The sequence below is a fragment of the Sapajus apella genome, unplaced genomic scaffold (assembly GCF_009761245.1).
Source record: "Sapajus apella isolate SASKATOON/1434 unplaced genomic scaffold, GSC_monkey_1.0 scaffold9, whole genome shotgun sequence".
Lineage (NCBI taxonomy): Eukaryota > Metazoa > Chordata > Mammalia > Primates > Cebidae > Sapajus > Sapajus apella.
The window spans coordinates 218,349-290,437 of record NW_022436949.1 but is presented as its reverse complement, the minus strand read 5'-3'; the positions used below and the strand labels follow the sequence as shown (position 1 = coordinate 290,437).

Sequence of the window (72,089 nt, the reverse complement as noted above, 5' to 3'; positions counted from 1 at the left end):
CTAAATATACAGTCTGAAGAATAAGATATGTGCTCTGCAAATGAAGCTTTGAGGCTTGTTTGCTAACCCTGTTGTCTTAGTTTGCTAGGGTTGCCATAACACAAAGTACCACAGACTGGATTGTTTAAAACAACAGAAATTTGTTTTTGTTTTTTTTTTCCTCTCTCTCTTTCTCCAATTTTCATAGGACACATTATCTGGTAACTTACTGAGAAAGAGAACATAGAAAGTAAAATTGTGAGACCTTTCATATCTAAAAATATCGTGATTAATAGTTTGTTATTGAATACTTCATTGGAAAACATTTTCTCCTACATTTTGAGAGTTGTTTCATTGTCTTATTGACTTCGGAGTTGCAGATAAGAATTCTGATTCTGAGTCTAAATCTTCTCCAACACATGTTTCTTTAACCAGTCTCCCTGTTTTGAGTCTTTCCTCCTCATCCCAGCTCTGCATGATGTTTGGTGCTGAACTTTGCTGGTGTTCTCTGGAATAAATTGGTTCCCTCTCCTTGGCATCCCTTTCCTCAGGCAGTTAGGTTTAACTTTCTTAGGTTTATGTTCAACTTGCTAAATCAATTGCCATTCCTCTGTTCAGGGATGACCGTGAAAATATTTAACTACAAGGAGGGCAGGAGCACAGAACACACACTGCTTATAATCAGTGAGGTCGTATCAGCGTGGAAAGGTGAGTACTCACTGAATATCTGCTCTGCTTCCATTCAATTTCTATTCTCTAATTTTTTTTTTTTAACTGTTTTCTACTTTTCTCATTTTCCTTGGGCTTGGACACGTACGCCTTTTTGTATTCCTTTCTTGTCATTTTGGCAGGGTTTCAGCATGAGTTAAAATAAATGTGTGAATTTAAAAGCTATGTTTAGCAAAAAGTCTACAAGATGCTTAATATCTATTATCACATTTAATTCTCATATCAAACTTATAAAAAGGTATTATTAACTCCATCTAACATAAGGAAGCTAAGGCACAAATATGTTTAAGACTCTTGCTCAAGATCTAACAGGTGATTGTTGTGGAGCAAAGTTCAGATTAGATGGTCTGGTTCCAAAGTCCATGTTCTTTTCTTCCAAAGAGAAGGCAGCCCTCAAAGTCCACATAGCCCTCTCTCCAAATGAATGTTTTTCCCAGTCTTCTGCTAGCTACATTTCTCAGAGTAGGTTAGCTGTTCACTTTTATCAAAAGCACTTAGAAGTCACTGTTAAAAATGTGGGTCCTTGGGTTTCACCCTAGACCTACTGAATCACAACCTCAAGAAGATGAGAGATTGGGATTTGCATTTCAAACTAGTCCCTGCAGGAGATTATGATTCAGATACTTTGAGAAGCATTGCTCTAATTAACATATGCCTCTCCAAAACAGTAACCACCACCATTGCTTACTGAGTTGAATCATTTTTGCTGTTAGGTGAGTTAGGTAGGTCTTCGTGAGTCCCAAGTGTTACAAATAATATTAGAAAAGAGCATCTCAGATAATTAAGGGCCAATATTGAGAACTAAACATTCAGAGTGACTCTTCCCAGTACAGAACATCTAAAAATGCTGGATAAACTATGAAAAGCACATTTCTAAAAACCAAGCTGACTGGGATAAAGTAAGGCAAATAATAAGGGAAAACCAGAATACAAAGCTAAAGGATTACCAATGTTTGTTCTGATCTCTGGTGGCTGGGACATCTCAGGGAGCCAGAAGATAAAGTCAAAAGACTGAGCAGGTACAAGTCAGACTGGACCTCCATGTAGTCAGGCTGAAGAGGACATCTCAGTGGATGAGACAGGGCACCCACCAGATTCATGTTTGTTGCAAATCTGTAAGAAGCCATACACCAGAGAGGCAGCTATAATACTGTGGCTAAGAGTGTAGGCTGTGGAGGAAATTGCCTGGATTGCAATTTAACCATTTTTCAATATGCAGTTCAGTGGCATTAAGTACATTCACATCGTCCTGCCACGATCACCACCATCCATCTCTAAAACGTTTTCATCTTCCCGAACGAAACTCTGTAATCATTAAACATGAACTCTCAATTCTTCTCTCCCTAAACCCCTGACAATGACCTGTCTACTTGTTGTTTCTATAAATGTGGCTTTTCCAGTTACCTCATATGAGTGGAAGAATATATGTCCTTTTATGTCTGGCTTATTTCATTGAGCATATGTTCTTACAGCTCACCCATGTTGTAGCATGAGTCAGAATTTCCTTCCTTTCTAAGGCTTAATAATATTCCATTATATGTATATCTCATATTTTGTTTATTCATTTGTCAGTAGACATTAAGGTTATTTCCACCTTTTGGCTACAGCGAATAACACTGCTAAAAACATTGGTAAACAAATATCTATTTGAGTTCTGCTTTCAATGCTTTTATACATACACCCAGAAGTAGATCATACAGTAATTTTATGTTTACTTTTTTGAGGGACTGCCATACTGTTTTCCACAGGGCTGCACCATTTTACATTCCCATCAGCAATACACAGTGTTCCAGCCTCTATATATCCTCACCAACATTGTTGCTTTCTGTTTTTTGATACCAGCCATCTTAATTGGTGTGAAGAGGTGGCTCCCTGCAGTTTTGATTTGTAGTTCCCTAATGGTGAAGGACATTGAGTATTCTTTCAGGTGTTTTTATTGGCCATTTATTTATCTTCTTTGGAGAAATATATATTCAATTTCCTTGCCCATTTTTGAATTGGATTGTTTGGCTTTTTGTTATTGAATTCTCAGGGTTCTTTATATATTCTGGATAATAATCCCTTATCAGATGTGTGATCTGCAAATATTTTCTCCTACTCTGTGGGTTGTCTTTTACTCTCTTGATAGTGTCCTGTGATGCACAAAAGTTTTTAGTTTAGTCTAGGTTATAATCTTGACTCCAGAATTTACTCAGTGTGACTTTGGACTAGCTATTTAACCTCTCTGGGTGTCAGTGTCCTCATCTGAGGACATCTATCTCACAAAGTTGACATAAAAATTAAATAATTATTGATTAGGGTGCCAAGACCATTCAACGGAGAAAGGACAATCTCTTCAACAAGTGATGTTGGGAAAACTGAATATCCAAAGGCAAAAGAATGAAGTTGGACCCTTACCTTGTATCATATACAAAAATTAACTGAAAACTAATCAGAGACCTAAACATAAGACCTAAACCTATTAAAACGATATGAAGAAAACATAGGGGAAAAGCTGTATGACCCTGGATTTGGCAATGATTTCTAGATGTGATACCAAAAGCACAGGCAAGGAAAGTAAAATAATAGATAAATTGAACTATGTAAAATTAAAACTCTGTGCATGCAAGGACCTGATCAACAGACTTGTAAGGAGCTTACGTAATGGGAGAAAATATTTGCAAATCATATATTTAATAAAAGGTTATATCTAGAATATATAATTACAACTCAACAATAAAAACCATATAATTCAAATGGGCAAAGGGCTTGAATAGACATTCCTCCAAAGAAGACATACATAAATGCCCACAAGCACATGAAAAAATGCTCAATATCGCTAATCATTAGGGAAATGCAAACCAGAACGACAATAAGATATCACCTCACACCCATTAGGATGGCTACTGTAGTATAAAAAAAAATAAATATTTGGTCTTTGCCACAGGTTCCCGGCACAAAGTTCCTAAAACTCTTGGAATTTACTGTCTGGTATGCTAATGAGATGACTCAAAGCAGGGGCCCCCTAGATACCTTCAGGTTGGGGGTTAGTCACTAGAAAAAGCAATCAGGTGATTTGATTACATCATTAAAACTTCAGCTGCCCCCATTACCTGCACCCCCTTTCCCTCCCCAGTCTCTGGAGTAGGGAGAGGGACCTAAAATTAAACTTAATTAGCAATGGCCAATGATTTGATCAATCACTATTGCATAATAAAACCAATCAAACCCCGTAAGAATGAGGTCGAGAGAGCTTCTGGGTTGGTGAACACATCAAGGTTCTGGGAGAGTGGGGTGCCCATGGGAGACATGGACTCTGTCCCACCACCCCCTAACCCCCACCCAGTACCTTGCCTTATGCATCTTTTCCATTTGGCTGTTCCTGGGTTGTATGAATCCTTTATAATAAACTAAATGTTAAGTAAAGTGTTCCTAAGTTCATTTTGTGAGCCATTCCATTGAATTATCAAGCCTGAGAAGAAGTTGTGGGAACTCCAAATTTATAGCTGGTCAGTCATAAATATTGGTGACCCCTGGGACTTTCAACCAAAGAGGGGACAGTCTTATAGGAATGAGTCCTTAACCTATGAGGTCTGTGCTAACCTTAGAAGTTAGTATTAGAACTGAACTGAGTTGCTGGATGGACACCCAGTTGGTGCCAGAGAATTGGTTGAATTGGTTGTTGGTGTGGAAAAAACTCTGTGTATTTAATGTCAGGAAAAACCTCTCAGCTACTATTAAGAAACAAAAACAGAAAATAACAAGTGTTGGTGAGGATTCAGAGAAATTGGAAGCCTTATACATTGCTGGTAGAAATGTACAATGGTGCAGACATTATGGAAACAGTATAGCAGGTCCTCAAAGATTAAACATAGAATTACCATATGATCCAGCAATTCTGCTTCTGGGTATATATCCAAAAGAATTGAAAGCAGGATCTTGAAGAGGTATTTGCACACCCATGTTATAGCAGCATTATTCACAATAGCCACGTGTTGAAAGCAACCTATTGTCTATTGACGGATAAACAAAATGGTGTGTTCGTGTGTGTTCATATATCTATGAAATAAGCCAGTCACAAATGGACAAATACTGTATGATTCCACTTATATGAGGTATAATGAGGAGTCAAATTTATACAGACATAAAGTAGAATGGTGGTTGCCAGGGGCTAAGAAGAGGAATGGAGGAATTAATTGATATAGAGTTTCAGTTTTGGAGGATGAAAACATTCTGGAAACTGGCTGCACAACAATGTGAATGTACTGAAGGCCACTAAGCTGTACTCTTAAAAATGGTTAAGATGGGCCAGGCGCTGTGGCTCATGCCTGTAGTCTCAGCACTTTGGGAGGCTGAGGCAGGTAGATCATCTGAGGTCAGGAGCTTGAGACCAGCCTGGCCAACATGGTGAAACTCGTCTCTACTAAAAATACAAAAATTAGCCAGATGTGGTGGCGGGCACCTGTAATCTCAGCTGCTTGGGAGGCTGAAGCAGGAGAATTCCTGAAAGGCGGGAGGCGCAGGTTGCAGTGAGCCAAGATGGTGCCATTGCACTCCAGCCCAGGCAACAACAGTGAGACTCCATCTCAAAAAAAGAAAAGAAAAGAAATGGTTAAGACGGTAAGTTTCATGTCATGCATTTTTTACCACAATTTTAAAAAGATTAAATGACTAAATTCACATCAAATATCTTCACCAGTGCCTCACACATGGCAATGCCTCAACACTTGTTAGCTGGCCTTATTTATACCAGTGGCCTAACGCAGATGCCAAGCAGACCAGTGTCTTTGGAGTCAACCTTTCAAGGTCCACAGGACACCCAGTCAGCTTTAATATTTAGAAATAAAAATAGTGGTCCTGAGTTCTCATACACACACTGGCAATTTCTTTCTTTAACATCCTAGAATATCTTAAGTGTAAGTAGTATATGGACTTGCAGCCACTTCTGCATAGATTTGCCATTCTACAGGTTGATTTCAAGGCCCAGCCAGCTGGATCTTGTCACCCTTCTTGTCCTCTGTTCGCATGTCCTATCATCGGCACACCACTACCAACCGTAACAAAACCATCTCAGGATGGCTCCTAGCCCATCCAAAATTTGCAATCATCCCCTAGCCTTGCCATTGGTTTTACCAGCCTTTCTTTTTTAATACTGTCAGACATATATGCTTTACCAAGTCTGTATAACTTCTACATAAAATAAACACACAGCTGCTGAGTTAAGTAGTCACCATACCCTCTTGAAATCCAGAACACAGCCAAATTTTCCAAAAGTGAATTGTACTTAAAAGTTCTTTTTAAATGGGGTTGGGGGATGTCTGCCGCTTCACATGAGTTGTCTTACAGGGTAGGTCATGAAACTTAAGCCAGGTAATAGGACTTTAGCACTATACATGTGTCCTGCCTTATAGGCATTAATTATTCACCAATGTTACTGGCTGGAAAGGAACAGTAAAAATAAAAAGGTGTTAGAAATCCAGAGCAACTTTTTTTTTTCCCAAAAGCTTCCTTTTCTTAAATCACATTTTAAATATATGGAGACTAAGTTAAAATTACTCACTAATGTCTATCCTATTTTTATTCATATAACTTTCAACAATCATTACTTGTGAATATCACCTTATGAATCCTCATAGTCAATTGGTTTTTAAAAAGCTAGGTCAAAAAAAAAAAAAAAACACCCCATTCTTCTGGTAATGTTATTTTTACAACTGTGAGCAGGAAACCCATAGCAAGTTCCTGATTCTCTAATATTTTAGAAGGTATTTTTTTCTATACTGTCCTGGACATAAAATTTAAATTTTTTTCCCCTGAGATACAAAAACCAAAGTTCAATATAATAAATGATGAGTCTGTGTTGTTGATTGAGAACACAGCACGAAAGCAACAGAATTGCCTTGCACTTTTTTTCATAATGGATGGCTCAAAAAAGCGAAAGTCCAAACTACATAAAACTTTGATTTGCTTGAACATGAAGTTCCCATTGGAAAGCATTCATTGGGAGGATGAGAACATCTGGATTTTGCGATAGTAGAGTAGGAACAGATGGTGGCTTTGTGGAAGAGGGGCTGTGACTTTTCTGCTGAAAACTGCATATTCCATGGTTTTTCTCTTGTTTTTCTACTAAACAAAGCCTGTCTCCATCTAATTAGCTTCAAAAAATAATTTATAGTTCCAGAACTCTCCAAAAGCTTGAACATTTGTATAATAGGATGCTATAGCAAAAAAAAAGATGAATGTCAATAAAAATAGTAATAAAGATGACATCATTGACTTTTAAGCAGAAATATTTCATTGAATTTTAAATGCAGGGTAGAATTTAATTTACTGTGTCCAACCTCTCTTTCTCTCCACCCTCCATGAAGTAAAAGGCAAATGGCTACAACATAGCTTATGCATACATAAACTTTGGAGCTGGATGGCCTGGGTTCAATTCTTGGTTCAACCATTTCCTAACTTGGGCAAACAAGTTATTTAACTTCTTTGTACCTCACTTGCTTTATTTGTAAAAATAATACCTTATAGAGTGGATGTGAGAGGTGAGTTAATTTAATATATGTAAGCACTTAAGACAATGTCAGCACATAGTAGGCACTCAATAAATGTTAGCTATTCTATGTTATTACAATCTTGCAGCAGACCTTTCTTTAGGCTGCTCATTTAGAAATTATGAACTTGTGGCTGGGTGCAATGGCTCATGCCTGTAATCTCAGCACTGTGGGAGGCTGAGGCAAGTGGATCACTTGAGACCAGGAATTCAAGACCAGCCTGGCCAACATAGTGAAACCATGTCTCTACTAAAAATACAAAAATTAGCTGGGCCTGGTGTTAGGTGCCTGTAATCCCAGCTACTCAGGAGGCTGAGGCATGAGAATTGCTTGAACCCAGGAGGTAGAGGTTACAGTGAACTGAGATCATGCCACTGCACTCCAACCATGGGCAATGGAGTAAGACTCTGTCAAAAAAAAAAAAAAGAAAAGAAAAAGAAAGAAAGAGAGAAAGACAGGAAAGGAAAGGAAGGGAAGGGAAGGGAAGGGAAAGGGGAAGGGAAAGGAGAAAGGAAATTATGAACTGGTTAGACTCCTTTTCTTTTCCCTCCCCTCCCACAGCTCACAGCAGCTTCAACTTCCCAGGCTCAGGCAATCCTCCCACTTCAGCCTCCTGAGTAGCTGGGACTACAGGCACATGCCACCATGCCCAGCTAATTTTTGTAGAGACAGGATCTTGCCATGTTGCCCAGGCTGGTCTCAAGTGATATGCTGCCTCGGCCTCCCAAAGGGCGAGGATTACAAGCACTAGCCACTGTACCCGGCAGCTTTCTTTTCAGTGCCCAGTATAGTAGGAAATCACGTGTTACCTCGTGGAGCAATGAAAAGAACATGGAGTTGAGACCAGCAGATGGATGAGTCCCTGCTCTGCCTCAGTATACCCCTCAGTAAGTTGTGCAAATTCCATGAAGTGCCATACACCTACGACCCTAGGCTGGTACATAGAATGTACACAATCAACAATTCTTAATTAATGAAAAATATTCATATCTGTAAGGGGCCCCGGACAATTACTCATAATGAGCCCTTCTTTTTTACGTCTTTCACAGATCGCAGCAGTAAAAAAACCTTTAAGATAAATTAGATAAAGAGATGCTCTGAAAGCTTGGTTAAACCAATTTTGGAGACTAAATTCTAACTTTAGGCCAGTTTGGCATCCAAAGGTTTCTCTTTCTAGTTTCAGCTTCCTCTAAGCCAGGAGGAAGTTTCAGGAGATTCCTAAGTTACGTAAAGTGAAGCAAGATAATAGGGAGTGTTAAAAACTCTGGAAAACTGGATTGTGTTGGCCCCATCAAAAAAGAACTCAAATTAAAATGTTTTGTCCAAAGTTCATCTATGGGCCAGAGTCAGTGGTCAGGTAACCAGACATCAGCCTTTGTTTTTTAAAAAGTCGGTATACCTAACTCAATGAAGTTTACATTAACTGGTATCCAGAGCTGTTTTTTGCAGGTCTTTGTCAACTTCTCTTACTAAATTCCCAGATGTTTATTCAGGATTGACCTCTCTCTTGCTTCATCATCTAGCAACCGTGCTAACACCATACATATCCTGCTGCTGTCAGCAGAAAGGTACTATAAGGGATATGGCTAGCTGCTCCTAGGAACTCATTAAAGCTGTAGAGGAACTGCAGTCATGCAACATTCAACCAACAGGTATTTACAGAGCACCTACTCTGAGCATAACGAAATCTGGCAAAGGCATCTAGGGCAGGTTTTTGCCATTTTTCTTCCCCTATCTTACTAAAAGCATTTGGATTTAGCAAATCAAAACATCAGTTTCCTTTCTTAGTCCTTTAGATAAACTGGTGCCTTTCATTTACCAGGAGCAAAACATTTTTTCCTTGTTATTTATAACTAAAATCACAGCAAATCTGCTTCTATTTCTGAAATTGCTATAAAGTCATTCTGAACACTTTACGAGTCAGTTCAGCCGATATATATGGAGCACAGGTACTCCACTCAACCACATGTGGAGCATCAAAAGGCCTTTGACCCTTGTGGAGTTTATGATCTAAAATAAACACCTACGGCCGAACGTGGTGGCTCATGCCTTTAATCCCAGAACTTTGGGAGGTGGAGGCAGGAAAATTATTTGAGCCCAGGAGTTTGTCACTATCCCGGACAACATAGTGAGATTTCATTCCTACTAAAAATTTAAAAATTATCCAGATGTGGTGGTGCATGTCTGTAGTTGGGAGGCTGAAGCAGGAGGACTGCACAAGCCTGGGAGCTGAAGGTTGCAGTGAGCTATGGTCAAGCCACTACATTGGAGAATGGATGACAGAGTGAGACCCTGTCTCTAAAAAATAAATAATAATAAAATGACTACCTACGACTCTGGTACACATTAAATGAATATACAAAATTATAATTGCACTATAAGAAGAGACAAAATACACAGAGCTTATTTTAGGATGGTAAAGCTTATACATTGGTTGTTGAAACAGAGTATGGTGGATACTTTAGTTCCACTTTTCTGTTTACTCTCAGAACTCAGGTTATTACTCTCCTCGATTTAGTTAAGGAAACTGAGGCCTGAAGGATTAAATGTCTCACAGAGTCCATAGAGTCTAAGAGACAAGAACTCGGGCTTCTTGGTGGGTGACTTACACTTAGATGGTGTCTCCCTTTCTGCACTGAATAGCAACCGCCCAATGCTGGGCCACCCATGAAGCATCTTAGAACATGTTAAGTGAGAATTTCATGTTAAATGTAAGGTGATGATGAAGAGTAGTATTTTTATTGTTTAACTTAATAAACTGAAGTTAAGATTCCGTGCCAACCACTATCCTAACACTCTGGTAACAAAGATGGTTAGAATGAAGTTTATTCCCTCCTGGGGCTCACAGATTCTTGAGGAAGATAGACATGTGAAAAGCAATTACTGCAAATGCAATCAGTGCTGTAAATGAGGTAGTTGTAGGACAGGACACAGAGGAAGCTTCTGTTTCTGCCCGGGGATATCAGGGAAGACCTGAGTAGGAGCTCACCAGATAGACAAAGCATGGAAGAGCATCTGTGCATTGGGAACAGCATGTACAAAGGAAATAAGAAAGACTGTGGCTTCTTTAAAGAATTATAATTAGTCCACACCATAAGCAGAATATTTGTGTCAGAGTAAAAGATGCGACATATCTTGAAGGGCCTTCCATACCATGCCACAAAGTTTGGATGATTTCTGCAGGCAGCTGAAAGTCACAAAAGGGGGACTCTTTAAGGGGAGAGGCATGAGCAGGTGGGCATTTTCATTTTATTTATTTACTTATTTTGAGACAAAGTTTCACTCTTGTTGCCCAAGCTGGGGTGCAATGGTGAGATCTCGGCTTACTTCAACCTCCACCTCCCAGGTTCAAGTGATTCTCCTGCCTCAGGCTCCTGAGTAGATGCGATCACAGGTGCACACTACCATGCCCGGCTAATTTTTGTACTTTTAGTAAAGAGAGTTTCACCATGTTGGTCAGGCTGGTCTCGAACTCCTGACCTTATGATCTGCCTGCCTCGGCCTCCCAAAGTGCTGGGATGACGGGCATGAGCCACTGCACCCGGCTGGCATTTTAAAATGAATGCTCTGGCTGCCACCGTGGGATGAATTAGAGGAAGGCAAGACAGAGGCAAGGAATTTTAGAAAATCAGTGAAACAGTACAAGCAAGAAATGATAAGGCGGTGCAATGGGCATAGAGTGAGCAGGGATAGCACGGGCGGTTTAGTGTCCTACTGCTTCAGAGTGCTGGGAAAGGAAGAAGTTCGAGGTGACTCTTAAGTTTCTGACTTGTGGAATCAGTTGTATGCTGATGCTTAACCTAAATACAGAGCAGTTTGGAGAGAAAAAAAATGTGTTGGGATTCAAGATGGGAGGACCATTTCAAAGATGGAAGGAGCACAATCAAGAACTGGAAATATATGCCTGAAAATTTTCATCCTGTGGATGGTAGCCAAATCCCCGAGTGTAGATAAGCTTGTCCGGAAAAGTGTAGAGTAGGAAGAAAAAAATAACAAGGACAATACCAGAATGGTCAATATTTAAGAGTAAGAAGAAGAAAAGAAGCTGGAAAAGGGAAATAAGAAGTGGTATGAAAATAGGAGAAAACCCAGGAGAGAGTGTGGTCATGGAAGTACACAGAAGCAAGTGTCAGTGTCCCTGAGAGGTCAAGGATGACATGGAAAAGGATGCAATGAATGTGGAGGGAAGAAAATGCATTTATTCGTTCAAGTCAGTGAATATGCATGAAGCACCCGTTAGGTGCATCTCCTATTCAAGGCACTGGGGATAAATCAGCGAACCAAATAGAAAATAAAAATCCTGCCCTCTAGGATTACATTCTAGTGCGGAACACAGACAATAAGCAAATAAATATGTGAAAAATTAATGTATGGAATAAGTGCTCTGAAGAAAAATAAATCAGATAAGGAAGACATGGAGTTCGGGGTGGGAGAGGAATGAAGCCAATGTAATAGAGTGATGAAAGGTTTCAGTGAGCAAGTGCAAAGACCTTGAAATGAAACTGATTTTTTTGCAATGTGCTTCAATCTAGGGGCAGCAAAAGCTAGACTGCAATTAATTGAAGAGTGAATGGAAAAGAGGAAGAAAATTGCTAATAAAAGAGGAGCAATGGAGTAAAAAACTTCTTCAAGAAGCTTGATGCTAAAGAGAAAGGATGAGTTCCTAAGCATGGGTAGAAGAGGTGAAGAAAAAGTAGACAAAAAAAGGCTTAGAGGCCAGGCGCCGTGGCTCACGCCTGTAATCCCAGAACTTTGGGAGGCCAAGGAGGGCAGATCACCTGCGGTCAGGAGTTCAAGACCAGCCTGGCTAACATGATGAAACCCTATTTCTACTAAAAATACAAAAAACTAGCCGGACCTGGTAGTGTGCGCCTGTAATCCCAGCTACTCGGGAGGCTTAGGCAGGAGAATCACTTGAACTCAGGTGGCAGAGGTTGCAGTGAGCTGAGATCATGCCATTGCACTCCAGCTTAGGCAACAAGAGCAAAACACAGCCTCAAAAAAAAAAAAAAGGTGGGGGGGGGAAAGCTTAGAAACAGATAGGTTTGTAGGTTGGAAGCTAGGAAGCCAGGCTGTGAAGCTGCAGAGTCTCAGAGGCCATCTTTCACTCTGATCTGTGAGAATGTTGCTCCCTAGAGTTGTGAAACAGGTGTTATCAACTCACCCCTGCACTAACTTCATCTTTGCTATAAATTAGGAAGAAAGAACAGAACATTTATTCTCTCTCTCTCTTTTTTTTTTTTTTTTTTTTCTGAGACGGAGTCTCACTCTGTCACCAGGCTAGAGTGCAGTGGTAATGATCTCAGCTCACTGCAACCTTGGCTCAAGTGATTCCCCTGCCTCAGCCTCCCGAATAGCTGGGACTACAGGCATGTGCCACCACACCCAGCTAATTTTTGTATTTTTAGTAGAGACGGGGTTTTACCATGTTGGCCAGGATGGTCTCAATCTCTTGACCTTGTGATCTGCCCGCCTTGGCCTCCCCAAGTGCTGGGATTACAGCCATGAGCCACCATGCCCGGTCAAACATCTATTCTCAATAGAGCAAGTACAGACATATCATGTAGTTTGACTGGTTGGGATACAGACAATAAACAAATACATTTGTAGAATTTATCAAAAGAGCTAATGTCACAATGGAAAGGGAAATTGTATCTGGGAACAAACAAAATGTTGGCCACATAGCATGCGATACTCAGAGGATGGTGGGCCACTCATGGGGCCTTTACTTACACTGCCTCATTTAGTGTTATCAAGAGTCCTGCAGTAGGACATTATTTTTTATAAATGAGAAAGCTGAAGTCCACAGTGGTGAAGTAACATGCACAAGCTCACGCAGCTGGGAAGTGATAGAGCCAAGATTCCAAAGACAATGAACCTGTAGCATGCTGCTTGACAAACAAAAAGTAATAGGATATATGATCCCTGCTCTCAGAGCTTACACACTATTAGGGAAAAGATATATAAATAACTGTAAAACAATGAGATGAATGGGAAACTGGTTTATGAGCAAAGTATTATGGGAATATAGGTTTGTAAATCCATTCTCTCAGGCAGCTGTATATTTACCATAGGCAGAGAAGGAGAATAAAAATGACAAAGGCAAGATAGTAATACATTTCCTTGATGATACAATGAATATCCTTCATTGCCATTTTATTTTTAAATACATATTCATTATCTACCATTTAGAACAAGCAATATCTTAAGTTCATAAGGTTATTATGATCCTTATTTGCAGATTTTTTAAAATAAAAAGAGAGTTTAAGATTCATGCATTTAAAGTAAAGTGCTTCAAGATACCAGTATTTTTATATTTTGTGAAAGGAATGTGGGGAAATAAGAATATAATTACAAATATAAACATATAAACATATAACTTATTTTGGCATAAATATATACTGGAAGGTCAAATAAAAAACCTCTGGGATAGGAGTGTGGGGAATGGGGTAAAAGAGATAGGAATGGAAGCAACACTTTTCTGAATGTATCTTTTTATAGAGATTTTCATTGTAAACCACGTAAATCTTTACATATTTAAAGAAAAAAACAAGGCCGGCACAGTGGCTCACGCCTGTAATCCCAGCAGTTTGGGAGGCTGAGGCAAGCGGATCAAGAGGTCAGAAGTTCGAGACTAGCTTGGCCAACATAGTGAAACCCTGTCTCTACTAAAAATACAAAAAATTAGCCAGGTGTGTTGGCGCACACCTATAATCCCAGCTACTCAGCAGGCTGAGGCAGGAGAATCACTTGAACCCGGGAGGTGGAGGTTGCAGTGAGCTGCGATTGTGCCATTGTACTCCAGCCTGGGAGATGGTGGGAGACTCCGTCTCAAAAAAAAAAAGAAAAAACAAGAAAACACTAAAATTTAAAATAGACTGAAATGAATTACCCAAACTCTGTATCGAATTAGTAATATAGCTACACAGAGACAAGAATTTTGAATGAATTTTGAACACTGTGTATTCTAAGGAGAAAAAGAACTTCAAAGATATATCAAACTTCATATTGTATCTTATTTTTAGTAGTAAATATAGCACTTTAATTTTGTGACTATTTTGTGTATATTTTGGGACAAAGCAAATATTTTGATATTATTAGGAACCAAGGTGATCAGTGTGAGAAAAAGTGTTCAAATATCAAATTATAGAAGCTAATACGTAATGTTAAAATCTGATCTGTGCATGGAAAGCCACAATCAACAGAGTTAAAAGACAATGCACAGAATGAGAAAATAATATTTATATATCAAATATCTGACAAGTGATTAACATATAAATATATAATGAACTGCAGCTCAACAAAAAACAACTCAATTTTTTTAATGAGCAAAATATCTGAAAAGACATTGCCCCAAAGAAGATATACACACGGCCACGAGCACTTCACTAATGATTAGGGAAATACAAATCAAAAACACAATGAGGCTGGCTGCGGTGACTCACACCTGTAATCCCAGCAGTTTGGGAGGCTGAGGTTGGCAGATCACTTGAGGTCAGGAGTTCAAGACCAGCCTGGCCAATATGGTGAAATCCTGTCTCCACTAAAAATACAACTTAGCCAGGCATGGTTGTGCATGCCTGTAGTCCCAGCTACTTGAGAGGCTGAGGCAGGAGAATTGCTTGAACCCAGGAGGCAGAGGTTGCAGTGAGCCAAGATCGCAACATTGCACTCTAGGCTGAGTGACAGAGAGAGACCTTGTCTCAAAAAACAAGCAAACAAACAAACAAAAACAATGAAATATCACTTCACATTCATTAGGAAGGTTGCTATTAAAACAAACAACAAAAAAGAGATGGGTGCAGTGCCTATATGTCGTCCCAGTTACTCCTAAGACTGAGGAGGGAGGATTGTTTGAGCCCCAAGCGTTCAAGGCCAACCTGGGCTACTTAGTAAGACCCTGTCTCTTAAAAAACAAAAACAAAATAACAAATATTGATGAGACTATGGAAAATATTGAAATCCTTGTACACTGTTGGTGGGAATGTACAATGGTGTAGTGCTATGAGAAACAGCCTGGTGGCGCCTCAAAAAAACTAAAAATAGAAATAACCATATGATTTGGCAATTCCACTTCTGGGTGTATAGCTAAAAGAATTGAAAGCAGGATCTCAAATCTTTGTACAGCCATGTTCATAGCAGCATTATTCACAATAGCCAAGAGATGGAAGCAATACCAACGTTTATTGATGAATGAATGGATAAGAAAAATGTGGCATATTTGCAACATACAATATATATGTTGTAAATATTCAATGGAATATTATTCAGCCTTCAAAGAAAGGAAATTCTGATATATGGTACAATATGAATGAACCTTGAGAACATCATGCTGTGAAATAAACCAGTCACAAACAGACAAATATTGTGTGATTTCTCTCATGTGAGGTTCTCTAGAGTGCTCACATTCATAGAAACAGAAAGCCAGAATGGTGGTTGCCAGGAGCTAGAGGAAGAGGGAAATAGGGAGGTGTTGTTAAAGGGCATAGAGTTTCAGTTTTGCAAGAGGAAAAGGTTTTGGAGATTGGTTGCACAACAGTGTGAATATACTTAACACTACTGAGCTCTGCAATTGAAAATGGCAATTTCTACATGCTTTTTACAATAAAAAATTGAAAATTGCTTTGCTGCAGAGGGAGATTCTATCTTCACCTTCTAAGGCTGTTTTATCTAAACATCCTTGAAAAGACAGTCCAGAAAAAATAAAAGACAATCAATGCTTGGACCTCAAGTTATACAGAGAAGCAAGAGACTAATGGAGACTTGTCTCCCATGGCATACACACTACAGTGGTGAGATCTGGCAATTGCCACCTTCATCAGGTGTCCAAACCCAATATTGCTAATAATGTGACAACTGTGTCTCCTGATGTGATGCAATATAAGTACACAGCTTCCTACAAGTGTTCTTGCTATAAGCCTTCAAACTGAATCTAAGCAAGTCTTTAGACATAACTTTCAAGTTACAGGAAATACAGAGAATAGAGGAATAAGTTAACACTACCAGGAAGCAATGAGACAGGTCTCCATTCTACAAGACAACTGGCCCCATCAATTTAAAAAGTCTATGTCATTTTTAACAAAAAGGGATGTGGGGGGACAATGTAGATTAAAAGAAGGCATAATAATGTGCAATGCATGAATCTTGATTGGATTCTGAATCACAAAAAGAAGGGCTATAAGAGACACTTTGTGGGCAATTGGGGAAATTGAACATAGACTGGAGATTAGATTATTTTAGGGAATTGCTTTCTTAGGTGTAATAATAATATTATGAGCTTTTTAGAAGCACCTATTCTTAGAAGATACACTCTGAAGTGTCATGTGTACCTGAAAGAAATCTTCAAATTGCTCAATAACACATGCACTGTAATTGAACTACATGAAATTGTTTCTATTCAATTTTTATTACAATGTTTTATACTTCAATCTGATAAATAAGTTAGCAAACATTAATGATTGTTTCAGCCTGGTGATAAATATATGAGTGTTACTATCCTATTCTTTCAACTTTTTTGATTACTTGGAAATTTTATTAATGTTTTGAAAAAACAAAATAAGAAAAAAACTTTGACATCACATTCACTGAGGAATTGAATTCTACTTTTTCCACTTAGTAGCTATATGATGGCAACGATGCCAAGAGATGTTTCCTGGGGTGAGTGCTGGTGGGGGCAGCTGAGGCAGCTTTATTCCATCCACATCTTCCATGAAGAAGGCTTATTGCTACCCACAATAAGAACAGCGTGCTTGGCTACTCTGGGCATACTGCCTATGAGGTAGTCCTGCTCTGCAAGGAGCAGTAAAAAATAAAATAAAATAACAAAATGGTGTGCTTTAGCCTAAGCCTCCTAAGCACTAGATTTTGGCTCCTAAGGCGCACTAATTGGTTGCTATGTGACCTGGGTGAGGTGCTTAATTAATTCTCCAAGGACTTAGCATTAAGTAGACCTGAAGAATAAGGAGGAAAGAGTTTAGGATAACTTCCACATTTCTGGCCAGAGCCAGGAAGAGAAAGCATAAGCATCCCTGGAGGGTTAGGAGTTATTTCAGGCCAAAGCACTGAAGAAGGAAAGAGAGACCTTCTCTTCAGCAGTGGTATACGGGACTCGGAGCCATCTTATTTATTTTTATTTTATTTTTGAGACAGAGTCTCGCTTTATCGCCCAGGCTGAAATGCAGTGGCCCGATCTCGGCTCACTGTAACCTCCACCTCACGAGTTCAAGTGATTCTCCTGCCTCACTAGAGTCCTCCCAAGTAGCTCAGATTACAGGCACATGTCACCACACCCAGCTAATTTTTTGTATTTTTAGTAGAGACATGGTTTCACCATGTTGGCCATGCTGGTGTCGAACTCCTGACCTCAAGTGATCCGCCTGCCTCAGCCTCCCAACATGCTGGAATTACAGGGCTAAGCCATCGCGCCCGGCCTATAGAGCCATCTAATTTAATATTGACCAAACGAAATTTCATTTTGTACCCCAAGTTGATGAAGAGGAATGGAGCAATTTTTTCAAATGTTCTATAATGAGCATAAATTGCTTTATTTTTAGGGAAAAATTATTTTTAAAGTGGTTCTGTGGTAAAAAAATAAATAAATAAACTCAGAAAAAGCAAAAAACTTTATTTTTGAGACAGAGTCTACCTCTGTCACCAGGCTAGAGTGCAGTGTGCAATCTTGGCTTACTGAAACCTCGGACTCTCTGGTTCAAACGATTCTCCTGCCTCAGCCTCCTGAGTAGCTGGGATTATAAGCATGTGCCACCACACCTGGCTAATTTTTATATTTTTAGTAGAGACTGGGTTTCACCATGTTGTCCAGGATGGTCTCAATCTCCTGACCTAGTGATCTACCTGCCTCAGCCTCCCAAAGTGCTGGGATTACAGGCGTGAGCCACCTTGCCCAGCTGAAAAAGCAGAATTTTAATTACAAGTAATTATATAATTATGAGCAAAATAGTAAACTTTTAAGTTCATACATTTGAACTTTTATCAATCAATTTATAATAATAAAATGCCATGTGATATGTTTTGGCAGCAGTTGAGGGAGAAGCTGGCAACATTGATAGCAGGATGGAGGGGGGCACCATACTCACTCACACTGGCAGCAGAGGTGGCATCCTGAGAAGAGGCAGGCCGTGAGAGAAGGCCGCAGCTGGAATAACTGGAGAACCATTAGCAGGGCAGGGCAGCTGCGGGTATGATCCATCTAGGATCCCCAAGGAAGGGAAAAAATGGCGTGGGGAAGGTTGGAGATCCAATAACACTAGGAGCAAATCCTTCTCCTAACAGCTACAAGATGACTCACCAATTATATTTTCAGGCATTAAAATAGATGATCTCTGACCCTCGCTGGGATTGTTATGTTTGGATTTTGTTTTGTCAAAGTGAAAAATTAAAAAAGGTTAAAAGTAGAGGAAGACCTGCGATTGCTCCTTGCTTTTTATTTCCCCAGCCTCAGTTCCACTTTCAAAGGGCAATCACTTTGGCTTCTGTGGTTTTAAATTCTCCTTATGATCTTCAACTGTATGAATATGAGTAAGCTGCTATTTTGTGACATTATTGACTCTTGCAAGGACTGATGAAAAGTCAGCTTAATTCACCCCCCAAAACACAGGGTGCATATGGTAGTTACATCACAATTTTTAGTCCTATTGTTTACATCAGTAACTTTAATGTCCTTAAACTTTTGTTTTTAGTTCTATTAATGGACAGCTCCTCTTGACTCTCCATTTCATGACAGGAGGAGATTTGAACTGCTACTTCTCTTGAACTCCCCACCTCTGCTTCTACCTCCAAACTTCTTTTTTAGAAATGAGGCCTCCTTCTGTTGCCCAGGCTGGAGTACATCTGGTGCAATCATAGCTCACAGCAGCCTCAAACTCCTCTACCTCCAAACTTTTCAAAGCTGTATACTCTTTCACATTTCCATGACAGATAACATTTATATTACCTTCCATAACTATAATTGTCTTTTTTTTTTTTTTTTTTTTTTGATGGAGTCTTGCTCTGTCGCCAGGCTGCAGTGCAATGGCGTGAACTCGGTTCGCTGCATCCTCTGCCTCCCAGGTTCAAGCAATTCTCCTGCCTCAGCCTCCCTGGGACTACAGGTGCACGCCATCATGCTCAGCTAATTTTTGTATTTTTCGTAGAGACAGGATTTCTCCATGTTGGTCAGGATGGTCTCGATCTCTTGACCTTGTGATCTGCCTGCCTCGGCTGGGATTATGGCATGAGCCCCCGTGCTCTACCTAAGTCTTCTATAAATTGGTTGTAATAGACAATAACCAATAAGCAGCATTAACATTATGAAAATGTTGGTCCACAGCAGAGCCAAGTAGTATATTGTGATTGATTTTCCTCAGTATAATCACAATGTCTCAACCCTGTGCCGCTCAGTTTCTTAAAATCATGGTTTACTTTGTTGTGGCTTTGCCCAGTGTTTTGTTGAAAGAAGAAATCTGTGCCATCTTACCCATTCTATTGCTTGGAATATTTTTCTTTTGAAAGCTCATCGATGACTCAGTTTAACTTAATTCATGTTTGTATTATGATTTTCTTGTAGAGTCTTTCGGAAAATAAAATTTCTAGGTGCTTTTCTTATTTTTCTTTGCCTGAAGTATATCTTCAAGTTCTTTCAACTGTGTTCCATGAAATACCTTTGTTTCCTGGATCCCCCATCCTTGCTCAGATATGAACTGGTGGCTTAGTAACCCACAAAACTGACATTCTGGGTCACATCTGCTGTAGCCTGAATCCCATGGCTTCCTCATGGTACTTTGCTGTTTTACTGGAGTATATGCTCTAATGACTCCTCAAGAAAAGGTGTCTGAAAGGTAAGCTTTCTGAGTCTTTGCATGTGTAACAATGTCTTTATTTTGGCCTCACATGTAATTTGACTGGGTAGAGGTGTCTCAAGTCGAAAATCATTTCCCCTCCCGAACTTTGAAGCTATTATTCCACCGTTTTTATTCCATTGTCGCTGATGATCAATCTAACGCCAGCATGCCTTTCGTTTCTTGTAGAAGTTTGTGTTCCCCTGTTTCTGGAAAGCTTTTCAATAGCTGGTCAATTATTTAACAAATTTTATTGCAGTTCTACTCTATGGCAGCCATTAGGGCTAGGACCTAGGGACACAAAGGTGAAGATCAGATTATTTATACTGAAGTTTCCCACATGCCCACCAAAGGCAATGCTTGAGGCATCTTCCTTTTTCTCAGAAGCGGAGACCAAATTACGTTAACTTTGAAATGTAGAGATTTTATTCTTAGAGCTCCAGAAAACTGGGCTAGGTAGAGAGTGAACATGTTAGATGCTGGTGTTAGATGTGAATATGATGGAGAAGAACATAATTTAACAGAAAATCTTTCTGTCTGTTCAAAGTGTTTTCCTCTACTTTCTACCTTTCCCATATGTGTTTTGGTCCAAATGACACTGTAGGGTACATCACTGTGAAATCAAGAACAAGTGAGCATGTACCCTTTGTCCTCAAAGGTTTGGAGGCAGGCCTGTGAACCTGGAAAGAGAACAAAACTTTCTAGTATGACAAAGAAAATGAAGATTAAAAAGTCTGGTTTCCTCTTCCTGGCATCAGCAAATACCAGCTGTCAGAGAGCTCTGAATAATCTACCCTTCCTATTCCTAAAGGTAATTAATATTAAAACACTGCCAAAAGGAGTTATATTTTGATTTTCAATTAAAAAGACACAAATGAAGTGGCAATGCAACAAATATGAGAGAAAAATTTTAAATGATAGTATTTGCATTTGTGATGTTTTTCCCATCGAATTCCACTCTCTCCAATGGTCCCTGAAACATCACCAGCAGGCTGACATCCTGATATCCTGATAAACTCTAAAAGGAAGAAGGAAAACATAATCTAAAAGGCAGGGAGGGTGTGGCAGTTAGAGAGATCACGAAAAAGGAGGAAACTGCAGCTACTCAAGGGATACAGATAAGTCATTAAAGTCAAGGGTTGAAAGGAAGTACATGAAATTGCAGAATGTCCATGTGGTAACTATGACAGATTTTTTTTTTTTTTTTTTAGACGTAGTCTCGCTCTGACACCAGGCTGGAGTGCAGGGCGCAATCTCGGCTCACTGCAACCTCCGCCTCCTGGTTCAAGTGATTCTTCCGCCTCAGCCTCCCGAGTAACTGGGACTACAAGCGCGCACCACCACGCCCGGCTAATTTTTTTATTTTTAGTACAGACAGGGTTTCAACCTGTTGGTCAGGATAGGCTCGATCTCTTGACCTTGTGATCCACCCGCCTTGGCCTCCCAGTGTTGGAATTACAGGCGTTAGCAACCACGCGGGGCCAATAGATTTCTAATAAAGGAACAAAACCTTTAGGTTCTTTTGTTTAGCCCTTACTGCCAAACAAAGCAAGTTGCAAGACCTCAGTCAACATTTCATCAAGCAGCAGAAAGCTTCCTTCCACTGAGAAAAGCTAATAGAGGTGTCTCTTCATACCCTCTTATTACAAACAAAAAGGGCCAGTTTTCTCCTGATGTTTCTGCTATTAGAGAAGACTTGTATATCGGTCGTGGTGGCTCACACCTGTAATTCCAGCACTTTGGAAGGCCAAGGCAGGCAGATGACTTAAGGTCAGGAGTTCAAGACCAGACTGGCCAACGTGGTGAAACCTCGTCTCTACTAAAAATACAAAAATTAGTCAGACACGGCCGGGCGCGGTGGCTCAAGCCTGTAATCCCAGCACTTTGGGAGGCTGAGGCGGGTGGATCACGAGGTCAAGAGATCGAGACCATCCTGGTCAACATGGGGAAACCCCGTCTCTACTAAAAATACAAAAAATCAGCTGGGCATGGTGGCGCGTGCCTGTAATCCCAGCTACTCAGGAGGCTGAGGCAGGAGAATTGCCTGAACCCAGGAAGCGGAGGTTGCGGTGAGCTGAGATCGCGCCATTGCACTCCAGCCTGGGTAACAAGAGCGAAACTCCGTCTCAAAAAAAAAAAAAAACTTAATAAACTGTAGTTCACAGTTATTATGACACCAAGTTAACTTTGCTCCATCCATTTTTAGTTGAGGTTCCAGATTTCTGCTTCAGGTTGGAAACTGCCAATGCATTGTTCAGAGTATGTCCTACTCCAAAGTCATATATTATCTTTCATATCCACATATGACAAACCAAGCCCCATTTGCTCGTTTACATTTTATTATCATTGTTATTAGTAATAAACCAATAGAAACTGAATAACAAAGGAAAAAGCTCAAGATAAATAATTCCTTCCTTGTGACTTGAAACACATGCATACACACACGTCGTCCTCTGTGTGTGCTACTTCCTCATCACATTCTGTCCTATGGCACAAATAGTTACACAAAAGTCTACAGAAGGTGAGTAGCAGACCCCAGCTGTATAAAGCTCAGGCAGACTCTCAGTCTAGATTACCAGCTTCTCTACGCTAAGTGTACTTGTGGTTTCATCCTCTTCATTTGACCCAAAATATCCTGGGAGGTCCAGCATCCTCTGCTCAGCCTCAGTGAGGCCAAATGACGTGTTGTCATAGAAGGCAAACTCGGGGTGAGCGGGGAAGCTTTGACACTTGTCTTTCCGACACTGAGAAGGGCTCAGAGGGCTGACCCTCTGGTAGCTATCTTTGAGGGATATGGGTGAAGACTGTTTCCTTGAGACACTCTTATGACTGGGGGACGGTCCCCGACGAGCTCTGTGAGGCTCTGTTCTCTCAGTTCCTGCCACTAATCCTGCCTGGCGATCTCCAAGGTCTGGTTTCCTTAAGGGCTGCCCCAAAGTGTAGGATTTAGGGAGAGGGCTTAATGGACCATCGGTTCCACCTGCCCCTTGGAAATTCTCCAGCCTCTCAGGAAACAGGTGGGCGCCTCGACTCGATGGCCTAGATCTGTCCTCTGCCTGCTCCCAGGTCCGCGTCCTAGAGCTGTAGGCGGGCGCCTGCCGCGGAGTCAGAGTGGACATGCTCCTCTCTCGGAACGGCCGGGCCTGCCTGGCTTCATGGAAACTCGCTGTCCTCCTGAAATGCGCGTTCCTGGCATGGCTCCTCTCGGAATGGCCCCCTCTGCTGCCCACGTGCCTCGCCTGTGACTTGCGGATCAGAGTCTGGCTGGGGCTTATGGCACAGCTGGCCTGCGTCACACTTAGATCCGGCCTGGAGGGAGGCCTTTCCCCAGCGCTGACCGCAGGCTGCTCCAGAAATGGGGATTTGATCCGGAACTTGTTTGCTGCAGCTTCTTCTGGGCATTCCAAGTCTAAGGGGGGGCTGGCGGCCGCGTCAATGGCAGTGTCTGTCAGGGGACTCTGAGACACGTGGTACACTTTAGTGGTTTCCGTCAGACCTTTCTTTTTCATCTCTTTTAGCTGCTGCTGGGCGAGGCGGTAGCTGAACAGAGGGGGGATTATCTTCTGGGCGTTGGACTGGAAGCTCTCGCTGCCAGAGGCATCGTCCTCGGGAGGCACCGGCCCGCTCCGCCTGTAGGTCAGAGGGATGCCTGTGTCCCCCGGACTCCCCGGGGGCCCGTCTCCTCCATCCGAGAAGCTCCCGTGCTGCTCGCTCAGCTCGCATATGTTTTCCTCGTCCGAGTTCTTCCGGAAGCTGGGGGAGTGGAGGGAGTTGTGTCGAGCAGGGGTGCTGCACTTAGGGGGGCGGCCGAATCTCCTCCACAGCGTGATGAGCACGGTGGCAATGATGATGAACAGGCACAGGGATATGCCAGTGACAGTCACGATGTTGTTGGACTTTGCTGGACCCTGGGGCTGAAGAGGAGATGGGCTGGATGGCTGGAAAGCTGAAAAAAAAAAAAAAACAAAAAAAACACACAGAGGAACAGATTTATATTTTATTTTTTTATTTTGAGAGAGAACCTCACTCTGTGGCGCAGGCTAGAGTGCAATGGACCCATCTGGGCTCACTGAAACCTCCGCCTCCCAGGTTCAAGCAATTCTCCTGCCTCAGCTTCCCAAGTAGCTCGGATTATAGGCGTGTGCCACCAACCCTGGCTAGTTTTTTTGTATTTTTAGCAGAAACGAAGTTTCACCATATTGGCCAGGCTGGTCTCAAACTCCTGACCTGTGATCCGCCCACCTTGGCTTCCCAATGTGCTGGGATTATAGCTGTGAGCCACTGCACCTGCCCCCAATACGTATTTTCTAGTATTGTTTGCTCTGCTCAGTTTTAAGGTATCTGAGTCACTTGCTCGAATTATCTAGCAGTTAAGGAATGAAGGAACATATACAAGGATTGGGATTTCTGGTCTTACATATGGATTTCTACTAGCAGCTGAAGCTAAACAGGATCACCAAAGGGAAAACACTGCACAGAGACCTACAGAAGCAAGGTGACCTGCTAACCCATAAACAAGGTGACTCTGTGCTCACCAGCTACTGCTAGAATTGGCCTCCAAGTTTCCACACAGAAGTAGCATGTAGAAATTTTCAAGGTAAAAATCGGTGTTCACTTAGGATAATGTAAATGTGGTACCTATAGTTAAATGTACCTCTGAGAGGCACATCAGAAAATACCAAGTATAAAATGCAAAATGCAAAATGATTTAGGTAGGCCAAATTTAGGTACCTACATTTGCACATCTTAGGAGAAATTAATTGATGAAAATGAGACGTGGCAAAATATAACACAACTCATTTAGCCCTTCTAATATCCAGAAGCTGTCTTTCCTAAGTGTTAAAGCCTCTGAGTTCTCACTCTTCTATTTTCAGCCATCCACTCCCCTTCCTACCTTATATGTGAGGGGATTTTTCTTCTTTTTCCCTGCTTGCTCAAACTGGTTTGTCCCATGGTCATCAAAATGTTTCATCAAAACGTAGGCTCCACCTGGAGCCTCTATCTGTACTGCCACTGAAACACCTGGAAACGTGAGACCCTCAGCTCCCAACTCTTTCCCCTTTGGTCCACTGTCCTATGGCTTTTTTTCCCATGGTTGTATCACCACCACCAGCTCTGTGCTTCATCTTCTCCACCCGTCCTCCCACTATCCCCTAGGGGACAGCTGATGACAAATTTCCCAACATTCCTAACTGATCCACAGAACACTACCTTCACCTCCTTGTCCCACCTGAAGCCAGACTACCCTGCAGGGCCTGGTTTCCTCCAATCCTCTCAGTGGAAGCTGTCACACATACTTTCTTTAGAAGTAAACAGGGCCAGCAGCAGAGTGTGCTCCTCAAGCTCATTCCTATTGCTATTTCCAATCTGCGCCCTTCACCTCCCTAGAAAGCTTCCATTCCTTTGATGGCTATGCCATCCTGGCCAACCACTGTTCCACTCCTCCCTCAACACCATCATCTCCCAACCTCCTACTAGCCATCAGTCACTCTAGCACCTGGGTCCCAGCCTCTCTCACTATCCCAGAGCTAGGAGCATCTAGGTGACTTCAGGTCCATCCAAACCTTCCCACTATCTGCTCCTCTTCTAAAATGTTAAACTGCTCAACCTGCTCTCTATCTGTGTTCACTATTCTCACTCACTCACTATTACTAAACTGAGACTTCTGATTCTCCAGCCCTCCATTTTCTCGTATCTGCCAGACACTTCCTAGCCTTACTTCTGCCCCTAGCCAATTTACAACCATGATTTATTACTGAAACCACTTTCCTTCCAACAACCTCAACTCTCTCAACCTCTAACACTGAGCTATACCCCTTCCCCTGCTCTGCAGCAGAAGTCCAACCCTAGATATGTGAACCTCAGACATGTGAATTCCCAGCTGCTGCACCCAGGTCCTGAGCACTGGTGAAGAAAATGACACAACCATGCAGGATCAGTGCCCCCGCATAGTCACAGCACCCAACCTCAGCTGCCCACAAATCCTTCGGTGGGTCCCCTACAACACCTGCTCCCAATTTCACCACTTCCTTAAGCCCCTATCAATCCACTTCCTTAGCACTCTAGTAGGTCACACACACACACACAAAACAGAAGTCATCAGGCAAGTCCATGCCCGGCTTCTTCTGCCATCCTCCTCTGCCCCATAAACTTATTAGCAGCCACACCTCTATTTACCTTTTTTCCACATGATCAGTGGGAGAACTGTCCTCCTATAAAAGGTGAGGCCACAAGCAAATACTCTCTAGGCCTCCCTTGTCCAGGGGCCCCTCTGCAGCAAATATCTCTAGCTACTCCTCCATATAGCTCTTTTTCCTCAGCATAGAAACATACTCAAGCTCTTCTCACTTTATTTTTTTTGAGATGGAGTCTTGCTCTGTCACCAGGCTGGAGTCCAGTGGCACAATCTTGGCTCACTGCAACTTCCGCCACCCGGGTTCAAGTGATTCTCCCGCCTCACCCTCCCAAGTAGCTGGGCCTACAGGCGTGCACCACTATGTCCAGCTAATTTTTGTATTTTTAGTAGAGATAGGGGTTTTACCATGTTGGCTAGGGATGGTCTCGATCACCTGACCTTGTGATCCACCTGCCTCAGCCTCCCAAAGTGCTGGGATTACAGGCGCAAGCCACCACGCCCGGCCAGGCTCTTCTCACTTTAAAAAGACCCTTCTCACTTTAAAAAGACCCTTCTCACACTCTCAGCCGTATCTTGCCCTTTGTCTTCCTGGTCATGCTTACTGAAAAGAAGAGTCTGCCTTGCTTACTGCTGCTACATCACCTCTATCTCCTGCAACCTATCCCCAATATTCCAATTAAACAGCTGCCACCAAGGTTATGAATGACCTCCCAACAGTCAAATGCAAAGGAGTCCGTTTTACAGCATTGGCTACTGTTAGATAGCTCTTCCAACTCTCTCTCTCCCTTTTGGTTTCAGTGGGAATATTCACTTATGTAAATTAGAGAGAAGAGCATGGATTTTAGCTCCAAGGAGAGCTAGATTCCATTCCTGGATCCATTAACTCTACCATCTCCATTGGATATCCCACCACCTCCATCTCAAAATGTCCGAGACTCACCATCTCTGCCTAGAACATGTGCTTCCTCTGATATATAAGATCTCAAAGGAATGGAATCACAGTTCACACGGTTTCTAGTTCTAAAATCCTGGGTTTCATCCCTTATGCCTCCTTCTCCATCACTTGCCACATACAGAGTCTGAATCCTCCTCTCTCTCCATCACAATTGCTGGCACTTCATTTTGCACATAGGTTCCTGAAAAACTCTTTAACAGGTACATCTGCTGCCGTGCCTAACCTTCTGATTTATACTCCATGCTACAGCCAGATAGAGATATCACGAAAACACAGATCCCAACCTTCAAAGCCCCTCAGGATATGGACCCCGTTTACTTGGCTGGCCTCATGTTTCCCACCCCTCCCTGGCACACTATCATCCAGCCACATTAAACTACTTTCAGTTCTCCAGTTCTCTTACTGTGCCATCTTCCATGCCTTCATTCATTGCTCTCTTTGCTAAAACGCCCATTTTCACCTACTTCACCTGGGGGACACCTCAGCTCTCAAATTTCAGCTCAAATACCACCTCCTTGGCCAGGCGTGGTGGCTTATGCCCGTAATCCTAGCACGTTGGGAGGCTGAGGTGGGCAGATCACTTGAGGCCACGAGTTTGAGACCAGCCTGGCTAATATGATAAAACTCCATCTCTACTAAAAATATAAAAAATTAGCTGGGCTTGGTGGCATGTACCTTTAGTCCCAGTTACTTGGGAGGCTGAGGCAGAAGAATTGCTTGAACCTGGGAGGCAGAGGTTGCAGTGAGTTGAGATCGTGTCACTGCACTCCAGCCTGGGCAACAGAGCAAGACTCCGTCTCAAAAAAACAAAACAAAACAAAACAATTATCACCTCCTCCAAGACTGGAAATGTTTTGAGCTTGGATTATTACTCCTGAAAGCTTCTATAGCAAGCTGTGGATACATTTTTAATTGTAGGCCCTGTAATATTGTACTGAGTATTAAGCCTGTTTATGTGCCTTCCGAGATACTATAAGCCTCTTCTAGACAGTAATATCTTATTAATACATTCCGAACCACAGTCACAGTAACTTGCATAGTTAGTGCTCAATAAACACTAGTGATTCATTCCTTCATTATTAAAAAGGAAATAGCAAAATGATCAATATTCCAACAGATGGAACATAGGTGAAACAGCAATTTAATTGTGCTACTACTCTCTTATTGAACAAGGTAGACCAAATAATGTACAACTACAATCAGACCTTGGCATAAGAACATTCTTTTAAAGCCAAACCAACCTCTGAACTCCCAAACAAGTGAAAACAGTTGAATGATGACAGACTTGTTCCCTGATGGATCACTTCCCTCAACTACAGTGGCTCCTCATGACAGGGGTAGCAGCATTGCTAGGACACGCTGTGAACCTCTTCAATTAACTGTTATCTTTTTACTCTGGCTGGCTTCCTTTAAAATCATAGCTGGAGAAAGGCCCAAAAGCTGCTGGCCTCAACCATCTCTATCTCTAGTTTTTCCTATTTCACATGAACTGAAGGAGATTTGTTGATGTTATGCAGCCTGTGAATATATCTTTACATTTCCAAAGAATGGAAAATAGGTTGACTAGGAAAGAGAACACTTGGAAGAAAGGATCGTTTTTATCCACATGAGCAATTATCTGAGGACCACTTACAGTAGAGGCAGGCGAGTCTGTAGGACATACTCTTCTTGCTAACTTAAAATGTCCAATTTCCAGTTCCTACTCAGTATTAAAGAATTAAGATGCCAGAATATGACGTAATATCACATTTCTTAAAAATGATTGTTAATTCCAGGTTGTTGAGGCTTCTTCTAGAAAGCCAAATTGTCCTGTATATAAAAGCAAGGTATTCAGGATAGGTAGCTTGGCAAGGAGTCACATCTAGTGCCCCCACTTTCTAGCTTCATGGTCGTGGACAGGCCACTCATCCTCTCTATCCCCCACGGTCCTCATCTGCAATGTAGAGATAAGAATATGCCTACTTTATGTGTGCAGGGCTCTTAGAAAAATGCCTGGCAGGCAGTAAGCTCTCAAGAAGTCTGAGCCCAGCCCAATGACACCTACTTTGTGGAATTACTGTCAGCCTGAAGTGAGATTATGTATTTTAAGTGTTGCCACATAGCAGATAATCAATAATGGTAATACCAATAAATAGATATTTTTGTCACATATAAAAGAATAGCAGTCACCAGTGGCCACTGAGTTTAAATTCATCTGAGTGTTATGGAACTCAGATATGAAATGTCTGCATACATGATCCCATCCCAGAATTGAGAGGATGAGGTATATTTGAAGGAAGTTATAGACACAGAAGGTCTGTGGAAAGTGGAGAGGACTTATAAAGAGAAGAGGAGACAAAGAATAGAGCTTTAGGAAACAGACCAAAATATCACTGAAGAAATAATGAATTCAGGGCAGGGCCTATGAAAGAAGACAGGCAGATGGAGGCCTAGGAGAAGAGCCTGGCTAGAAGCTACAATAAGAAAAAAACAACAGAAGAAAGAATAATATCCTAAAAATGATGGAATGAAGGGAACAAGTCCTATGATACTGGCTGGGAAAATAATATAGCAGCAAGGAGTTTCTAAGGCCACAGGTGGGGACACTGGCTGAGATGCTGCCAGGTGCCTGTGGTTTGGGCTAAAAGGTACTTTGAGAACCAAACACAGAAAAGCACATAACTCCTCCAGATCCCAAAGAAACAAGGAACTAAGATGCTCTCTTAACCTGGAATTGGAGAGTACGAAAAGACGGGACTTGACAGGACTTTAAGAGTCAGGACCAGAGCAGAGACTGGCCAAGTCAATGTGGATTGTCTGTCAGGAGACGAGACGGTGTGTGGGAAAAGCAGTGACTATTCAGTGTGTGACTCGTGGTAAGTGAACAAGATTCAGCTTCATAAGCTGGGGCAAACCTAACTGAACCACGCGAGCAACTTACCTATAGACCATTTACACCACATACTCACTGACCAGCTACTAGCATGTGCCTTGAAGATGCTTAGAAGATGCAGGAAAGGCCAGTCCCCAGAAGAGAGCAAGAAGAAATGTCCCTCTGGGTAGGGGCAGTAAGGAATAACTTAGGCCACAGGGGATTAGACAGGGAGTCTGCCCCATTTTGACAAATACTGGTCTATGTCGTCCCCTGGCTTTTCTGGGTTGATAGGGAGAAAACTTAAGGAAAATTGTTTTTCCACAGTTTTGGTGGGGAAAAACGGAGGGAGAAATTAAAAAAAAAAATCTTATGAGGAAATGGTCCCTTCTCCATTTTTTGCATTTTTAGAAATGATTTAATATGGCTGAATTCTTAATATTTCCTTATCATATCCCTATCTTCTACAGTGGTAAATCCCATCATGTCACTGGTAAGCTACTCTCCCAGCTATTCCCAGTCTTAGATACACTAGTGAATAAAGGGCTGGTACAACCAACAGCAATCACAGAGCATTCATGAATCTATTCTTGATCTCAGACTTGTAACTCTTGGGCAGACCTGGGTTCAATACACCTTCTGATGAAGGATCCGAGGAGAGACTCCTGAAGGAAGCAAGAATACCTACCAGCACACTCCTCCAGGGAACACAGGGAGGTCTCCAAGGACATTCCAGGGCAGCGAGGTCTGGAGGGGAAAGAAGTGAGACACTCTCGGCGACGCTCTCTGACACCATCCCCACATGTGGTGCTACACTGGCTCCACGGCTGCCACAGTCCCCAAGTTTCTGCAAGGATATAAGTTATGCTTTTAATGCTAGTTCATTTGAGAGTCAGTATTTAACTGCACCCAAATGAAACAGCAAAACTCAAATCTCAGGTCTTGAAAAGTCTGTGAGTAAAGGCATTCCCAGATGTAGAAAGCTGAAGAGTTGCTCCTAACTTAAAAAAAGAAAGAAAAACTGTATAATTTACAAAATCTTAACCTTTCCAAGACCCACCAAAGAGCTAAAGTCACAGGACAACTAACTATCCTGCAATATAAGGAAAGATAGGATCCTCCAAAGAAAAATGAGATGCAACTTGTTTACCAGGGGCAGAGTTCACCTAAAAATGTCATGAACCGCTGAAAGTCTAGTGGATTAGCACAGAATATAGAACCACTATGACTCACATACACAAGCAGAATTTATACTCACTTGCAGGATCTTCTCCATGGATCTCATTAAATACAAGAAGGAGTGAGGGCAGGCACAAGACCAGACAAAGCCTCCCTCATGGTGGAGGCCCAAGGAGGGAAGGGGCAGCACTGTGGAAAAGACACAAAACCTCACCTAGATCCTCTCTCCATTTCCATTACTGAATAAAATCTTCAACCACTTGGGAAAATGCCTCAAACCCTATCATTCTAAGAGCACCAGTTGATATCAACTGCTTCTAGAGAATGGAAAAAGAAACTCCTTCACCCTTGGGGAAGAGCCAAAATTATCCTGGGCCCAGACTATTAGAGATTTTCTACCACTGGGGAGGAGCAGGATCATCAAGAAGTTCCCACTCCCGAAACTTAGGAACACAGCACTTGCCTAACACTGAGTTTGAACTAGAACAGGAGAATGCCCTCCCTCTGCTCCAGGCTAGCAAGTGCCAAGTATCAAGTAACAACAGTCTACTTCTGAGGAAGAGGCAGAGCAAGAGGTGAAAGCCTCTCTGATGTACAGGTTCACAACCAAAGCTGAGGGTGGGACAGAGCATGGAGAAAACCCCTATGGTGATGCAATGCCTGCCCTAAACACAAAGTAACACTAGAAAAATTTCAAATGTGATAAGCACTGAGGGTAGCCATAGCAGTGGTAAAAACCCAGATACAGTTCAATTCCTTACTACATTAACCCAATACGCACATCAAAGGCCCAGCAAAAACAGAGGTATGACCATTTCCAGGCGTAAATACCATGTCTACGGTTTCAAACAAGGTGTCCAGCTTTCAATTCAAAATTATTAGACACAAAAAGAAGGGGGGGGGAAACATAAAACTATCAAGATTGAAAGTAATCAAGATAACCAGACTCAGATGTGACCCAGATATTAGAACTGTCAGAGAAAGAATTTAAAATAGCTATGATAAATATGTCAAAGACTTCAGTGGAAAAGGTGAACAAGATGCATAAACAGATGGAAAATTTCATCAGACAGTTGGAGACTAAAAAATCAAATGTTATAATTTTAAAGTATAGTAACACAGATGAAGAAGGCTTATCAATAGACTTGACACAGTTGAGAAAAAAAAACAGTAAATGTGAATATAGGTAAATAGAAATGTCTCAAACTAAAACACACAAAGAGGAAAAAAAGAGTAAATAAAACAGAATAGAAGACCAGAGAGCTGTGGGGCAGTAACAGACAGACTCCCATACATGCAATTGGAATACCAGGAGGAGAAGATAGAATAGGACACAGTAAATATGTCTAAGAACTCTCCAAAGTTAATGAAAGACTCCAAACTACAAGTCTAAGATGCTCAGAAAACACCAAGCAGGATAAATACAAAAAGCAATACAGTGCTCAAAGTGCTGAAAACCAAAACCAAACCAAAAGGTTTGAAGGGTGGGAGAATATACCACCAGAGAAGAATGACAATAAGAATTACAGCTGACTTCTTGACAAAATTATCCAAGCCAGAAGATAACAGAATGTCATCTCTAAAGTACTGAAAGAAAAATCTACCACCCCAGTAAAACATATATATATATATATATATATATATATATATATTTCAAAAATAAAGGAGAAATAAAGACTTTTTAAGATAAACAAAAATGGAGATCATGTATTACCAGCAGTCCTTAAATACAAGAAATGTTCAAAGAAATCCTTCAGGCAGAAAGAAAATGTTACCAGAAAAAAATCTGCCTTTATACAAAGAAATGAAGAGTGCTGGTAACAGTATATATAAAGATAAATATAAAAATCGTTTTTGTCATTTGTAAATGCTCTAAAATATAATTGATAGCCTAAAGCGAAATAGTAGCAATGTATTCTGTGTTTAATAGCATATATAGGGCCAGGTGCAGTGGCTCATGCCTGTAATCCCCGCACTTTGGGAGGCCGAGGAGGGCGGATCACGAGGTCAGGAGCTTGACACCAGCCTGGCCAACATGGTGAAACCCCATCTCTATTAAAAAACTACAAAAATTAGCCAGCATGGTGGTGCATGCCTATAATCCCAGCCAGCTATTTGGGAAGCTGAGGCAGGAGAATTGCTTGAACCTGGGAGGCAAATGTTGCAGCTGAGATAGCACCATTGCATTCTAGCCTGGGCAATAAGAGCAAACTCCATCTCAAAAAAAAAAAAAAAAAGCATATATAAAGTAAAATTGTGACAACAATCACACAAAGAATGGGTGGAGTGAATTGGGAGTATACTGTTCAAAAGTCCTTATAGTACACATGAAGCAATATAATACTTGGAGGTGGACTGAGAGTAAAGATGTATATTGTAAACTCTAGGACAACCGCTAAATAAATACTTTTTTTTCTGAGACGGAGTCTGCTCTGTCACCCAGGCTGGAGTGCAATGGCGTTGGCAACCTCCACCTCCCAGGTTCAAGTGATTCTTGGGCCTCAGCCTCCCGAGTAGCTGGGATTACCGGCATGCGCCATGATGCCCAGCTAAGTTTTTTTGTATTTTTAGTAGAGCCGGGGTTTCATCAAGTTGGCCAGGCTGGTTTCAAATTCCTGATCTCAAGTGATCCACCTGCCTTGGCCTCCCAGAGTGATGGGATTACAGGCATGAGCCACCAGGTCCAGCCCATTAAATACATTTTTAAGGTATAAACAATAAACCAATAGTATAAAGTAAATCATTAAAATATTCAATTAATCTAAAATAAGGAAGAAAAAAAGAGAAAAAAAAACAGAATGGATGTAACAAATATAAATCCAGCAAAATAAATCTTAATCCAACCATATAATGATAAAACTAAAGAACCTAAACACTAAGTTAAAAGGCAGAGATTGTCAGATTAGATAAAAAAGCATGATTCAACTAACTATATGTTGTTTTTTTAAAAGCCCACTTTACATATAAAGACATACATATGTTAAAAGTAAAAAGATGGAAGCTATTCCTTATGAACATTAAGCAAAAGAAAACTAAAGTAACTAGATTAATATCAAACAAAATAGATTGCACAACCAGGGATATTACCAGGGATAAAGAGCAACATTATACAGTGATAAAAGGGTCAATTCAGCATGGGACTTTAATCCTAAATGAGAACGTACCTAACACTGGAGCTTCAAAATACACACAAAACCCTCCCAGTTATTATTGATTGATAAATATGAATATCTCATCCAAGCAGATATGCAATCACTGCCAGATAGAATAAATGAGTAATTTCCCTATAAAGAATTATTTTGGCAGGCATGGTGGTGCACGCCTGTAAATCCCAGCACAGGCCAGGCAGGTGGATCACTTGAGCTCAGGAATTTGAGACCACCCTGGGCAACATAGCAAAACCCATTTCGACAAAAAAATACAAAAATTAGCCAGGGATAGTGGCATGCACCTGTAGTACCAGCTACTTGGGAGGCTGAGGTAGGAAGATCACCTGGGCCGGGGGAAGTCGAGGCTTCAGTAAGCCATAATCATACCACTGCTCTCCAGCCTCAGCAGCAGAGTGAGACACTGTCTCAAAAAAAAAAAAAAGAATTATTCTAAGTCCCCTCTCTATGACTACCCATCCAACCCCAAGATCTAGCAGATCCTGCCAACATTAGGCACCAACACAGACTCTGTATAAAAGACTCTTCATCCTTTGTGGACAAAAACTTCTAATGCAGCCAAAGGTCTACAAAGCACTACAAAACATAAAACATGCAGGGCAGATGCATTCTCAGGTGAGCCAAGTGGTGCAATCTTTGGAGTGAGTAATGGAATATGAGTTCTTTACAGCAATTAAAAGGATTTTCACAAGAGTGGGAGGGTTACAAACCAGTGCCCTGGACCAGCATCAACTGAGGTGTGCTAATTATGTTCCATCTAGAGGTCCAAGTGAAGACAATATTAGTTCTGTGCCTCTGAGATCACACTGCAGCTCCTCGTACAGCATAACAATGAGCTGGCTTTGTCCTCAAAGCTTCAGAGCTATTCCAATACTAAGCGTCACTGCTTGAAAGGCTTTGAGAATCACAGTCTGAGTGATAGTACTGTGATTTATTTTTGGAAAATCTACTGGAAATCCCACTACTGTAAAATCTAAATTGAAAATTAAGTCAATATATAGTTTATCCTTCTCCATGCTCACATTTAAGACCACAAAATGTAGAATTACACATGCTAAGAATTTTTTTGTTATTCCATCTGAGCTCTTTTACTTTATATAACTTATTTAAATACATAGAGTCATTTGTCAAACTAAAAATAAAAATTCCACTACTGAGGATCAGAAAAAAAATCAGTTTTGATTTTAAAAAAGTATATATATTTTTAGATTTAAAAATTTTATATGTGTGTGTGTATATATACACACACATACATACATACATACATAAATACATACATATATAATGGAACTCATATTCCATTACTCACTCCAAAGATTGCACCACTTGGCTCACCTGAGAATGCATCTCCCTGCACGTTTTCTTTATGTTTTGTAGTGCTTTGTATACCTTTGGCTGCATTCTAAGTTTTTGTCCATAAAGGATGAAGAGTCTTTGATGCAGAGTCTGTGTTGGTGCCTAGTGTTGGCAGGATCTGCCAGATCTTGGGGTTGGATGGGTACTGATAGAGAGGGGACTTAGAATAATTATTTTTTTTCTTTTGAGACAATGTCTCATTTTGCTGCCAAGGCTGGAGTGCAGTGGTGTGATTATGGCTTACTGAAGCCTCAACTTCCTCCAGCTCAGGTGATCCTCCTATCTCGGCCTCCTGAGTAGCTGGTACTACAGGCACATACCATTATCTCTGGCTAATTTTTGTACTTTTTGAGGAGATGGGTTTTTGCTATGTTGCCAGGCTGATCTTAAACTTCTGAGCTCAAGCAATCCACCTGCCTTGGCCTCCCAGAGTGCTGGGATTTACAGGCATGTGCCTGTAAATCCTCTGTTTCCCAGGTTCAAGCGATTCCCTTGCTTCAGCCTCCCAAATAGTTAGGACTATAGGCGCATGCCAAAAAGCCTGGCTAATTTTTGTATTTTTAGTAGAGACCGGGTTTCACTTTGTTGGCCCGGCTGGTCTCGAACTCCTGACCAAGTGATTCACCCACCTTGGCCTCTCAAAGTGCTGGGCTTACAGGTGTGAGCCACTGTTCCTGGCTAAAAGCAAAAATCTTAATGTTAAAAAAAAAAAATCTCATTTGGAAATGTTGTGTTGTTTCCCCTTTAAAATAATAGCTTGTAGGATACCAAACGATAAAACAAAATGAATATTTAAGCTAAGCTTTTATGTCTCAATTTCTAAATCAAATTAATCAAACAGTAAACACAGGAAATCACTCAAAGCAATGATCAAATTTAATTAGGCAAATATTTGGCCAGGCATAGTGGCTCATGCCTATAATCCCAGCACTTTGAGAATCTGAGGTGGGTGGATCACGAGGTCAGGAGATCGAGACCATCCTGGCTAACACAGTGAAACCCCATCTCAAATAAAAATACAAAAAAAAAAAAATTAGCTGGGCATGGTGGCACATGCCTGTAATCCCAGCTACTTGAACCCGGGAGGCAGAGGTTGCAGTGAGCTGAGACCATACTGCATTCCAGGTGGGGTGACAGAGCAAGATTCCATCTAAAAAAAAAAAAAATTAGGCAAATATTTGTAAATGTCTTAAGTAACTCCATCTGATCCCTGAAGATCTCTGCTAATAACTTTGAAGAAAATACTTGGCAAATGGGAACTCTTTAGATAACTGTAGTTCACATGTTGGAAATGAACAGCAAAATGCCAATACTCCAAATAGTCCTTCTTCATGAATGAAAGGCCGTTTTGTTTTATCCTGTTCCTGTTTAGATGTCCATACATGTGCTCACACTACATAACAAACCTGTTTTTCCAGGCTAAATGCCTTTCAGGCTTTTATAGAGGGTTTTAATTTTGAAAAAGCAAAATATGTCTTAAATGTGAAAAGGGAGGTTTGTTTCTACCCATAAGACTACCTGAAGGAATGCTGCCTTTGAAATATTCACATCTGCAAGGCATTTTGTTCAAGAAACCAAGGTATCTAAACAAATCATGATTATAAGAAAATTCTATAGACATAGCAGAGTAGCTATAAGAGTAGGAAGAGCAGTAGAACCTGGGATAAGCAGTTCAGATTTTCTTTGCATAGAACAAGGCTTCCTTATATTGAACAAATCATTCTTATGCCCTGGGCTCCCAAGTGGTTGTGGGTCTTCTAAGAGATGGGTGGCACAAGATGAAACAGTAAGTTAAGGAGGAAAAAACAGAACCTTTTTTTTCAACCTAAAAGCTTAGTACTACTTAATACATGAATTGGGTCAATTGCATGGAAGGCAGTTATAGAATTGTGGTCAAAGCAAACTCTCAAGCTCGTCTACCTGGATTTGTGTTCTGACCCTACTATTTAAACACCATTGACCTTGGGAAAATTACTTCACCTTTCTGTGCCTCCATTTCATCACCTATAAAATTGACAATGCAATGAGTTGAACTCATAGATTCGTTATGAGGACTATATGGGTTAGTATCCATAAAGCACTTAGAACAGTGCCTGGTGCAAAGTAATCACTGTGCAAATATTTATCCCATTAAGTGGAATAAAGATTACGAATAGTCATTTCTGGCAAATTCATTATGTATTTGCTATAAATTATTTACTTATTATCCTAAGATCCTCAGACATGTTTAGAAGAAGAGACAAGCATAAAACACATTATTCTATTTTCAAAAGGAACTAATAAATTCAGTGTGAGTCAGTGGCTTATACAAGTCATGGTGGGCCCCTAAATAGTACCATTTGGCAAAAAAGATACTCTCTACTGGTCAGAGCTGTCAATCTAGATAAAAAATAAAAGAAGAACTCAGTTCAGTCATAAATTTATATACTAAAAACACAGGAAATCACTGAGGTTCCTGTCTCAAGCATAAATTTGATTTCTCAGACCAATACAGTCAGAGTTTGTCTGCCACACCAAGAATCAGGGTCTCCAGGCATGTTTAGCTCCCCCAGTTACTGCCCCCAGCCCTGCTATTCAGATATATCTGGCAGTTGCTACATGGGGCAGCCCCTTTGGGAGCCCCTGACCACCCTCCACCTGGACACACAGAGAACCACTCCCATTCTGCCCTTTTCCCATCTGCCCGCTGCTGCTGCTGCTGCTGCTGCTGCTGCAGGAAAAACTCCAGCCTTTAGACATGGAGTGGAAGCATCTGTGGAAAGCCCAGCAGCCAGAAAAACCAACAAGGTGGACCTCCTGCCCCCATGTGACCTTAATCAAATGGCCCCAATTTCTCGACTTCCCTTGATTCATTTCCATTAAATTCAGTCAGATTTATGTTCCCCCCGAATGAGTATTTTCTTTGGAAAAGGCAAGAATATTGGGTTGGGCACGGTGGCTCACGCCTGTAATCCCAGCACTTTGGGAGGCCGAGCCAGATGGATCACCTGAGGACAGGAGTTCAAGACCAGCCTGGCCAACCCCATCTCTGCTAAAAATACAAAAATTAGCTGTGTGCAGTGGTGCGTGTTTGTAATTCCAGCTACTCAAGAGGCTGAGGCAGAATGTCTTGAACAAGGGAGGTGGAGATTGCAGTGAGCCAAGATTGTGCCACTGCACTCCAGCCTGAGCAGCAGAGCAAGGTCAAAAAAACAAAAAAACGAAAAAAGAAAAAAAAAAACAACAACAACAACAAAAAAAAAAACACCAAAAAAAGAATATCTTAGATGAGTAAATTCATTCAATCTAATTGTTCTTCTCCTAACACCTAGTTGAGACTAGCCAAATCTGAGTCCAATTTTCACTTAATAAGCATGTATTGAACACATCTGAATGTGCCAGGCATATTAGTGGGCCAAATAAAGACCATAACAAGCTTCATAGCAGCACAAATCAGGTTTTGCCACCAAGTGAACTTCCCCCATCTGCTGTGCAGAGGGGATGCATAGGGAGAGAAAGACAAACAAGCAATGGCAGAAGTGATAAATGCCATGAAAGAAGAACGAAAAGATACAGCAGAGGAATTGAACCCGAGGTCATGGGAGAGTAACCCAAGCGGAGACCTGGAGGATGGGTTAATGTTAACCAGGAAGGTGACAGGAAGGTGCTCTAGGCCCCAGCGCAGAGATGGTGACTGCGGGGTCCTGGGGGCAGCCTGACCATGGAAGGTTTGACTGACAAAGTAAGTTAAGGAGGGAAAAACAGAACCTTTTTTTTCAATCTAAAAGCTTTGTACTATTTAATACATGGATTGACAGTCGATTGCATGGAAGGCAGTTACAGAATAGTGGTCAAAGCAAACTCTCAAGCTCGTCTACCTGGATTTGTGTTCTGACCCTACTATTTAAACATCACTGACCTTGGGAAAATTACTTCACCTTTCTGTGCCTGCATTTCATCACCTATAAAACTGATCATGTAAACTTTGCCCAGTGAGATGACCCAGTGAAATGACTTTTAAGCAGGAGAATAGCCTGCTTAAAATTCAGCTGACCTGAATTTTAAACAATCCCTTTGGATGCAGTGAGAGAATGAAGTAGACAGATGGAAACCAACTAGGAATCTAAGAGTCTAGGCAAGGAGTAATAGAGGTTTAATCCAAGTGGTATCAGTGGAACTGGGGAGAAGTGGAGAGATTGAGACACCCAGGAGACAAAGCCATAGGACTCAGTAATGTATCATTTAAAGGAGATAAAGAGGAAGACTCCTGGCTTCTGGTTTGATCCATAAGATGGTTGGGGAAGACCTATACTGAGAAGCAGGGTTGGGGGTACGACGATGAGTAAGTAAGTCCAGAAATGCTGCTTCTGAGGTGCCAGGGAGACATCCAAGGGATGCAGCACCTGGATGCAGGAGACAAGTAGGGGAGACACACCCATCTGGAGCCATCAGCATCAAGGTTAATCACCTGGCAAGTGTGTGAAGAGTAAATGACAAGACGACTAGCACTTAAGGGAGACAGGCAGTGGAACTGGGAGGCCAAGGAGACTATGAAGAAGCAAGCAGGGAGGTGGGAGGTGAGCAGGGTGAGTGTGGTGTCACAGAATCAAGGTCAATGAAGACACTGGCTGAACTGTCCCTGCATTTGGAGTCCTGTACCTCATTTGCTGGCTGCCTCAGTGAGAGTATTTCAGGGGAGGACTTAAGTGTGGAAGCCAGTTTGCAATAGGTTGAAAAGTGAATGGGAGGCAAAAAAAGAACTCCAAAGCACCAGGCAAATTTGTCAAGTAGTTTTTGGGCTATAAAAGGAAGAAGAAAGAGGGTGATGTCTGGGGGAGAACACGGGGTCAGGATGGTTTTTGTTTTGGGACAAAAAAATTAAGTACATTTCAAAACTGATGAGAGTCTGTAAAGGAAGGACAGTTAAGGATGGGAGAGAGAGGGAATAATGAGTAAGAAGGTTCCTGAAATGAGCAGAGGGGCTGAGGTCCACAGTGGAGGGAAGGAATAACACTTCTTCCATGGTGGCAGGGAGGGAGGGGAGAGAATGGGTCTGACGTCTACAGGTGTACAGATCTTTTGGTGGGAGAGTAGAGTTCCCACTTAACGGCTTCCAGATGCTCTGCATGGTGGGTGGCAAATCAACTATGAGAGTTAACCAGTGGGCAGGGGTTGAGGTCTGAGAGGAGTGGAGAAGGTCTGAAAGGGCTGTTGTGTAGGAAAGGAGCATTGGCCTGGGTGACATGCTGAGCAGCATGCAGGTCCTGCCAAGGGTGAAAGCATGATCGACCCATGGTGCAGCCTTAGAAGTGGTGCAGTGGGTGGCTGGCAGATGGCTGGATACATGCAGAGCTGAGGTGTGTCCTGGCAGGGGTATCAGAAGGACAATGAGGCTAAGGAGTTTAGGATATTGGCAGGAGGGTGGTTAAAGGGATGAGCCACGGAATATAGGCTGCATAGAAAAGGGAGTACAAGGAAGGAAGTGGCCAGTGGAGAAGGAGAAAGCCAAAGCAAAGGGACTTAAAGAGAGGAAGTGGGTAAATTTGCAGCAAGGAACACTGGGAGTTTCAGACAAAGTCAGGCTTGTGCAGCGAGGGGACACTGGGCTTACTTGGGATAAAGATAAAAGCAAACGAGACGATTTCTGCCAAATTAAACTACTTGCTAAGACCAGACTTTTCTCCAAGAAAATGGAAAGAAATGCAAAGAGCAGCATAGGGAATGAATGGACTTGTCAGAACCCCTTTGTGATTTCTTTGTGATTAGGTAGGGCATTACACAAAGAATACAGAATCTGAATACATTTTTAAAAATCTTGCTTTGATTTCTCACTATAAAGGCTGCATTCCTAAAATGAATGACTTATGAGAGAAGAGACATGCTCTGCTAGAGGAAGACAGATGTTGCTAATTTGGGATTTGGTTTCAAACTCCAATCACCTCTCCATAAACTTACCACATGATTTAATAATGGGATTTGAAAAATAAAATGTTTATTGAGCACTTCCTACATGCCAGGCACTGAGAATGTTACATGTGGATTTCATTCAATCACCATGACTCTGAAGCGTGTACTTGCATTGCCCCTATTTTACTGATGGGGAAACGGAGACTTAAAGAGGTTAAGTACGTTTACCGGTACTCTTAGTTTTTCAGCTAATGGTAATAATGCCAATTGGTACACTATAAGGCCTGAACCATAAAAATGATTTACAGTTCACCTAAATTCTAAATGACAATTTTGATTACATGAAGGATTTGATTTAAAATGTTAAAAAATCTCAATACAAACCTATATTTCTCTGAATTAGCATGCACTCCTTCTCCTTTGTAGAAAAGTGGCTTCTGCTTGAAATGCCAAAGTCAAAGCAGTACTTATTCCTCCCCATGTCAAACAAAGTGCAGTTAAAAACGGTCCGTCTCTCTCCCAGGGGCAGGCTGTTTTCAGCCAAATGAATGGTCCTCTTCCCAGGGGATCTGGGGGCCTCCTTGAAGACAGTGACCACTCCTTGCACGAAGGTGCATGGTGGAGGCAGCACCATCACCTCCACCCCCGACTCGCATGTGAGTTCTGGTGCCATCATCAGTTTGTATCCAAATTTCCGGGCCAGGTCAATGGGTCCTGTGGAGGTAATGACTGAGTCTCGCCCAAGCAGCTTCAGCACCACGGTAACATACGCTTCCGTCCCCACAGGTGCACAGCCAAACTCAACCCACTGACCTTGAGCAAGTTCTGTCCTTTTGCTGGTTCTTATTTCCAGCAGCTGTCCTGAATTTCTCCTTGATTCAGGAAGACTGTTGGTGAAGATGACATCCACTATGATGTCAGGCTTGTCCACAAGAAATGGGCACAGTGGTTGACTGGTAAATAGGCCCACTTGGAAGGTGCCTTCTGCTGCCTTGGAGCTCCTGTTCAAGTCAATATGAAACACAGGCCATTCCACCTTCAGAAAGGCACTTTTCTCCCACCAAGGGAATGGAGTGCTGTTGTCTGTTGCTTCTGGACTCATTGTGAACTGGTAGTCACCAGCCTCCTTGAAGTAAAAGCATTCAAACTTGAGTGTTCCCTGGGACTGATTGGTCAGGAAGTACTTAGTAGTTATGGTCTGATTGGTGTTGGCCTCCAACAGCAGGACAGATACATTCCTCAGCGTCCCATTAGCACCATCAAAATACTGGAAATCCACATACACGGTGTCATTGCTTAGTGCTACATGGCCTGACTCTCTCAAGAGAAGATATTCAGCTTCTCCAAGAACTGAAATGAAGTGGTCAGAATTGGTTTTTAAAAGGTGCATTTGAGCAGAACTATTAGTGACATTGATGAAAACAGAATTTTTAATTTTTTTTCCAAGACAGGGTCTCCCTCTGTCACCCAGGCTAGAGTGCAGTGGCACAGTCACTGCTTGCTGTACCCCTAACCTCTTGGGCTTAAGTGATTCTCCCACCTCACCCTCCAAAGTAGCTGGGACTACAGGCACATGCCACCACACCCAGCTAATTTTCTTTTTGTAGAGACTGGGTCTCACTATGTTGCCCAGACTGTTCTCAAACTCCTGGGCTCAAGCAATCCTTCCACCTGACTCCCAAAGTGCTAAGATTATAGACATGAGCCACTGTACCCAGCAGAAAACAGCATTTTAGATAAGAGAAGTTAGAACACAGCCAGGGATGATGTGAAATTATACTGAGTACAGATCCTGGAAGCTGGCCACTGCGTTCTTTGCACTCTGAAGTGGTTTCGTTCCTTCATCTTCATCTTTCATAGTTATGTTTAAAATGACTAGTGGTAAATACTCTGAATTCACAACTTTCGACAATGTGATATAACTGCAATGAAAATCTATACAACTAGAATAATAATTTTCGTAATTAAAAACCCAATATCTCATATTATTAATCATATTCTGGTGGTTGATATTTGGGGAAAATGGATACACACTGAAGAGAAGGCTGGATTTAAATGATACAATACAAATTGTTCTGGATGATTTTAAATGTAAGACCCTAAATTTACTTCAAAGTTGTTATTTTCTGATATTCAAGACAAGCACTGGGAAATTTTTACTAGTAAAGGAATCAGTGTCCTCAGTTTGTGTGAGGCAGAAATGTTTAGATGGATAAGAAATGTTGACACTTTATTCTGCATGAATAACCAAAGGGATAGGGTGAACATTTATGAAATAACTAGGATTGTCCTTGGCAATTTAATGTATTTGTCTAGATAAGACAGATGACTACTACTTCCCAAGTATCATTTTGTTAGGATCAATCATATCTTTTAAAAGGAGACCCAGCAGAGTACTTAAGTGAAAAGTGCAAAGAACAGACACACAAGAATCCTTGTTTCTATTTTGAATCCTATCCAAATACATATCAAAGGAGGCAGAATTTGGCAATTCAATAGTCAGCTGGCCTGTGGTTAGAGTAAAAAACAGTTCTAGATGTAAGGGACTGAAGTGCCCTTTAGATTTGAAAAACAACTTGTGTAAGTATGACTTTATTATTATTATATATGCCTCATGCATATATATGTCCAAAGGGGCCCATGTGTTTTTTGTTTGGGCTGGCAGTCTTTAAAATACCCTTATAGATATATGCAACCGATGATTATTAGAATCAGCACATTAATATCTTGGCACACAGAAGAGTTTTTAATTAGCGTAGCATTTCACCTAGTTCTCATTTCAGATTAGGTGAAATAAAAGACATAAAACTTGGATGACTTGAATGCTTGATTATCACTTGTTTGAAAACCATAATGGGATAAAGTTTTTTTTCTCCAATTAAGCAAAACAAGTTGAGGGATATTCCCTTTCGAGATGATTCAAGGTGGCTGATTCTGGTGCAGCTTGCATACTGGTTCAGAGCCAACCTGGTATTTTTCTTGAACTAGTGGGTAAAGAGACCCCAGCACTTATCACAGTACAAGCAAGTGCTTAAGACTGAGAAAAAAGTCATGTTAATTTCAATCTGAAGGGAACAGGATGGTTTTGTGGTGCATTTAAGAATAAGAGGCATACACCACTCAGCTAACTAATAAAAGTCTACTGCAGGCTGGTCTGATGGTAGCAGGTTATCGGAACTTATTAACATTAATGTCACTAAAGTTAGGTATATGACCCCTAACTACTAAATTTGACTGGCTAAACAAAAAAAAGTCTATTGTGTATGACAGGGATTGTCAATTCAATGAAGCAGATCAGATTCTGATTTGATGGAAGCCAGTCAATGAGAAAGGCACACATGCCCAGTTGGAAATGGAGAACAAAGATGCAACAGGTGGGTTCCAGCAGCAGCAGATAGGAGGTATGGATTAAAGGGAGAATTTGCTACCTTAGAACTCCTGTTAGAAAACTGCAATTTGGGCCAGGCACGATAACTCATGCCTGTAATCCCAGCACTGTGGGAGGCCGGGGAGGGTGGAACACCTGAAGTCAGGAGTTCGAGACCCGCCTGGCCAACATGGTGAAACCCCATCTCTACTAAAAATACAAAAATTAGCTGGGCATGGTGGCAAGTACCTGTAATCTCAGCTACTTGGGAGGCTGAAGCCGAAGAAGTGCTGGAACCCGGGAGGTAGAGGTTACAGGTAGCCAAGATTACACCATTGCATTCCTACCCAGGCCAACAACAGTGAGACTCCATCTCAAAAAAAAAAAAGAAAACTATAATTTGGTTCTACCACATCCTGACTACTATAGTATATGGGTAATGGTATATTTTGATCAGTATTGAGTAGAGATAAAGCGGGGAAAAACAGATCTATGACAATACCTACTTTTTTTTTTTTGAGACGGAGTCTTGCTCTGTCACCCAGGCTGGAGTGCAATGGCATGATCTCAGCTCACTGCAACCTCCACTCCCTGGTTTAAACAATTCCCCTGCCTCAGCCTCCCAAGTAGCTGGGATTACAGGCACATACTACCATGCCAGCCTAATTTTTTTCTCCTTTTAGTAGAGATGGGGTTTCACCATGTTGGCCAGACTGGTCTCGAACTCCTGCCCTCAGGCGATCTGCCTGCCTTGGCCTCCTAAAGTGCTGGAATTACAGGCATGAACCACTACGCCCAGATGACAATACCTACTTTCTCATCAGTGGCCTATGCACTTAACTTCTATGCTCTAGTTTATGCTCATTCAACTTTTATTTTCATATTCCAGTAAAAAATTTTGCTCTTAACAACAAACACCCTTGTATACTTTGTTTAAATGGAGAATTTCGATGCTTTATTTATTGTTATGAAACCAAGGACACATACTTTTTTATAGAAGGCTGTTACACGTACAGCAATCTGTTTTTAAGAAGGGTTAAATTACTTTAAAATAAATGAATCCTACATTGGCTTTCCTTAAATCTGGCATCTTCTTGTATAAATAAACTTCTTAAAAAAGAAAAGACTGAGAAAGGGGGTCTACTGAATGAAATGAACAGCACATGCTCTGATCCATTTAACTGCTGTGCCACTCACACAAGCCAGTGTCCTCTATACCTTGGATCACAATTTCTTCACCAAATAAAAAAACAACTTCCACTCCCATACCATCAACTGCTTAGATGTCTATGAAATATTTGGAAATCATCAAAAGAAAAGAAGTGAAGATTATGTCATATTGTTGACTCTATTGGTTCAGTAGTTGTGTAAAACTCTCTGAGAAATGAACTCAATTTTTAGTTGAAATGAACTTAAAGAACAGACTTTAAGCACCTACACTCTGCTCATTCAGGGCGTTTCACATTCTTGATATGATCTTAACAACCCTGTGAAGTCAATATTATTGCTGAGGTTGAAAGAGATTAAGAAACTTGTTTCAGAGCACCCAACATTCAAGGATTGAAATAGTTAGATTGGTTCCAAAGATACCAAAACTCTGTCAAGTGAAATCTTATGTAGAACCCTAATATACGCAACATAATTGCATGTGTATATGAGGTGATTTATCACACTGAATTCTTGGGAAATTGAAGAGAACTGAAAGTAACATGCTTGCTTCCTATTTGTTAAAATTGGAGAGAGTCTTTTAAAATTTTTTTAAAGGGTTAAAAATATAAAGTGAAATTTGAATCAATCATGCAGAATCATAGAAGCATAAGGGAACCCAGGGTTGCAAGGATCACAGTTCAGAAAGCACTGAACTGTAGACCCTACCCTGTCTCCTTCATGAAGAGTCATCAACATCAATGCATTTATAAATGTCACATTTATGTTTTATTGCTACCAAAAGCATTAAGTATACTCACAATACTCACCATAGTCACAGAGCACCATCAACAATAGATTTGAAAAGTCTTTCAACATTGGTTTCATTCTGATCAGCAAAATCCCAGGTCTTTAGTCTCCTCATGTCCTTTCTCACGTCCAAATTGTGATTTTTTTCCCCCAAAACACCTGAAATTAGAACCTCAAAAACTGATGGCTTCATTCAATGTGATTGACAAAATAGTAGTCATGAAATAACAAAACCATTCTAAAACTCAAACTGCCTATGTGATATTAAAAGGAAGCTAGAGAGGACACTAATTTGCCCTGGGGCAATGACTTACAATTATACAAGCCCCTTTCATTCCATTATAACTCACTGATCAAGAATATGCAGGTATGCCCAACACCCGATAAGATTATCTTTGCAAAACACCAAAGTCTCTTCTCTTTATGGCGCAATAAACTCTCCTTAAGTGGAGAGTTTATTGTTATTTGCTTAATTTTATCAAAGTTAATAGCCAAATTTGATACTAAGTTTTCACAGTATTTATCTCCTTGGCATTTCACATTGATAAATTTGCTAAATTTTTTGCCAAACTTTCACTTAGCATTGTGCTATGTACACCCACGTGCTCCCTGCCTGGTGTCCGCAAATGCGCTAACACTTCCTTGCAAAACTGATGTGTTACCAGGATTGCTTCATTTATTGACTTCTGGGAACTACATCCAAGTGATCAAAGCTTTTTTTAAAAAAAGATACCCCAGAATACTACAATTAAATGTGAACTCCATGTGGCCCTGACTTCCCTTGCTTAGGGCAGTCTAAGGGAAAAACAGATAAATAACAATCATCTTCATCAGTTCTGCAATACTTGTTGCTGCTGGTATGCATCAGGAGATAGGTGATTCACACAGCAATCTTCCCAGTCTACCTGAAAGGGCAGGGAAGACCTTGCTGGCTTGCGGTTCAGAGTTATTTGTTGGAAGAGGCACTTATTTTGATACTGACTATTCAACTATAGAATAAGATACTGGGCATTTAAGACAGTTCTTTCATACTACAGTCTAGCAAACTATTAGTTATTAATATTAAATATAACCAAATATATATATTTCTTAGTGTTTACATTCCCCCCATTACTCACAGTTAATCTCTCTCTCTTTTTTTGGGGAGGGACAGAGTCTTGCTCAGTCACCCAGCCTGGAGTGCAGTGGCCTGATGTTGGCTCACTGCAACCTCTGCCTTCCAGGTTCAAGTGATTGTCCCACCTCAGCCTTTCGAGTGATTGGGATTACAGGTGTGCACTACCACACTTGGCTAATTTTTGTATTTTTCGTAGAAAAGTGGTTTCACATGTTGGCCAGGCCAGTCTCGAATGCCTGACCTCATGATTCGCCCACTACAGCCTCCCAAAGCATTGGGATTATAGGCGTGAGCCACCGCACCTGGCCCACAGTTAATCATTTTAATGAGCAAATATATTATATTCCAAATACATATTACATCTCTTCAGAGAAGAACACAAATTAGTAGGATTAAGAAGACTGATTGAAATAAGCCAGAATTCAACGGAAAGGAAACTGGTGTGTCTCTATTAGCTTTCTTTCAGTAAGAACTGGTTGAACAAAGGAAATACTGTACTTCCTGAAAGGGAAGCAGAGATTTGAAGTGTAACTATGCAGATGATTAGGGCTCCCTCCTCTTCCCTGCCACCCCTTGCCAAAAAAAAAAAAAAAAAGAAAATTCTGTTTTGGATGGAATTAGCCACAGATTTGATCCAATTCTTTCCTTGAACACAGACTGGGAAACCTGGCCAAAGACAGCTGGTGAGATCCTTAGAGAATGCATCGTATCTCTTGGGCAAGTGTGAGCACTTAGGACAATTACAATACTTCTTTTAAGTCATTGAGACCTGGTAACCAAACTAAGAAGAAGCAAGCTCCCAAAAGTTGAACTGATTTCTCTCAGATTTGTTTGCTTCCACCACAATAACCTTTTCATTTTTTAAGCCCCAAATAGTAACTGATTTTGTGATTATAACACATTTTTTCTCTTATGAAAATGATCAGTAAACATAGAATTGTGAGATCATCCATATTGTGAGCTGAATGAAGACATAAAACAAACCAGCCTACTTATCCATTGTAATATGGATTATGGTCATAATCATAACATCATAGTAGTGATATGTCTCTTTAATTTCTACCTTGCTTGCTTATTTTCTTTCAACATGTTCTTCCCAAAACCCCAACTGACTTCTTACAATGTTTGGCTCAATAATTGTTCTAAGAAATTAAGAACTTAGGTATGCTTTATACACTTTTGAAAATACGTCTAGATAGCATTCTAGTATGCAAACTTTATAGAAAAATTCTAAATGCATCAGCTGAGAAGGTGGGGAGAAGCTGTGAATATTCTCAATGGCTAACAGCATCCCCCAACCTTAGTGTTTTTGCTGAAACCAGCTAGGACAAACGCTTCTAAATCTCCCTTCATAGCTGCAGAAAAAGAAAATGAATTACACTAATGTCGACGGGACCAATAATTCGTGAAAGAATAAAAGGGAGAACGAAGCAGTTACTTTGTCCCTTCTGACCAACATGCACATACTCGTGTGTATATCTAGGAATCATATCTATTGGGAGGAAATCTCTAGTTCCAAAGCAGCTCGTGTAAACAGGCTTTATTTATATGTTCATTCGAGTCTGCTCTGCCCCGGTCCCATGGGTTGGGTGCAGCGTCCCTGGGACACTGTGCGCTCGCCCCAGCTACTCAGCTTCGCAAACCCAGTTCATGCTTGGAAATCTATGCCTCGTGTCGTCAGCATAAAGCCCTCTTAATGAAGACCGTCTTGAATTTAATTTAATGCTTATATCTCATACTTTCTGTATCCCAGAAAGGATTTCTTTTTGGAAAGAAACAGTAGCTCAAGACGCAAATTTTCAAGGTTCTGTGGCCAGTCTCAGTCACTCGGCAACATCTGAGCTAGGAGAAAGCCATGTTCCGTTAAAGTCGGGTGTGGAGACCGACACCCCCTTAAAGCGTGCTCTGGGGCCGAGGCGGGTGTGTGGGGGGGCAGCCACCGTCCACCTGCGCCTTCGGGCTGCGGGGAAGTGGCAGGGCCCGGGAGCATTTCCCAACCCCAGCAGAGCCGCGGAGGGTCTTGAGGTACAGGAGCGCCCGCTAGGGCGCTGGCACCGGGATGCGGAGGTCGCTTCTTACCTTTCAGGACTGGCAGGCAGCGACCCCAGGCTGGCCGGGCGAGTGGCGAGGCAGACGGGAGGCCTCAGTGGCCGCGAGGCAGCGCGCCCAGCATCTCGCGTCTCGGAATGCGCGCCCGGACCCCGCGGCGCTCGGCTCCCACTGCCCCGCCCGGGCCCGCCTCCGACGGCGTGGGGAGGGCGGGCACCGGGAGGGCGGGGGGCACTCGGGACCGGGTGTGGTCGGCTCCCGCCCCTTCTGGGCAGCGCATCCTTTCCTGCCCGCCCCCAGCTCGCCAGCTGCTGGACAGGAAACAGGCAGGAAACGCGCGAGGCCAGCCAAGGTCCTGCGGGAGGGGGTGCGGCCCTGGCAGTCGCAGGTCTCCCCAACGCACACCCGCGTCCGCAGCCCACGGCCGAACCTGGGGTTTTAAGGACAAGCAGCAATCTCCTGACACTTCACATTCAATCACTTCTCCCCTAGTGTCATTTTCTTCTGGGAGACCACAAAAATAAGTCCTTGAAGTGGCACAGCATGTGGTTGTAAATTTGCTTTCCCAAATGCCATTGAAGAGTTTCAAAAGACCATAGTTCAGGTAAAGTACATCTCCATTTCCATTTTCTTTCCCTGGGATCAGAATTGGTTATTAAAAATAACTAAACATTGAAAAAACTCTAATGTGAATTACTTCAGTCACTATGGAAAGCAGTTTGGAAATTTCTCAACTCAAAATAGAACTATCATTTTACTCAGCAATCCCATTACTGGGTATATACCCAAAGCTAAATAAATCATTCTACCAAAAAGACACCTGCACTCCTGTTTATCACAGCACTATCCACAATAGCAAAGACATGGAATCAACCTAGGTGCCCATCAACAGTGGACTGGGTAAAGAAAGTGTGGTACATACACACCATGGTATATTACGCAGCCATAAAAAGGAACAAAATCATGTCCTTTGTAGCAACATGGATACAGTTGGAGGACATTATCCTAAGTGAATCAATGTAGGAACAGAAAACCAAAAACCGTATGTTCACACTTACAAGTGGGAGCTTAAACAATGGGTACTCATGGATATGAAGATGGCAACAACAGACACTGGAGACTCCAAGTCAAGGGAGGGAGGGAGAGGGGCAGGGGCTGAAAAACGTCCTAGTGGATACTACGTTCATTATCTAGGTGACAGGATCAACAGAAGCCCAAACCTCAGCAACATGCAATTATCCTTGTAACAAACCTATATATGTGCCCCCAAATCTAAAACTAAAATTAACCAAAAAAATTAAGCTTTTTTGAAAATGAGAGGATTCCACCTTAGCAGCTGTGCTTGTTAAATTGAGTAATGTGCAATATGGTTTACCACTTGCTTTTCTTTTATGCAGAATATAACATTTGACAGCAAAACTAATATCCAATAATGGAAATCAGAGCACAGCAGTGGCCTTTGGAGAGCGGGTGACTGTAAAGAGGCACCAGGGAACTCTTAGGAGGTGACAGATATGTTCTCTTGTTTCGGGTGTGAGCTACATGGATTTACTATTTGTTAAAGCTCATCTGGCTGAAAATCTGTGCATTGCAATTTGTAAACTTTACCTCATTTTTAAAATATTTTAAAATAAGTGATTTGCAGGTCTTTGATTCTATCACTTCATTTTTTAAAAGGTAGCACAAGTATTTACTTATATGTTACCAGAGTTATAAAATTTTCTAAGAACTTATCTTGTCAGCCAGGTGTGGGGGCTCATGCCTGTAACCCCAACAATTTGAGAAGCCAAGGCAGGGGGATTGCTTGAGCCCAGTAGTTTGAGACCAGCCTGGGCAAAATAGTGAGACTCCATTGCCACAATAAATAAAAAATTATTTGGGAGACCAAGGGGGGTGGATTGACTGAGCTCAAGAATTCAAGACCAGCCTGGGCAACACGGCAAAACCCCATTTCTACCAAAAATACAATAAATTAGCCAGCTGTGATGGCACGTGCCTGTGGTCCCAGCTGCTTGGGAGGATGAGGCAGGAGGATCTCTTGAACCCAGGTGGAGGCTTCAGTGAGCCGAGATGATGCCACCGCACAGGCTGGGCGAGACCCCATCTCAAAAACTAAAATAAATAAAAAACTAGCCAGATGTGGTGGCATGTACCTGTTGTCCCAGCTATTTGGGAAGCTGAGGTGGGAGAATGACTGAGCCCAAGAGGTTGGGGCTAGAAAACAGTGATGAAGCCACTGCACTCCTGCCTGGGTGACAGAGTGAGAACCTGTCTCAAAAAAAAAACAACAAAAAAAACACCCAGTCAATCTTGTCAAATAGTTACTTCTAGCAATACTATTTAAATCCATCCAAAGTTTCAAAGAAGACTTTAAGGTGATCATCCCATTTCATTGTCAATAGAATTATCCAGTCTAATATTCATTCAATTTAAGCTCAGATTCTTTTTTGGAATACATACCACCCAGTCTCTGGCATTTCAGTTTTGTTTTGTTTTGTTTTGAGACAGAGCCTTGCTGACACCAGGCTGGAGTGCAGTGGCACAATCTCGGCTCACTGCAACCTCTGCCTCCTGGTTCAAGTCATTCTTCTGCCTCAGCCTCCCGAGTAGCTGGGACTACAGGAGCAGGCCACCACGCCTGGCTAATTTTTGTATTTTTTAGTAGACATGGGGTTTCACCATGTTGGTCAGGATGGTCTCGATCTCTTGACCTTGTGATCTGCTGCCTCGGCCTCCCAAAGTGCTGGGATTACAGGTGTGAGCCACCGTGCCTGGCCAGCATTTCAGTTTAAAAGCAAAGGCTCAGTGGAAACAGCAGGTATTGGAGATATAACAGTACAAAATTAGCCAGTGTGGTGGTGTGCACCTATAGTTCTAGCCATCAGGAGGCTGAGGTGAGAGGATTGCTTAAGCCCAGAAGACAGAGGTTGCAGTGACTGGAGATTGTGCCAATGCACTCTAGCCTGGGCAATACTGCCAGACCCTGTCTCAAAAAAAAAAAATTATATGGGGGTATAAGGAACCCAGAACAGGATAAAACAATCTTGAAAATGAAGAGCAAATTTGAGGACTCATAGCTTCCAATTTCAGAACTTACTACAGGCCGGATGTGGTGGTTCATGTCTATAATCACAGCCGTATGGGAGGCCAAGGCGGGCAGATTACTTGGGGTCAGGAGTTTGAGACCAGCCTGGCAAACAAGGCGAAATACCATCTCTACTAAAAATACAAAAAAAAATTAGCTGGGAATGATGGTGCACACCTGTAGTCCCAGCTACTCAGGAGGCTGAGGCAGGAGAACTGCTTGAACCCGGGTGGTGGAGGCTGCAGTAAGCTGAGACTGTGCCACTGTACTCCAGCCTGGTGACAAAGTAAGATTCTGTCTCAAAAAAAAAAAAAAAATTACTACAAAGCAGTAGTAATCAAGATAGTGTGATATTAGCAAAAAGATAGACATATACCTAGAATTGCAAGTTCAGAAATAAACTCATATCTACGGTCAATTGATTTTTTTTTTAATTTTGAGATGGAGTCTCGTCCTGTCACCCAGGCTGAAGTTCAGTGGTGTGATCTTGGCTCACTGCAACCTCCACCTCCTGGGTTCAAGCGATTCTCCTTCTAGCCTCCCAAGTAGCTGGGATTACAGGCACACGTCACCACACCCGGCTAATTTTTTGTATTTTTAGTAGAGACAGTGTTTCATCATGTTAGCCAGGCTGGTCTCAAACTCCTGACCTCGTGATCTACCCGCCTCGGTCTCCCAAAGTGCTGGAATTACAGGCGTGAGCCACTGCACCTGGCTGGTCAATTGATTTTTTTTAAATTACTTTTTAAAACAAAAAGCCCACATGCAAGCATATGGCCGATTGTTTTTTTAAAAGGATGCCAAGACCATTTAATGGTCAACCAATGGTGCTGGGATAACCAAATAGCCATATGCAAAAGAATGAAGTTGGACCTCCTACTAATACTGTATGCAAGTAAAAAATACACTTTTAGACAAAGCCTAGATTAAATTCCAGTCCTGACACTGGAAACCTGGGTAGATTTCTTAATCCTCCTTCCCTCCACTGTAGAAGGCATACAATAGTTGTGAAATTTTCTAGTGATTAAGTGAAACATATCAGAGGCAACTTTCTCTGCATTAATCTTTCAGGCACATATTTTTCCCCAAAAAAGCTACTCTGCAAGGGTGGAAATTCAAAAAGCTACTCTTCAAGGTACAAGTGGCTCTATCAATATGCTTAGTCATTTTTAAAATAAGAGCTTTATTGAAATGCTTGGTCAATTTCGTCTCCATTAGAATTCTTGCCAAACTGTACTGCTGTCTTTATTTGACAATTAAGATGTAATTTAACATTTTCTAATACAAGGCAATATAAAAGTGAAAGACAAAAAAGCTTTCAAATGAACAGTGATATGGACAGTATTGAACTATAACTGATCTGGCTCTCAAAAATACCTTCAGTTCTCTTTCTGGGTAGGGACTGATCTAGTGATCTCGTACAAGTTGTTTAAAATTTATATGCTATCTCAATAACTCCCTTTATACAAATGGAGAGAACTTTTATTTCTCTGGGGTAATACTCTTGAGATGAAAGCTATAACTGACTCATGATTTCATATCAGGACACAAGGAATAACATGAATGGCCCAATTTTCACACTGTAATAACAAGATCTTAGATGTGTATAACAACTATTCTGGAGTGCTTTCCACATCACGGATGTGGCCCATGCCATGATAATTGAATAAGATAGAGCAGATCTCACTCAGACAGGCTAAGCCTTGACAAGTCTGGTTGAGAAACCTCTTGGGAAGAGGATAAAAGACACACAACACAGTTGGTTTGCTACTCAACTCATGCAAGCCTCAGTATTATAATTCGAAAATCACTCAATTCAGTTAATACTTTACTAGGAATCTACCATGTACAGTCACTGACCTAGGTCAGTGAGAATTCAAAAGAAATATTACACGAGTCTTTGAACTTAAACACAGTTTCTCTATTTTCTTATGGTATCAAGGTAAAATATAGCTAAGCGTATGGAAAAGACAATCATCTGGGTTTTTTCTTAAGCCCTCCTTCCCTCCACTGTAGAAGGCATACAATAGTTACGAAATTTTATACTGATTAAGTGAAAACATAACTTGTAGAGTTTAGAAATAACAGAGCTCTGTATTGGAAACATTTCTGGAACAGGCAGGATTGAGCAAAGTATAATTTAGATTGGTGAGGGTGGGTGTGGGAGAGGGCAGGTGAGTGGGAAGAAGTAACGAAGGGCTCACGCCTGTAATCCCAGTACTTTGGGAGGCTGAGGCAGGCAGATCACAAGGTCAGGAGATCGAGACCATCCCGGTCAACACAGTAAAACCCTGTCTCTACTAAAATACAAAAAATTAGCCGGGTGTGGTGGCGGGCGCCTGTAGTCCCAGCTACTCTGGAGGCTGAGGCAGGAGAATCGCTTGAACCTGGGAGGCGGAGGTTGCAGTGCGCTGAGATTTTGCCACTGCATTCCATTCTGGTGAAAGAGCGAGACTCCATCTCAAAAAAAAAAAAAAATGTGGTAATGAAGGGAGCTTTGGATAGACAAGGGGAATGTGTCCAGGAACACGAATGGGGCACACCTCTGCTGTTCCTTTTTCCCAACACCTGCCACTTACTGACAATCTCTTGGTCTTTGTAAGCCTAGTTTACCAGGTTCTTCCTCTCCCATGAAGCTGTCCAAAGCCCTCCATCAGGACTAAGGTCTCCTACCTCTGTCCTCCCCAGCATGGTACGTATGCCCCTTCCATGGCACTTACTTCATTCCATCTTCAGTGAAAGTTGCTTACATGTCAGTTTCCCCAACTAGGTCTCCCTTTTCTTAAGGACAGGGCTGATCTTATTCATCTTTGTATCCCCTCCCACTACCAGTGCCCAACAAAATTGTTGATGCAAAGTTGCTATGTGTTCAAAAAAATGTTTTTTTCATTGAATTGAATGGGAGCTGAAGTAGGATAAAGTAGAACCAAATTATAAATAGGAATATAGGTCAGAGTTCATTCATTCAGTAAATATGTATTGAATGCTTACTGTGTGCCAGGCCCTGTTCTAGGCTCTGAGGATACATCTATGAACAAACCAGCTAAAAACCTCTGCCCTTGTGCAGCTGAAACTCTAGACCGTAAGGGATGGGACTAGCAATAAATTTACGTAAATTCAACCATACCTCCTAGAAAAAGACACATGCATGTAAATTATTAATGCTATAAGAATCTACTCTTGATACGCAGTTTGTATTTTTGTACTTAATATAAGCATAATATGTTCATACCTACATATAACTCTGCTGGGATTTAAACTTTAAGACTACAAAGAGAACTTTATTGGTAACTTAGGAGATATTCAAGGACCATTTTGAGCATACTCGATTTAGTCCTTAGGTACGGTCTTTAAAACCTAACCACCTTACAAGTTGTAAAATGAAGACTCTGAGACTTTTGGGCAAAAGAACCATTTTAAGTATTTGAGCATGAGAATGATGACAGGATGGATCCACGTTCTCTCAGACTAATCTGATAACAAGGAACAAGAAAGAGTACATTCATATGAATATACGTGGTCAGGCAACAGTGGAATTCGCATTAAGAATTTTTAAAAAACCAAACCAGTTCAAGACATGTCCCATTCTTTTAAGACAACTAAAACAGTAAGAGCTCAATGTCATAAATATTTATAAGCAACTCTTGAGTATAAAATCCAAAGGAAAAATTCTTAACATAACTGGCTTTAGTATGACTAAAAGTTTATCATTTTCATATATTTTTCAGAGTATTAAAAAAGAACACCGAGAAACCATTTTTAAATTTTGTAATAATTTTACTCTATATACATTAATACCAATCATTTAACCCTAAAAATAATCTTCACCAACACAATGTAAAAAATTTTTTTGACAGTAAACAACTAGAAATATTGCATTACCATAAAGCTACAAAGAGGTTCATGCTCCTAAGAGCAAAGTTAGGAAAACAAAAAAATAATAATTATGCCAGTGATGATAAGCACCAAGACAGAACTTTTTTGCACTTAGGGCCTGATTGGTTATATTTAAACATAGCTTCTACATTAGAGGGCCAAAAAACACCTTATAATAATGGCCAAAAAAAAAAAAAAAAGATAAAAATACACAAATACATACAAAAGGTCTGGAAACAGTGAAGAATGCCCACTTTAAAAATAATAAAACCAATTATACTCATTTTTAAATTAATGTGACATTTGTAAAATATATTTATATGTCACTTGTGTTCCTTCTTAGGTCACTTTATACAATTCAGATTGCTCCATTTTTGTTCATCAATTGTCAAACTAAAGTAAACAAATATGTTAAATTATGTAGGTTTGCTTTAATGAATCCAAACCACGAGAGCTAGATCTAATAGCTCCAGCAATCTTCCTTGCAACTCACTCCAACTGCTGAAACAGATTATTTATCTTTAAAATTTTAAAAGCCTTAGCCAGGTAAGAGATAGAGAGAGAGAGAGAGAGAGAGAGGGACAGAGTGTGTGTACAAGTTTGCCAGAGCACTGTGAGACAGTGAGTACCACCCAGAAAGAGGTGAGACATACAAACAAGTTTCCACAATGGTCCAACTAACCCCTAAAAGACTTGGGCAGTCAGACACTGAGTTACCCTCAAAATAAACCTGAGGCTGACCAATGGGGGAACCAGAGGATCTGTCACACAATTGAAGAGTCAGTGACAGGTTTGGAAAACAAAAACTAAAGTAGGATGTCTCAGGCACAACATTCCTGTGACACTGGAGGACACCAAGGAGCAATAGCCACTTTTCAGACAGGGATAAGGGACTGAGATCCCCTGGGTCTACAGCTGAAGGTCCCTGGCACTTCCCAGAGGGCACTTCAGCAGTCTCTGGAGGTGGCCCTCCACATTACCCACTGACAATGTCTTAGGGGACCCAGAGTGTGAACCTGGGCATCCCTCCTCGTGGTCCCAAGGGTGCTCCCAATACAATACTTTCCCTCCTGCAGGCTTGGCCAAAACCATCACTACCCTTTCACTTCCAACTCAGCTTCAGAAAGGGAATCTCCTGTCCTGTGGGGTCCCTGAGTTTGAGATAATGCCAACATACTGGAGGCTGTAGAGCAGTAACATGCGAAGTCAGGCAGTCACTTTAAAATTTAAGCAATCTGCATGCAGTATTAGCCAGTTGTTGTTATCTCAGTAACACTTCGTACCAAAGTAGTTTTTCCACACAACTTAAAAACGACAAAGAAAAAAATGTTGCTGGAATATGATAGACTTTTTAAAGTTCAGTGTTGAAACTCCTTATGGAAAAGAAAAGGAGACATTACTTTTCCACTTTCTATTTCCTGTCTGTGGCTTTGAGAAAAAAGAGCACTAAGGTTCCTGTGAAGCTATTTAAAGGTTCCCTCTGCCATTCCACCGGCACAACAATCCCAGGGAATTCCTGAGCTGTGTACCTCCTAAATTTGTAATCATAACTCTGGGCATGTCTATACAGCTCTCTAGTGCAGTTTCAAAATCCATAGCATTTGGAAACAAAATGACACAGTTGGATTCTTTAAATGCCAGCCATGAAATCATCACTTAAAAAAACAAAAAGAGACTAGATGGAATATATATATGTGTGTGTGGATGTGTGTGTGTGTGTCTATATATATAGAGAGAGAGACATACTCTAGATGGAATATGTGTGTGTGTGTATGTTTACACACACCATAGATGGAATATATATATATACGCACTAGCCGTAATATATATATATATATATATATGTATACACACACACACACACACACACGACGGAATATATATATATATATATATATATATATATATATATTTATCAAATAAAATCCTTTCATTTTTAAAGGTGTTTCGTTTGGTATGTTAAAGACATGCCTATGACTGCTTCTAAAAGCCCTTGGCAGGAGCCTCATATAGCATGCTGCAGTATGATATTTTGTCCCAATGTTGTCACGTATAATTTGGTGAATTTCAGTCACACCCAAATAATCAACCAACCTGTCCGAACATGCAACTTCTCTTTTTAGTCTCTGCAAAACTAAATTCCCTTCTTTACAAAATAATTAGATTTGAGGATCAAGTTAAAATGCACTATATTTCAAGTTAAACTCAGGCTTCTGCACAACTATAGCATGATTTTAAAGTCATGTTGGCATTCACTGTTCTGTATTTTCCTATGTGTATCCTAAATAAATTTCCTGGACCATATTTAGTGAGAAATTAAAAGAGTTTTATATTACACTGTGAAGTTTGAATAAATTCTCAGTTGATCAGGGTTTATCTCTTAGCTCTATGTCATACAACCTCTATATGACACAAGCATATGGACAAAAACGATTTTAAATACAAAACCCTTAGCTCTGTGTCATAAATAAATTTGGGTAAAAACGCAGGCCTTCCACTGAGTCATCACGGCAAAGATGGCCCATCTTCTCTGCAAGCAGCAACCTAAAACAAAAAAACAAAAAACCCCACACAATTATCTGTCCATGCAAAAACACAAATACACATTACATTGTAATGAAAGGTAAGAACCTTACTTACCTTTCTTTGGCCAGGAGGACAGACATTCCCACGAGCTTAGCAAACTCTTCTGATGTTAGGGATCCCTTTTCCGAAACCTAACAGAAACACACAGCAGAAAAAAATGTAATTCATGTAGGACACTAATTTAAACACACTCTGGGTACTAATAGTAGGCAGAATGTATACCAGTATATGCAAGAAATAATTTAATGTCCTACCAAATTCCAAAGACCATTCACTTTAGAACTAAATCTTAATACTTAATCCTACAAAAGTTGAAGGACCCAGAAGAGACATAGAAGAGACTAAAATGTCAAGATCAAGCTCTCTATAATGTAACAAAGTCACTGTACTAAAGCCTAAAAAGAACTATTCGATATTCTGAAAAAGAATATATAACAAATTCTGAGTACATATTACATGCTCCAGTGAAGGAACTTTATACATAGGTTTAGTTTAAAACATGTGGTAGAAATAGCTGTAGTCTTGGGGTTTTCATCTAGTTGAAAATGAGAAGGATAATAAATGGGAGTTATTCAAATTATACAGGCTCACCATAGAAGCTATAAAGACAGTACTATTTCAAGTATCCTAATGAGTAATACTGGTAGTTTGGCCAGTAAAATCCATCTAAACTACAGTTGCTTTTTATATTTTTTGAAGCAATTATTTTCATAAAACAACTTGTGGTGTTTTACAAAGCTGCTTATCTAGGTGTTAATGGAAGAAAAAGTTTAATTGTGTGTAACATCTGATAAAGTTAAAAATCTGTTCTCAACACTAAAATTTAATAGAAAAGAAAGCACCTAACTTTAATTATTCTTACATGTAAGATGTTAAGAGTGTCAAGAAATTTCAAAGAGCTCTTAATGTATGACTGGTTAATATTGATTCATTGTTAGTGATAAACTGTTTTTATTTGGGTGTGCGAAGGCTACTTTTCAGTAAAGTTAAATTCAAAAGGAAGTCCTGTTTTTTGAGTTGCAAGACTTTGGGTCTTCGTAGCTTTAAAGACTAGAGAATATTGGCTTCACGTACTGTCTCCAGGGCTGAGGCCACCATTTCCTCTTCTTTGTGAGACTGAAGCTCAATTACCATGACGCCACTGTCAAACACACGGAGCCTGAAAACCACAGGTGTGAGAACAAAGCCAGGAATTATCTAGGATATTCAACCGCTGAGAAGAAGCACATCTTTTTTTTTTTTTTTTTAAGATGGAGTTTCACTCTTGTTGCCCAGGCTGGAGTAAAATGGTGTGATCTCAGCTCACCACAACCTCCGCCTCCTGAGTTCAAGTGATTCTCTTGCCTCAACCTCCCGAGTAGCTGGGATTACAGACATGCGCCACCACGCCCAGCTAATTTTGTATTTTTAGTAGAGACAGTTTTCTCCATGTTGGTCAGGCTGGTCTCAAACCCCTGACCTCAGGTGATCTGCCCGCCTTGGCGTCCCAAATTGCTGGGATTACAGGTGTGAGCTACCGTGCTCGGACAGGAACACATCTTTTATACCTTCTTTTATGCCCAGGTATGAGGGTAACATTAAACAAGACAACATTTAAAACCTATCGAGCACAAGCAATGATGGCATAAACAGCTCACGAATACACAGAAAATAAAATTATGAACTAGAATCTACATGCTAAATAAAATGCCTGGCTACTTTTTTTTTTTTTTTTTTTTTTGAGACAGAGTTTCGTTCTTGTTGCCCAGGCTAGAGTGTAATGGCACGATCTTGGCTCACTGCAACCCCTACCTCCCAGGTTCAAGCGATTCTCTTGCCTCAGCCTCCTGAGTTGCTGGGATTAGAGGCATGCACCACCATGCCCAGCTAATTTTGTATTTTTAGTGAGACAGGTTTTCTCCATGCTGGTCAGGCTGGTCTCAAACTCCTGACCTTAGGTGATCCACCCACCTCGGCCTCCCAAAGTGCTGGGATTACAGACGTGAGCCACTGTACCCGGCCGCCTGGCTACTTTTTTAAACCAAAAAATAAGAAAAAGAAAATTCACAGCTGAACATCTCCAGAGACTAACACAAAATGTCTAAGGGAAGAGGGGCTATTCTAACCTCATGGGAAGAACCACACCCTATCTCATTCCCCCAAATCCACAAGAGTCTGACTACTGGCCCTGTAAGAACATGCCCAGCCCTGATAAAGATGAAATAATATAATTGCAAGAAGGCAATATTCTGGCTTGACACTAGGGATGGCAAACTTGGCTGGCGTTTCCCATCTACCCCATGCAGAATCATGGTTGCAGGTGGTGAACTTCCTGCAGAGGTTCCTTTACCTGAGAGGTAATTTCAGTGCTTCCAGCATTTTGCATGCATTCACTAAATCTTCTGGTGAGAGCAACTAAGAGGGAAAAAAAATTCCAGTAATGCTATATAATTGTAATGATCACTAAAACGGAAGAGTAAATTTTAAAATTATTTATCAATAATTTTATGTGATTTAATCACTACAAAGCAAAAAAGATTAACAAAGGAGCCAAAGACTTCTATTCATTAAAGTAGTACTACCCAATAAAATATGCATGCCACATGTTATTATAAATTTTATAGTAACCACATTAAAAAGTAAAAAGAAACATGTGAAATTAATTTTAATGCATATATTTTATTTAGTCAAATAGATTGAATATAGAACCAATGCAACATATAAACAACACAAAAAATTCTTAATGAGATGTTTAACATTTCATTACTTATTTTGTACGAAGTCTTTTCAATCTGGTGCATTTTACACTTGCAGCACATCTTGATTTGGATTAACTACATTTCAAGTCCCCAGTCACCATGTGATGTGGCTATCCTTTTGGACAGTGCAGCCTTAACAAATCAGCATGGTGTGGTGATAACAAGCACGGCTTTCAGTTCCACAGGATGGCTCCAGAGCCAGTCCAGCCTAGATCCAAATACCTGTCAAACTACTGTCTCTGGCTGTGGCCTTGCCCAAGTTATTTCATCTTTCTATTTTTTTTTTTTTTTTTTTTTTTTTTTAAGACAGAGTTTCACTCTTGTTGCCCAGGCTGGAGTGCAATGGCACAATCTCAGCTCACTGCAACCTCTACGTCCCAGGGTCAAGCAATTCTCCTACCTCAGCCTCCCGAGTAGCTGGGATGACAGGCATGTGCCACCATACCCAAATAATCTTTTGTATTTTTAGTAGAGACAGGGTTTCACCATGTTGGCCAGACTTGTTTCAAACTCCTGACGTCAGGTAATCCACCTGCCTTGGCTTTCAAAGTGTTGGGATTACAGGTGTAAGCCACTGCACCTGGCCAAGTTATTTCATCTTTCTAAGCCTCAATTTCCTAATCTCCAAATTATCCCCAACATGGGACAATAAAAGCAGCCATGCCACTGAGTTATTGGGAGGATAAATGTGTATGTGCAGAGTGACCAGTGGATGGTAAGTACTCACTGATGGCAGCTATGATCAGTATTCAGATAAAAACACAGAGCAGGGCTTAACTCATGGGACTGGGTGAGCCATTTGCATGGAGGTAACTGTTTGGGCACAAAGAGTACCTGGACAGTCTTGGAGGCCAAGGATATCTGCATATAAAGGAGCAAGGGCAGCTGAAGAATAGCCGCTGCTGATACACAGCCAACAGGGTGGGGCAGTTTTCCTCTGCATTATCTACAAGGCAACTTGTTCCAACCAAGTTGATTCAGAAGAGTTAACTATTGCAGAAGAAGGGCTTCCTGAACAACCTTATTTATCACAATAAAAACAGAAATATTAGAGCTGAACAGTTTCACTCAGTCGAAATCCTGATATTAAAAGTAAGAAAACTGGGCCCCTAAATGCTGGCAAGGATGTGGAGAAAGGAACTCTTACACACTGTTGGTGGGAAGGTAAATTAGTGCAGCCACTATGGAAAACAATATGGTGATTTCTCAAAAAACTGAAAACAACTATCACATGATCCAGCAATCCTACTGCTGGGTATACATCCAGAAGAAAGGAAAGGAGTACACTAAAGAGAAATCTGCACTCCCATGTTTACTGCAGCACTATTCACAATAGCCAACATCATTTGCAACAACAGGGATAGAACTGGAAGACACTGTTAAACGGAGTAAGCTAGAGCAAAAAGACAAATATCCCATGTTCTCACTCATATGTGGGAGTTAAAAAATGGATCTCATGCAGATAGAGAGTAGAAAAATGGTTACTAGAGGGTAGGAAGAGTAGTGGGGAAGGAGGGATAAAGCGAGGTTGGCTTAATGGGTACGAAAATACAATTAGAAGGAATAAGAGGCCAGACGCAGTAGCTCAAGCCTGTAATCCCAGCACTTTAGGAGGCCGAGGTGGACAGATCACATTATATGCTTGTATCATATACAACATGGTGAAATCTCATCTCTACCAAAAATACAAAAATTACCCAGGCATGGTAGTGGGTGCCTATAATCCCAGCTACTCAGAAGGCTAAGGTAGGAGAATCCCTTGAACTGGGGAGGGGGAGGTTGCAGTGAGCCGAGATTGTACCACTGCACTCCAGCCTGGGCAACAAGAGTGAGACTCCATCTCAAAAAAAAAAAAAAAAAAAAAGGTGGCAGAGGAATAAGATTTAGCATTCAGTAGTACAATAGGATAACTATAGTTAACAATAATGTATTGTATCTTTTTTCTATTTTTTTTTTTTTTTTGAGACAAAATCTTGCTTCTTTCGCCCAGGTTGGAGTACAGTGGTGCAATCTCAGCTCACTGCAACCTCCGCCTCCTGGGTTGAAGCAATTCTCCTGCCTCAACCTCCCAAACAGCTGGGACTACAGGCGCATGCCACCATGCCTGACTAATATTTTGTATTTTTAGTAGAGATGGGGTTTCACCATATTAGTCAGGATGGTCTTGATCTCCTGACCTCATGATCTGCCTGCTTTGGCCTCCCAAAATCCTAGGATTACAGGTGTGAGCCACCGTGTCCAACCCATATATTTCATTTTTTTTTTTTTTAATTTATTTGTTGAGACACAGTCTAGCTCTGTTGCCCAGGCTGGAGTACAGTGACACAATCTCAGCTCACTGCAACCTCTACCCTACAGGTTCAAGCGATTCTACTGCCTCAGACTCCCATGTAGCTGGGATTACAGGTGCCCCTCAACCATACCCAGCTAATTTTTGTATTTTTAGTAGAGACAGCATTTTGCCATGTTGGCTAGGGTGGTCTTGAACTCCTGACCTCAGGTGATCTGCCCACTTTGGCCTCCCAAAGTGCTGGGACTACAGGCGTGAGCCATTACCTCTGGCCCTATTGTATATTTCAAAGTAACTAAAAAAGTGGAATTGGAATGTTCCTAACAAAGAATTGATAAATACTGGAGGTGACAGACCCTCAATTTCCCTGATTTGGTCATTACACATTATATGCTTGTATCAAAATTTCACATGTACCCCATAAATATGTACAACTATTATGTATCCATAAAAAAGAAAACATAAAAATTTGGGGGGCCAGGCGTGGTGGCTCATGCCTGTAATCCCAGCACTTTGTTTGGGAGGCCGGGGTGAGTAGATCACCTGAGGTCAGGAGTTCAAGAGCAGCTTGGCCAACATGGTCAGAACCCTGTCTCCACTTAAAGTATGAAAATTCTCCTGGTGTGGTGGTGCACGCCTGTAATCCCAGCTACTTGAGAAGCTGAAGCACAAGAATTGCTTGAACCCAGGAGGCAGAGGTTTCAGTGAGCCAAGATTGTGCCACTACACTCTACAGAGTGATACTCTGTCTCAAAAATACAAAACAAAAAATTTAAAGATTAAAAAAAAATGTGGTACATATACACAATGAAATACTATTCAGCACAAAACATAATAAAATCCTGTCATGTGCAGCAACATGGATGAACCTGGAGGATATTATATTAAGTGAAATAAGCCAGACATAGCAAGACAAACACCACTTGATCTCACTTATATGCAGACTCTAAAAGAAGTTGATCTCATAGAAGAAGCTGGTAGAAGAGTGGCTACTAGAGGCTGGGGAGGGTAGGCAGGAGAAGGGGATGAAGAGAGGTTGGTCAACAGATACAAAGTTACAGTTAGACAGGAAGCATGAGTTCTGCTGCTATATTACACAGGGTGACTAGATAATGACAACGCGGTGTATATTTCTTTTTTTTCTGTTTCTGAATACCATGTTTTTTTGGTTTTTTGTTTTTGTTTTTTTTGAGATGGAGTCTTGCTCTGTCTCCTAGGCTAGAGTGCACTGGCGCAATCTCAGCTCACTGCAACCTCCACCTCCCTGGTTCAAGCAATTCCCCTGCCTCAGCCTCCTGAGTAGCTGGGATTACGGGAACACACCACCACTCCCAGCTAATTTTTTTTTTGTATTTTAAGTAGAGACTGGGTTTCACCATGTTGGCCAGACTGGTCTTGAACCCTTGACCTCAGGCAATGCTCCCGCCTCGGCCTCCCAGAGTGCTGGGATCACGGGCATGAGCCACTGAGCCCAGCCCTGAGTACTTTTTATTGATACATAATATTTTACATATTTATGGGGTATAGGGGCTATTTTTATTAATACACATGCATAAAATGTGTAATGATCAAGTCAGGGTATTTGGGTACCTATTACCTCAAGTTTTTATCATGTCTATGTGTTAGTAACATTTCAAGTCCTCCCTTCTAGCTACTTTGAAATACATAATACATTGCTGCTTCCCTCCTCTGCTACTGAATATTAGAACTTATCTAACAGTATGTTTGTACCCATTAACCAACCTTTCTTCTTTCTTCCCCCCTCCCACTTATATACCTTTCCCAGTCTCTGATATCTATCATCTATTCTCTACCTCCATAAGAATGAGTGAGAACATACACTATTTGTCTTTCTGTATCTGGCTTACTTCACTTGAGCTCCCACTGAGTGAGAACATGCACTGTTTGTCTTTCTGTGTCTGGCTTACTTCACTTAACATAATGACGTCCAGTTTCTCCATGTTGCTGAAAATAATGTGATTCCAATCTTTTTTTTACAACTGAATTGTATTCCATTTGTATGTATCTGACATTTTCTTTATCAGTTCAACCACTGATGGACACTTAGGTTGATTGTTTTTTTAACAAATATTTATTTTAGATTGGGGGTACATGTGAAAGTTTGTTACACAGATAAAGTCGTGTCACTAGGGTTTGTTGTACAGATTATTCATCACCTAGGTATTAATATTAAGCCCAGTGCCCAATAGTTAACTGTTTTGCTCCTCTCCCTCCCCTAAGTCTCCATCCTCAAGTATACTCCAATGTTAGCTCTTTGCTTCTTTGTGTTCATAAGTTCTCATCATTTAGCTACTACTTATAAGTGAGAATATGGCTTTCTGTTCCTACACTAGTTTGCTAAGGATAATAGCCTCCAGCTCCACCCATGTTCCCACAAAAGAATTATCTTAGCCGGGCACAGTGGCTCACGTTCCTAGCACTTTGGGAGGCCAAGGCGGGCAGATCACGATGTCAAGAGATCAAGAGCATCCTGGCCAATATGGTGAAACCCCGTCTCTACTAAAAATACAAAAATTAGCTGGGCATGGTGGCATGAGCCTATAATTCCAGCTACTCGGGGAGCTGAGACAGAATTGCTTGAACTCAGGAAGCGGAGGTTGCAGTGAGCCAAGATGGCACCACTATGCTCCAGCCTTGCAATAGAGCGAGACTCCATCTCGGGAAAAAAAGAAAAAAAAAAAAAAAGAATTATTTTGTTCTTTTCTGTGACTGCATATGACAGACAGGAGAGGATTTATTTAGAATGTTATTACCACAAATAAATGATAAATGTTTAAAGTGATGAATATGTTAATTGTCCCGTGATATGGTTTGAATCTATGTCCCCATCCAAATCTCAAATCTCATCTTGTAGCTACCATAATTCCCATGTATCGTGGGAGGGACCTGGGGGGAGATGACTGAATTATGGGGGCTGGTCTTTCCTGTGCTATTCTGGTGATAGTGAATGGGTCTCATGAGATCTGATTATTTTAAAAACAGTTGTCCTGCACAAGTTCTCTTTGCCTGCTGCCATCCACATAAGCTGCGACCTGCTCCTCCTTGATTGTGAGGCCTCCCTAGCTATGTGGAACTGTGAGTCCAATTAAACTTCTTTCTTTTGAAAATTGCTGAGTCTCAGGTCTTTATCAGCAGCATAAAAATGGACTAATACACCCTGATTTGATCATTATAAAATGTATACATGCACTGAAACACCACATAGCATGAATATGTACAATTATTGTGACAATTATAAAGAAAAATACAAAAAGTTTTGAATAGCCAAAAAAAAAAAAAGAAGGAAAACTGAGTCTCAGAGATGTTAAGTAAGCTACTGAAGGTCACTAAGCAAATCACTATCAAAACCAGGAAAAGAATCTGCCTCCTGGATCCCAAGGCAGTATTCTTTTCACTGTACCACAGTGCTTCTCAAAATAGCTCTGATATTCACAACCCTTCCTCAAATTGTATTCAGAATTTGTATTAAGAAAGTCTATATTTAGTTAAAAGAATATTTAAATTTTCTATTCTTACTTCCATTCCTCGAGCTCGGTTTACTAAGCAGTACACCTCTGTGAGTGACATTATTCCCCCTCGTTCCTGTTAAAATATGAAATTTTTTAAAAAGTATTATGTTACAATTACACCAATTAGCATTTCTTAACAGGAATCATAATCACAGGGAAATCAGAAATCTGAAATTTCTTTAAGAAGCTTATAAAAACTGTATTTATACAAAGGAGAACCTATTCAGGTACCACAAGGCAGTTCAGATTCACTACCTGCACTTTAATGTCATTACCATTTTATTTTTATTTTTATTTTTTGAGACAGAGTCTTGTTTTGTCTCCCAGGCTGGAGTGAAATGGTGGGATCTCAGCTCACTGCAACCTCCACCTCTCAGGTTCAAGCAATTATCCTGCCTCAGTCTCCCGAGTAGCTGGGACTACAGGCATACACCACCATGCCCGACAACTTTTTTTGTATTTTTAGTAGAGACAGGGTTTCACCATGTCGGTCAGGCTGGTCTCGAACTCCTGACCTCAAATGATCTGCCTGCTTCAGCCTCCCAATGTGCTGGGATTACATGCGTGAGGCACTGTGCCTGGCCTCATTACCATTTTAACATTTACTTAAATGAAAAAAGGGTCTCTATACCGTGTTTCAAAAAAATACATTTAAATGTTTTAACTTATTTCAGCTAATAAATGAAGAAAGCGTAGAATTAATAAGACCGTCACCATTTTGCAGCCCCCAATGAAATAAGAGATCTAGGCAATGACTGTCAATGGCTGTTAACATCACAACAAATTTTTAAAAAATTTAAAAAAAGACAATCAGACATTATATATCTCTTGATGGAAGTACACAACAGCTTCCATGAAATAGTCTTGCCATAATAATTGTTTAAAGCCCTAACAAACCTTTATTATAAATACCAGTTTATAGGAAATACACAGAACAGGAAAAGCACACTCTATAGGATAAACTCGTTTCTTCAAGAAACACATAGTGGGGTGGAAGATAAGAGAGGCAGGAAAAGAAAGAACCCATGAAATTAAAAACAAGCAAAGAAACTTGAGAAACAAATCAACAAACTACAATGAATCCTGACTGAAACAGACCAACTGTAAGAGAAAATGTGAACACTAGGCTGGGCACGATGGCTCACGCCTGCAATCCCAGCAATTTGGGAGGCCGAAGCAAGCGGATCACCTGAGGTCAGGAGTTTGAGACTAGCCCGGCCAACATGGTAAAATCCTATCTCTACTAAAAATACAAAAAAGTTAGCTGGGCATGGTGCCAGGCACCTGTAATCCCAGCTACTCAGGAGGCTGAGGCAGGAGAATCGCTTGAACCCGGGAGGCGGAGGTTGCAGTGAGCCGAGATCACACCATTGCACTCCAGCCTGGGCAACAAGAGTGAGGCTCCATCTCAAAAACAATACAAAAAAAAAAAAAAAGAAAGAAAGAAAGAAAATGTGAACACTAGATATTAGATAATATTAAGAAATTATTTTAATTTTTTTGATTATGAAATGGGATTATAGTTGTATTTAAAGGAGTCTTTATCATTAGAATTACATACCGAAATGTTTACAGATAAAGTGATGTGATGTCTGGGATTTGCTTTAAAATAATTTTGAGTGGAGGTTGGTTTACAGAAGAAGTTGGATGATGGGTACAGAAGATTCATTATACTATTCTATTTGTCATAGGTTTGAAATCTTTTTTAATACAGGTGCTTTAATGAACTTTTCATTGCCTAAATACTATCAGACTAGAAGATGAATCTGTTAAAAGAAATTCTTTCCATTCTTAGTTTGCTAAGAGTTTTCATCGCAACTGGTCTTTGTACTATCAAATACTTTTTCTGTATCCAATAAGTAGGTCATACGATTTTCCCATTTTTTCTGTTAATGTGATGAGTTACACTGATTAACTTTCAAATGTCAAACCAACCTCAACAAAAGCCAATTTGGTCATGATTGTTGGGGTCTTTTTTGTTGTTGTTGTACTTTGGGCTCTGGTGTACATGTGTACTTCCTGCATCCTGCAGGATTGTTGCATAGGTACACACATGCCAAGGTGGTTTGCTGTCTCCACCACCCCCCCATTGCCTACATCAGGCATTTCTCCCGGTGTTGTCTCTCCCTGCCCCCACTGTCCCTTCCCTCCCGTCCCCCCCAAACCTATTCCTGTGAGTGTTGTTCTCTTCTCTGTGCCCAAGTGTTCTCATTGTTCATCACCCACCTATGAGTGAGAACATGTGGTGTTTGGTTTTCTGTTCTTGTCAGTTTGCTGAGCGGGATGGTTTCTAGATTCATCCATGTATCTACAAAGGACATGAACTCATGGTTTTTTGTGGCTGCATAGTATTCCATTGTGTAGATCTGCCACATTTTCTTTGTCCAGTCTATCATTGATGGGCATTTGGTCTTTTTATATATTGATAAATTCAATTTGCTAACATTTTGTTTAGAATTCTTACATTTCTGGTTTTGAAAGAGATTGGCCTATAATTTGTATTTCTTATATGTCATTTTCAAACTTTGGTCCTAAGGTAATGCTAGCCTCTTAAAATTAGTTAGAAGTATTCTAACTTTTTCTACTCTCTAAAGAAGTTATGTAAGATTAGTATTAACTCTTCCTTAAATATTTCAAAGAATTCACCCACAAGGTTATCTGGGCCTGAATACTTCTTCATGGGAAGATTTTAAATTACAGAAGGAACTTATTTAGTAGTCTTGAGTCTATACAACATTGGCAGGTTGTGTTTAATATCATCTTCTTATATTTTTCATGCCTGCAAAATCTGTAGAAATGTTCCTTTTTCATTTCTGACGTTGGAATTGTGTGCTTGCTTGCTCTCATTTGCTCATGTTATCTCCCTCTTTCTTGCTATCCCTTTGATTTATTTGCTAGAGACCTGTCAAATTTATTATTGTTTTCCAAGATTTGGTTCTGTTGTTTCTATTGTGCATTCATTTTCTATTTAATTAGTTTTTCTTACATTTATTATTTACTTCCTTCTACTTTTGTAGATTTATTTTGCTGTGTTTTTTCTAGGTAAATATTTAGAGTCTTCATTTCAACCTTCAATAGTATGTATTTTAAAGCTGTAAAATTCTCTATAAACACAGCTTTAGTAGAAGCTATGGGTTTTAATATTATATTTTCATTATTATTCAGTTCAAAATACTTTCTAGGTACCATTACAAGTTCTTATTTGAGCTCTGATGTATTTAGAATTATATTGCTTAATTTAATAACAGTTCAGGGTTTTCCAGTTAACTGTCATTGATATTTAGTTGAATTTTACGGTTTCAGAGAATACAATCTGGGTGATTTTAAACCTTTGGCAACTTTATGCATGCTTTATGGCTCAGCATAACAAATGTTCCCTGTACACTTGAATTAAAAAAAAAAAAAGAAGATGAATCTGTGTTATGGAATGATTAATAGTACTATATAGTAAAGACTATATAGGTGAAATTTATCTATACAGAGGAAGATCATACATTTCCTTTGAAAAATAAGGAAAACTTCTATAGATTTAGAAAGTTATAGATGTCAAAAATGAAAATTAAAAACAATTTAGAAAATTACAGATAAAGAATAATAAGCACAGTGAACTAATTTAATATACCTGAAAGAAAAAAAAAGTCAGTTGACAATAACCATATCATGAAAGGAGTTATGCTCTTGTTAACATTTCTGATGACATAGGGCTAATTTAACACAGTTTAAAAAGGCATATAGGTTTAGTTTTTACCTCTAAAGGTGCCTGCAATATTCCAGCCAGCTGTTTGGCCAGCTGCATGTGGTACTGTGTGCCTGAGCCGTAGGTTTCTCTGGTAACTGGATTAGCTATTCCCATGCTTAGTAAGTAGGATTTAAACCTTATGGTCTATAATAACA

The 72,089-nt window shown here is 40.8% G+C and overlaps 2 protein-coding genes and 1 long non-coding RNA gene across 14 annotated transcripts in view; all 3 read right to left on the bottom strand.

Annotated features, from left to right (window-relative positions):
* Positions 1-752: 752 nt before the first annotated feature.
* On the bottom strand, positions 753-5,191 carry LOC116551239. The gene is made up of 2 exons (XR_004268787.1): positions 5,150-5,191; positions 753-1,821 (listed from the first exon to the last, which is right to left on the bottom strand). It is a non-coding gene; the product is annotated as an uncharacterized LOC116551239 (long non-coding RNA).
* Positions 5,192-22,392: 17,201 nt separating this feature from the next.
* On the bottom strand, positions 22,393-50,863 carry THSD1 (thrombospondin type 1 domain containing 1). 7 transcript variants are annotated; one of them, XM_032277294.1, is made up of 6 exons: positions 50,121-50,863; positions 46,945-47,829; positions 41,986-42,951; positions 30,702-30,860; positions 30,083-30,196; positions 22,393-24,017 (listed from the first exon to the last, which is right to left on the bottom strand). In XM_032277294.1, exons 2-6 carry the CDS (start codon positions 47,000-47,002, stop codon positions 22,639-22,641), a joined length of 2,676 nt encoding a protein of 891 aa, XP_032133185.1. In that variant the 5' UTR covers positions 47,003-47,829; positions 50,121-50,863; the 3' UTR covers positions 22,393-22,638. The 7 variants fall into 7 exon arrangements, with proteins under 7 accessions (XP_032133185.1, XP_032133187.1, XP_032133189.1 ...); XM_032277296.1 differs by having other exon boundaries at positions 46,945-47,096; XM_032277298.1 differs by having other exon boundaries at positions 46,945-47,083.
* An 8,287-nt stretch (positions 50,864-59,150) lies between these two features.
* VPS36 (vacuolar protein sorting 36 homolog) overlaps positions 59,151-72,089 on the bottom strand; it is a 34,661-nt gene continuing 21,722 nt past the window's right edge. For 4 of the 6 annotated variants that reach the window (XM_032277302.1, XM_032277304.1, XM_032277305.1 and 1 more), the window contains 6 exons: positions 71,944-72,078; positions 68,203-68,268; positions 61,967-62,031; positions 60,712-60,796; positions 59,692-59,768; positions 59,151-59,595 (listed from right to left, as the gene is read on the bottom strand). In XM_032277302.1, the coding sequence (XP_032133193.1) occupies positions 59,502-59,595; positions 59,692-59,768; positions 60,712-60,796; positions 61,967-62,031; positions 68,203-68,268; positions 71,944-72,078 (522 nt within the window). In that variant the 3' untranslated portion in view covers positions 59,151-59,501. The remainder of the gene's footprint in view (positions 59,596-59,691; positions 59,769-60,711; positions 60,797-61,966; positions 62,032-68,202; positions 68,269-71,943; positions 72,079-72,089) is intronic. The other 2 variants (XM_032277303.1, XM_032277307.1) reach the window with 2 other exon arrangements.

Bases quoted from the DNA above. Each gene is read 5' to 3' on its own strand.
- THSD1 (XM_032277294.1), bottom strand. From the start codon at position 47,002: ATGAAACCAATGTTGAAAGACTTTTCAAATCTATTGTTGATGGTGCTC. The intron at 30,861-41,985 runs GTTTGTATTGAG...ATATCCTTGCAG, and splicing joins GCTAATTCAGAGAAATATAG to AAACTTGGGGACTGTGGCAG. The intron at 30,197-30,701 runs GTAGGTATTCTT...GCCCCTACCCAG, and splicing joins TTCCCTGGAGGAGTGTGCTG to AGGGACATTTCTTCTTGCTC.